Genomic DNA, 72,089 nt, shown 5'->3' on the forward strand with positions numbered 1-72,089 from the left:
CCATTCTAAATCAGATACCATTATTCTATGAATGGGTAAGAAAAGACTAATCAATGCTCAGTAGGCAGAACAATAATGCTTAAAGACTATCTCAAAAGAAGTTATATTGTCTTTTGTTATAATGTGGATGCCTTCACATGCATCTAAACACATGGCCTCTGGCTGGTAATTCTGTTTTGGGAAGTTGTCGCCCTTTAGCAGGGAGGACCACACTGAAGGAAGTGGGGTGCTGAGTGGTATGGCCTTGAGATTTATAGTGTAGCCCTATTTCCTCATCTTCATCTCGTGCCTGTTCTGTAGGCAAGTGTGAAGATGTAAGGGGTTCAAGCGATGTGCCCCACTGCCATGGAGCTGCTTGATACTGTTCCACATAAGGATGGACTCTACATAACCCCTCAAGCTGACTCAAAACAAACATCACCTGCCTTAAGTTGCTTCTTATCTGATATGTTGTCATAGTGACAAGGGACAGTACCTAATGTGTACTTATATCCCAATTTTCAACCCGAGGAAGGAAAGAATAAAATCTGAAAGTTGTTATGAAAGTGTCTTAAGAGAATTAATGATATAGCAATATATACAATGTATCTTGTTCCTATGTGTTTTTAAGTGTGTGCTATGTAAAGAGTTCTAGTAGTACATATATTCATGGAATGTGACTTGGTTTTGGTAGGTTAAGTGGAAAATATGATTTACAGATGAAATACTATATACCTGGGCATATTTCTTTTTTTTATGATGTTAATGATTTTCAAATGTATTCTTACATGAAATTACCATATAAATTACTACTACATGGCATGAATTCCACTCCACAGAGACCACTTTTATCTGTAGTTTAAACAGTAATAGTAAGTCTTTCAAAGTTTTAAATTAGCAAGTTATACCAATGGTGATGCTATGAGAGCTGGCTATCTTAATTTTCCATCTTTAAGCACAGAAGCACAGAAGGTTCACTGACTTGGTCAGACTATCCAGTAACCATGTCAGATCTGAACATGAAAACCAGTCGGAGGGGATCAGAATTTGAGCTCTTCCAATCCTGCTCTTCTTCTTCTGGTAGATTTAATGTTATTAGGATTTTCTAAGATTGTGTGAATTAAAGCAATTGTGAGATATTTGAGCAGATAGTACTTTTGTGTTCATATGCATGTATGCAATATTTGTATTTGCATAAGTGTGAATATATGTGCATGCAGGTGCAAATTCAGATGTGTGCTAGTGTGTTGGAAGCCTGAGGTTTTAATTTGCAGTCTTCCTTGATCATTTTCTAATGTATATGTTGAGGCAATGTTTCTGGCTGAACTCAGAATTCATTGATTCTACTATGAATATCCAGCTTGCTCTGGGGATTATCTGCTTCTGCCTCCCACATGGGGTTACCTGTGGGGCAGCATATCCCATCATGCTTTGCAAGTGGCTTTGGGGAACTTAAACACTGGTCCTCACACTTGTGCTTCACGTGTTTTGATCAGATATATCCCTAGCACTCTGAGTAATTTTTAAGTGACTTTAACCAAATTTTCTAAGCAAAGCTATGCTATGTCTGACAACAAAGAGCATAACAAATGACATTATTATGTAACATATGAATGGAGCTACACCTATTCCATCACCCACACTACACCATTTAAATTGCTTTAAGTGATAATAAAACACTACTGTGACAAGAACTAACCTTTAGGCACTATTATAGCATTCATTGAATGCAATGGACATATTATATGGATCTTTGTAAGGCCTTAATTACATAATAACCCTTTCAACGCTATATCAAGCTCTATCCCCTTAGATTCCAAAATTACAAGACACATCATGAAGGAATCTATATTTCACAACTCTGCTAAGTGTCAAGAACCTCTTTAGGTCACTATTTTATTCTTGGCAAAGATCAATAGAAGTCACTTATTGTTTTTTTTTTTTTTTTTTTGTAGGTGGAAATAGTAGAGAGGTCACTGATAGACATAACTCAAATCTCATACTGTGTTTGTAAGTATTTGGGGGTGACAGTAGGTAAACTTATTTAGCTTCATCTGAAAAGGAGAATGGCATACATTTCAGAAGCCTGGATTGTCTTCTAGATGTTTTAATGACTCTCTTGGATGAATGTAAATTTGCACAGGACTTCAGAATGTTTGAGCGCTCTCAGGAACTTGTGTAGGAAGCATCTGTGTGCATGTAATATGGGTACTTCCTAAAATATTGAGAGAGTGTAATGGGATTTACTGAGCAACCGTTATTTGGGTGTTTTTAAAGATGCCAAAAATGAAGCAAATTTTTTAAATGCTATAAAAGGGAGAGTTAAGAGGAGAAATTTATTCACTGTAGAAAGTAAGGTTCTGCATTTAAGACACATAAAATTATTATTTTTTCATTTTTCTTCCCTTAGAATAGGGTCTACATGCTTGACAGAAGATCATGATTCATGTTGTGGGCAATGTGAATTAAAAGTAGTTTTCCTCATTACATTATAGTCACTGTAACAGTCACTCAGGCAGACAGGTCTCATACAGAGTGGCCACAAAAAGTTCATGTTGATTTAAATGAATAATGATACACATTTATATATGATATGATAATGCATGGTTGATTTATTTTAACAATTATTACATATGGAGAGAAATGATGATGCTTTGCAAGTGCTGGGTGGAAGTGCATGTTTTTCTGGTTCTACAAACAAAACCCCAGCATCATATTTTCCATATTTATGAAATCCTCATCACCTCATAACACATTGTGTAATTCCAACTCAGCTTCTGTTTGGCATTCTCCATATTTACTACTTTCCTTCACTGTCCCACATTGAATTTTGTATCTGTTTATACTTCATATTGATTTGAAAGAAACTTTATTCTTGTGTTAGTATGATATCTTACTTTCTGCCCTCTAAAACTTCTAAGACACATTGTAAAACAATTCACCTGGAAAATACTAGATAATTTTGTTTTCTATGTATGTATGTTTGTATGTATGTATGCATGTATGTATTTAATTTTTCAAGACAGTTTCTCTGTGTAGCTTTGGAGCCTTTCCTACAACACACTCTATAGCCCAGGCTGGCCGCGAACTCACAGAAATCTGCCTGTTTCTGCCTCTCGAGTGCTGGGATTAAAGGTGGGTGCTACCACTGCCCAGCTTAGTTTTCTACATATTTATGATCATACAGCTGAGACAGAAGAGTAGAAGGCACTAATTATGAAGAAAACAGCTAATAGAATATTTTCAAGTCCTTAACAGAACCAAATGGAAAGTATGAAACCACAAAAATAGACTATAAACAGCTATTTGATGTAGATTTTATACAAAATAAAAATGGAGTACCTTGAGGCCTACCAGGAAGCCAAATGTAGAAGGAAATACTGCTAATGGAAACAATAGCTCTAAATTGACGTGTGTGCTGCTGCAAGGCTTCATGGGAGTCTGTGGAGGAAAGGCTGCTCTCTAAAGACGGAAATACATAAACAATGTGCTTCACATTTGCAGACAGTGGAAACCTAGCCTATCACAACCGTAGTTCTGCTGCTATCAAGAGTGACTCAAAGTCATCTCTGGCTCTCTATTTTACATCCCGACCACAGTTTCTCCTCCTTCCTCTCCTTTGCTCTCCCCCTACCTCTCCTCTGCAAAAACTGACAATACTGTAAAGGAATCAGTTATCATTCTGGACTTCATAGAGGAAAGGTTTCAATATGTTTTCATAGTAATTCTCTGTAGAGTTAGAAAACAAAGAAAACAAAAAAAGTGAATTTAACTGCTTCCCTCAAGTAATTTTAACTCAGGAATTATGTGACTTCCAACTACCAAGTAAAGTGGAATCAAAGGCCATTGGTAGACTAGCATAGTTATTTTTCTGAATTCAATTTGATTTAACCTGTGATGAAGTTGTGGAGAGAGTGCTTAGCTACCTGGTCAAGCAGGTATTACATGTCATCCTCATGTTCTAACAAGTACTGACAATAGTCAATAGTCATTCATTGCATGTCCATGACTGTTCATGAAAAGAATGCAATGGAAGTATTGGGACAAAGGGGATTTTGTTACTGTCAAATATTTTGTAGCTTGTGTAGTAAACTTGATTTAAGAGAAAAAAAATCCCAACATACATTTTCCAAGGCACTTTAAATACTTTCAAATTTGTTAGAAATAGTGTTGTCAATCTATATATGTAGTGGATAGCTGTTTCAGCTGTGACCTGGAAGTACTACCCCCAGTGAGGCTTCTGGTAACTGTCATGCCTACCTGTGACCTGCCCCTGAGGCAGGGCCAAGATGGGAGCCCTTAAGACCCAAGATCCAGATGTTCTGGCCCTTTTGGTTCCTTGTGATCCTGGATGCTAGATGGTAGACCCAGCAGAGTTCTCCAGAGAACCCTCCTGGACTGCACCTCACCTCTCCCAACCCTTTACTAGTTGTAAGTTACCCCAAAATCAACCTCCTTTTTAACTATGTGGAGTTGCCTTGTTAATCCCCACTATATTATATGTATATGTATATACAGAGAGAGAGAGAGAGAGAGAGAGAGAGAGAGAGAGAGAGAGAGAGAGAGAGAGAGAGATTGATAAATGGATAGAAAACCTTGAGTCAAGGCGTAGCTATCTATATTTTGAATGACTCCTACATAAACTATGATCATTTTTTCATCATGTGCTCTGATTGGTAATTGGTTGAATAGTAGTACATAAATCATCTAGTTCCTAACTCATGAATCCTGTGGATCTTAGCACTATGTGGCAAAACATCTCCATTGTCAATGTGACTTAACAATGTTGAGATAGGAGGATATACTGGAGTGTTTTCTTGGTAGTGGTACAATACAGTCCAGTTATCCTCATAAGAGAGAGGCAGAGGAACAGTCTACTATGACAGAGGTCCCATTATAATAAAGATCCAACTTCAGCAGAGGTACTGATTAGAAATGATACTCTGCCGGCTTTGCAGATGGAGGAAAGAAATGGGAATCCAAAGACCCAGATATGGAAGCAGAAAAGACAATACATCAATTCCACCACTTCCATTTCAGCTTCACTGGAGTTGCTCCAGATTTCTGAAGCTGTAAGAAAATAAATGTTCATTGCTCTAAGGCACTGAGCTTGTGGTAATTTGTTACAGCAGCTGGAGGAAACTAATACAACACACATAAATATTGTCAAGATAATTAAAGCTTGTCTAGGAAGACTGCCTAAATTAAGAAAATCCACAACAGTAACTCAGCAGCATTGAGCACAGAAGAGTCATTGTAGCTGTTTGGATAAAATCAATTTCAGATCTTCTAGTCAACAAATCTGACACAGTCAAATGAAGGGATCTCCGGGGTCTATATCTTATTTACGAAATCACAGGTAATGGGTAGATCAAAAATTTGAATATGTTGTCACAATAACAGGCTAAATCTCTAATTTGCAAAAGGGTAAAGAGATCCATGTTCCAGCTTACCCACACAGAAAGGATATGGATGAACCTTCTCTTCCTCTGCTTTTTGTAGCATTCAAGTCATCAGTGAATTGATATTTATCCCATTAGGAAAACTAATCTCCTTTAATGGGGCGACCAATTCAAATCTTAAACCATCCAGAAATTACATTTATTTATTTACTCAGTGAACTTGACATACAAAAAGAATCATCCCAGGAAATGTATGTATTCCTTTTGGATTGAATATCCAATTTTCTGTCAACTTTCACAGTACAGCCATACATGCTTGTTGAAAATCATCTATCTACACAAAGATGTCCTCTGTATTCTCTGTTCCACTTCAGTCAAATGGAACAGTTGTCTTTTATTTGAGTCAGTAAGACCCTGTCACAATGTTTTGTTTTATAAAACACTTTGAACCTGTACATGTTAGTATTTCATCTTTGTTCTTAGTTTTCAAGGTTATTTGGCTAAGAACCCTTTATATTCCATGCAAATAATAGGATTATTTTTGTATTTCTGAAAAATGTTAGTTTTGCTTTGTTTCTTTAGATGTGTTTGCACATGATAGAGAGATACTCTTCCACTGAACTTCATCCCCAGTCTTTTCTGATTCTATATACCTCATACTTTTCCTTCCTTTCTTCTTCTCTCCCTCCCTCCCTTCCTTCCTTGGATTGAGACATTTGAAAAACAACCTTCTTCTATACTAGTTTTCACTAGATGTTATGGTCTTCATGCAGGGGAGTTCATTCTCAGCCTGAGTGCCTAGGAATCTCTCAAGTATTTTCTGACTCCTTGTTGCTCTTGTCATTTGCCTGGGAAAGTGCGCTCTCACTGTGATGCATGAATTTTATTTTCCTCAGTCTCTAACTCAGGAAGTCCTTTTGTATGTACTGTAACCTGTCCCTCAACTATTCAGTGGCATGTTCTACTCTACTGCTGGACTAGCTGGTCACATGCTCTCTTTTAAAAAAAAAACTTTTTTCTTTTTATTCTCTGTATCTTTCACATCATGCATCTCAATCCCATTCATTTCTCAGTCCCATAATATCTGCCCTCTGCCCTTGCAACACCCCCCCAACCAACCAAAATAAAATAAAACAAAATTTAAGAGTAAAAAAGAAAAAAAAAAGAAAGAAAAAATCAACCTCCTCAGGGAAGCCATAGTGTGACGGTGAGTCACACAGTAAACCCTTTTATCCATATATCTTTACTTGCAAGTTTTCATTGCAGTTATTGGTCTAGTTTGAGGCCTCTGGTTTCTGTTACACTATTGATGCTAGGCCTTCACTGGAACTCTTTTTGGATATCCCGTTGTTACCCTGTGTTGTGGAGATCGGCAACTCTGAGTCTACACCCTTCATGTGCTCCAGCAGATCATAGATAGGGTGGATGTTGGGATGGGCCAACTCATAACCCTGATTCTGGGCCAGTGTAATTTCAGGTTGGTCAGCCCATCAGCTCTCACGTGTCCTCATCACCAAGGTGAGCTCTCCAGCTTTACTCTGGCTAGTTCACCCCTTGGAGTAATGAGGAAGAGTAATGAGGGGTGGGGCCAGTTCTGCTTTCCTACCCTCAAGGTTGGCTCTCTCACACCTATGCCATCAGAGTCAGCTCTGCTGTTGCCCAGGCGAGGAGCAGTGGCCACTCTCCTGGGTGTTGCAGCAGGTGAGGGGTTGGGTCAAGTCCCCCACCTGCTGCAAGTGGGAGGGGAGAGGGGAGGAATATTTCCCTCACCACATGGCAGATATGACCTGCTCTCCCATTCTCGCATGGTCAGGGCTAGCTCACCCATGCCCCTGGAAAACATGGTCAGTTCTATTGTGCTTCCCAGGTGAGGTATAGGACTCTTTCTCCTGAGTACTTCAGCTGGTGAGTGGCAGGAGGACCAGATCTCCCTAGTGTTGAAGCCAGTGTCAGGGTAGGGCCAACTCTGTACAACCCTATCCTCTCAGCCTTGGGCGGTATCAAGAGCCACGAACATCAACATAGACCACGGCTGCATCATGGCCAGGAACACAGATTTGGGCTCTGGCGACAGTCCAGGCCCAAACATCACCATGGCCCTGGGTGGCAATCAAGCCACCAATGTCAGCCCACTCCTCAAAGCTTTCACTTCTTCAGATATGGCTCTGTTCACAGGACATGAGCCATTCTGTCTTTCTGTCTCTTTCTCCAGAACCACACCATACATTTGCTCAGCATAATAGTGCTCAACTGCCTGGTTGCACAAGGCACCAGGTGCGCCAGTGTTTTCTTCTCAGAGCCCGTGGCAGACTACTCTAGGCCTCTGTGTGGGTCTCCTTGTCAAGCTCCATCTGTCATGGGGCTGGGCAGGACTCTGCTTCCTCCTATTTCTATCAGTAGGTTAGACCCATGGAATTCACTTTCAATTTCACTGACTGCTGCATGGGGGATAGGGCACACAGATATGCTTCAGTTCATGTGCTAACCCAATGCCTCCATGTGAGGAAATATGGCCTGGTGTACTGTCTGGTAACATTCATATATTTTTACAATAAGGATGCATTTTAGGAAGGTTTAACTCTTTCCCCAGAGTTGATGATAGATAAAATAGTAAATGTAGAACTTTAACTAAGACTCATCTAAATTTGTTAGGATACGCACACTGAAAACTCAGTCTTTCATTTAGTTTAAATATGGAGACAATAGAATTTTGCCAAATTTAACAGATATTAGGATTCAATGTGATCGTCTGTGCAACGAAGTTCTGCTGAGCAAATGTTTATGCAGTAATTTTCCTCAGTTTTGTCCTCTGAGAAAAAGAGTGCAGATACTTAGCAATTTCATTTATGGCCACCTCTTTTATTAGATTAGGAATACTTCAACATATAGAAAATGCTGAAACTTTAGGTATTCAGAAATTCTTCAGTTGTAACTGTAGGAATTTCCATTATATCTCATCTAAAAGAACAGTGCTTCTACACAAACTCAAGAAAAGGCAAATTTCAGTTTAGGGCAGTCTGAATTCTGTAATGATGTACTTATAGCCTCCCCTCCCCTTTCTATGCATGAACCAGTCAATAGAGATGAGAGCCCTGAGTTCACATGGACACATTTTGAAGTTTATGCAACTATAAAGAGCCTCTTGAATTTAATATGATTTACTCTCTCTATAGTGAGATTTCACTTAAACCAGTAAAAATGCAATGAAATAATTTATTGGGTAAACTTAATTTAATACTGATACTTGTTTAAAAAGACAATTTGAAAAACACCATATTTAAGTAAATTTAATTTGGAAAATGCCAGCTTACATGTTATCATTATCAATAAAAGCAAGCCATAGAATTATGATCTTACGTTTTAGAAGAAAAATGCTTCACACATTGTTTTTTTCTACATGAATTTGTGACCAAATCTTTGTGCTATATTTTATAATATGCTTACTGAAAACATTTCTCTTCAATTTAATTATTAAATATTTACAAGTGGCAGTGCTAATTGTTTACTTGAAGGAAGCTATTTCTTGAACATTACATAGTGCTTTGGATGCATGTAGCATAAATTAACATGAAACCTATTTCTCCAATCCTCCAGAATAATGTTTAACAGACCCCAAGTGAAGGTTGTTTAGAGTAAAATTAATCAAATTCAAAGTACTAATGGGAATGCATCCTTTATCTACAGAGAGAAGAATTGCTGCCAAGTGGTAACACAGCTGCCTCAGAGAGATGCAAAGTGCTGGCGAGGCCCTCTACAACATTGCCACTGTGTTCCTACCCTCAAGTGTAATCCTTGCAGTAATCTTAGATGTTTCTTCCTTCACACTGTGTGGTTTACAGTTTGCAATTTAACACTTGCCCAGTTTTCACTTTAAAAGCCCTTAGCATTTCTTTCTTTTTTCCTCTTTCACCTGCCATTATTCAAGCCTAGACTCACATATAGAATTCCTGTAATAGCTTCTTGATTAGTTTTCATTCCAGCCTTCCCCTGTCATTATTCCTGCACCCAACATCAGAGAAATATTTCTAAACAACTGCTTTCAACTTGCTTTTCTCTGTGCAACATTTCCTTGGGTTTTCTTTGTGGGATAAAATTCAAATTCCAGTGCCTGGCATGGAATCTCCACTACCAGCTGACCGTGTTTGCTCATTCAGCTAATATTTATTGAGGGTTCACAGTGTATTTAGCTTTTTCACTGTGATCCAACTCCAAATACCTTGAAATGTTTCACTTTCATTTTAGAGACTTGTAAAAAATATTTAAGGAAAGTTAAATAACATAGTCAGGTATCAGTTTACAATTTTTAAAACGGCAATATGTCTGTGTATGTTCTATATATCAGTAATATATTTGAAAAATTATGTATTGAATAGTAGTAATAAAACATGTCTTATACTATGTAAAGCATATATGCATTCTATATGCTTTATTTTAATCTTTCTGAGTAATTATTAGAAATATAGACATACCAGTATCAAAAAGGAATGGAAAAATTTCCAAAATAAGTAAAATATTTTTGTGCAATAATTCTGAGAGTTATAGATGAATCCAAATATGTCATACTTATTAGTTATAATTTTGTCTATTAAATAAAATACAATTATTTCATTTTTCTTGTTCTATAACTATGGACATTGTTGTATGTAGACTCTATGAAACACGATTCCTACTCCTGGGTGTATTTGAATTTGTCTTATCTTCTCATCTCCTGAAAACATTTGGATTCCATAAGAGAGTTCTGATAAGATATGTGCATGGAAACCCCTTTGGAGTTTTTTTTTTTACTTTTCTCTGTTACCTATTCTTCTTTCCACCTGTAAAGACATCGAAACGCTCCCTGTTTCTGATATCTTACATGTCAGATTCTGAATATCTGAGTAAAAATCTCTATTTGTTAAGTTATGGAATGATCTGTGGGTTTTTTCAATTTTAGTGTGTGTGTGTGTGTGTGTGTGTGTGTGTGTCCAATATTCTGACAATTCTGATGTGTGCAGGAAAACTCTGTACTGAAAAAAAAAATCCCATGTTAGTTGATATATTGTCATTTTGTTCTCTGAAAATACACTAAGCTCATATCTACCATAACCCCCCTGGGTTTCCAACTCTTTGATTTGGACCTACCTTGTTTGCTTATTGATTTTTTTCATGTAAGTAGGAGCTAAAGCTTTTGAGAAAGGAGCCCTCCTTACCTTTGCTCATTTCTTTTCCCATAATGTAGTATCCGACAATTAATGTCTTCTCACTAAAGGTAATCTAAGCTAATAGATGAAGGGATGAGCACAATGATGCTACATTAGTGGTAGAGTTATTACATGTTGTTGTAAGTTTTGCAGTGGTATGAGTTGGGAAGAATTGGAGCATATTCTTGACATGCATGGCAATTTTCTATGCGAACACCTGAATGAGACAACTTCTCCCTCTGTATACCACCTTTTTCTTCTCCCAAATGTTTTCTCAAGATGATTGGCTTGCTACTCTTCTTTTCTTTTTCAGTATGATATGGTTTCTTATTATTTCACATTTTTCTCATATCACCTGTTACTCCTCAAATATGGCTGCTGTATCGTATATTCTGAATCAAACTCTAAGTCACACATTTTCACTGCCACTCTCCTGTAGTCTATATTTTCCATGATCCTATTTATTTTGAGGTGAGGGTTGATTTTCTAGATACTATGCTAGATTCAGATTAGTTTATATTGTCTTAAAAAATAGTTACAAAAATATATTCAAAATCTCTGTAGTGTTCCCAAGATCTGCAGATGAAGTTCATAATACTTACTCTCTTAATTGATTTATGTTGCCCTGCTCTTTAAGATCTGCTAACCATTTCTTCCATGGCTCCATGTCACATATGATCCTTTCTTGTCACAGAGGCTATTTTTCATGCCATTATGCATGACATAACCATGTAGACATGTTTTTGAACTGTATTTTGCATTCCAAATTTTTATATTCATTTAAGTTCACTTAAACTGCCTCCTGGATTCCTTCTTCACATCATCTCTTTCCACTCTTCCACTTATCACGTCTTCTAAAGGCATCTTCTTTCAAAATTTGTTCAAACCATGGTACAGTTTACATTATATTCCAATTAAAAGTACATTGAGTTCCTTTTAAAAGAATGCTGCCTTGTCCAGCCTTGATACGAATACTTTTGCCTTGTCTTACTGTATCTTGTTTGTCCTGTTTGGCTGTTGAATCTTGGATGCCTGCTTTTCTGAAGAGGAAACAGAGGGCCAGTGGATCTGGGGGAAAAGTGGAGTGGGTATTGTAAGAAGGAGTTGGAGGGAGAGGAAACTGTGATTGGAGTGTATTGTTTGAGAGAAGAATCTGCTGTGGCTATTGCTGTGAATGTGTTGCTCTGCTTGATTGATAAAAAAAAGATACTGATTGGCCAGCAGCCAGGCAGGAAGTATAGTATAGGTGGGAAAAGCAGAGAGGAGAATTCTGAGAGTGGAAGGCTGAGTCAGGAGATGCTGCCAGCTGCCACCACCATGAGAAGTAAGATGTAAAGTACCAATAAGCCACAAGCCACGTGGTAACTTATAGATTAATAGAAATGGGTTAATTTAAGATACAAGAACTAGATAGCAAGAAGCCTGCCATGGCCAAACAGTTTTAATTAATATATGTGTCTGTATGTTTACTTGGTTCTGAGTGGCTGCGGGCCCCAGCCGGACTGGAGAAATCTCCAGCTACAAGAATCTTTCTGCAATAAATAATAAAAATATGTGTTCAATAATTTTTTAGAATATTATTTATTTGTGTGTGTGTGTGCATTTAGAGGTTGGAAGAGGATGTTGGATTCCCTGGATCCAGAGTTACAGGCAGTTATGAGCTGCTCGACGTACATACTGAAACCTGAACGAAGGTCCTTGTCTTAGTTATGGTGTATATTACTGTGATTAAACACTATGATCAAAAGCAACTTGGAAAGGAAAGGGTTTATTTCAGCTTACATGTCTGAATCACAGTCCATGATAACAAGAATTGAGGGAAAAGAATCAGGGCAGGCATACAGATGCAGAAAAAGAGCCCGTGAAGGAATACTGCTTACTGACTTGCTTCCCATTGCTTGCTCAGCCTGCTTTCTTACACCACCCAGAATGACCCACCCAGAGGGGGCACAGCTCTCCCTGAGCTGGGCCCTCCCATATCAATAATCAATTAAGAAAATGCCCTACAGACTTCTCTACAGGCTGTCTTACAGAGGAGTTTTCTCAATTAATAGTCCCTCTTCACAGATATGTCTTTGTGTCAAATGGCAAAATGAGCCAGCAGTCCTCTGTATGAGCAGGAAAGACTTTTAATTGCTGAGCCACCTCTTCAACCCAAGGCTCTGTGCTTAGATTTCTTGATGTTTCCTAAAGAATCTGTAACAAATAATTAAAGTTTCTTGCAGTCCATGTTCAAGATTAATCAGAAATCTTAAATGGGGGCAATATTTTTGTTTAAGAACAATCAAAACTATTAATTAAAATTGTCTTGAACATAATCTATAAATATAACATACTTTTAGTGGGAAATAATCACTAATTTAAGTGTATGTCATAATGTAAAAATCAAGGAAACTAAAATATGCAAATATTTACAATTTTTAATGACCCAAGTACATATTAGTATGTATCAAAAACCAAAGTCTTAATTTTAATCTATTTTTAAAGTAATATTTTGAGAAATACTTGGACACCTTTTTGATAACCTGCTATAATTAAGGAATTATATTATTTTATAATATGCTATTTATTATAAAATTTGAATTGCAAAGACATGAATTAATGTTATTTCAAGTAGCAAAATCCCTTGTTATATAATGAGTTGCTTGATAGGTTTTTATATACCCAATTTATTAAAAGCATCATAATTAGCTGAAACATTTAAATATCTACAATATGATAATTTTGAAATATGTCATACTTGAATGATCTCTTACATGAGTATTTAAGTCTACACTCGTTATTTTCAATTACAGTAGTCAGTAGAAATTTAATGCATTTATAATATCATACAAATATTCTCCACTTTATAGAATGACTCACAGAGTACATATCTGTTCACAATGTACACTTCTGAATCATATCATGAAGTGATTGAAGATGCATATAAAAGCTTCACTAATATCAAGCAATGTTGCATAGAAACAGGTTTATAGGAGCTCTTTCTATTAATAGAAATCAGAAGAAATCTCTTTTACAGGTGTTTTGTATTTCAACTTTTGCTACAGCATTCTGACAATCATGATTATATTATTTTTCTATTTCCTTAAGAAGAGAAAAATGAAAGTCTTGTCAACATCTCCATCACTGACCTGCATTCTCCTAGATGGTTGGCCTCACTGAAAAGGGTAAATATTTTGATGCTTGTGTTCACTAGAACCCTCACAATTTGGAAATGAAGATGAGGACGTTTCATGACCAAATTTAATGCAGTTTAGCTGTTCCAATCTACAACTGAAAAAGCAATGATCCAGACAAACCTGTGTTTTTGGCAGTTTCAATACAGTTAATGAAGGAACAACAATTTTAAACAACAATGTCTAGAAAAGTTTTGTGTTTTGTTAAGACTGAAAATGCTTCATTATTGTGCCTGTAATTTTGTATTTTATGTCTAATAAAATGTAGCCTCTGAATCAATCTTACTGAGGGTATACAAATAATATAGAATTGCACACATATTTTAATGAGAATGAAATGCAAATATGCCAGATAAGCATTATTTTGAGTGGATGAGGGAAAAGAGAAAACTGCATTTGCTCTAATTTTGTCTGTTCTTTGGCAGATAAACAAAACCTAAATGTATACAGATATCTCTCTTTGCTGAGCAATTTCATTGCAGCCTATAATTGCACAGCTATTAGTGATAAATTCTGATTTACAGCTTAATTGGCCAGAAGTGAATATAGCCTCAAGGTCATTGCAATAAAGATAGCAGGAAGTTTAGGGAGGCACATAAGTTAAGCAAGAGCCTGTGTGGTACAGTGAATGGAGATTTTTTTAAAATATAGAACTCAACACGGGCCCATATTGTGCGGTGCTGACTCCATACACGCAACACAAAAGGTCAATCTAAAGTGTTCACAGAGGCCCTACAGTGAAATATTTTATATTTAACAACACTGCTCTCTTGCTTTTTCCCTACAAGGGAGACCAATAATTACATGATGCCAAAGGGGATTAAAAATGGACCAATTAAAGCCTCTAGGAAAGTTAAGCCTTAGAAGAAATGCAGCAGAAAATTGAAGAAAATAGAAAGAATTTCAGAAACTAGAGTTGCACACGCAGCATCACTTTGGGGGCAGCCAGTTATTTCTTCATAAAGCAGGGGAAGGCTCAGGATATGTGGGGTGGTTCTAAGGATGGTAGGAGAGGCCAGGAGAGAGACATTCACTTAGGATCTTAGATGTTCCTGTATTCAAATGTAGATTGAGATCTTTAAAAGACGTCTTCGCTTCTACATGAAAACAGAAAAAAGGAAGATGATTTATTGACTCATAAGAAATTGACTCTCAATTGATAACTACATGATATGAATTTGAGGAATGATTTATAAAAGAAAATAACATGTGAAATTATATAAGACTAGAAGTCTAAAATGAACTGATCCCTAGAGACAGGAATAAAGTGAGAGGGTGTAAGCATTTTCAACTGCCGACAGTTGAGAAATATCCTGGAAGCTAACAGAATTTTCACTATTTTTTTTTAAATTTATTTTGCATTACAATTCAGTTCTACATATCAGCCACGGATTCCCTTGTTCTCCCCCCTCCCGCCCCCCTCACCTTCTCCCCAGCCCCCCCCCCCCCCGCATTCCCATCTCCTCCAGGGCAAAGCCTTCCCCACAGACTGAGGTCAACCTGGTAGACTCAGTCCAGGTAGGTCTAGTCCCCTCCTCCCAGGCCGAGCCAAACAATCCTGCATAGGCCCAGGTTTCAAACAGCCAACTCATGCAATGAGCACAAGATCTGGTCCCACTGCCTGGATGCCTCCCAAACAGATCAAGCCAATCAACTGTCTCACCCATTCAGAGGGCCTGATCCAGTTGGTGACCCCTCAGCCATTGGTTCATAGTTCATGTGTTTCCTTTCATTTGGCTATTTGTCCCTGTGCTTTATCCAACCTTGGTCTCAACAATTCTCGCTCATATAAACCCTCCTCATTCTCGCTAATTGGACTCCCAGAGATCCACCCGGGGCCTAGTCATGGATCTCTGCATCCAGATCCCTCAGTAGTTGGATGAGGTTTCTAGCACAACAATTAGGGTGTTTGGCCATCCCATCACCAGAGTAGGTCAGTTCGGGCAGTCTCTCGACCATTGCCAGCAGTCTGTTGTGTAGGTATCTTTGTGGATTTCTGTGGGCCTCCCTAATCATCAGGGAAATGCAAATCAAAACAACTCTGAGATACCACCTTACACCTGTCAGAATGGCTAAGACCAAAAACACTGAAGACACCTTATGCTGGAGAGGATGTGGAGCTAGGGGAACTCTCCTCCACTGCTGGTGGGAATGCAAGCTTGTACAACCACTTTGGAAATCAATATGGCGCTTTCTTAGAAAATTGGGAATCTATCTCCCCCAAGATCCAGCTATACCACTCTTGGGCATATACCCAAGAAATGCTCAACCACACCATAAGAGTACTTGTTCAGCTATGTTCATATCAGCATTGTTTGTAATAGCCAGAACATGGAAACAACCCAGATGCCCTTCAACTGAAGAATGGATAAACAAAATGTGGTACATATACACAATGGAATACTACTCAGCAGAGAAAAACAATGGCATCATGAGGTTTGCAGACAAATGGATGGATCTAGAAAAAATCATCCTGAGTGAGGTAACCCAGACTCAGAAAGACAAACATGGTATGTACTCACTCATAGCAGGATACTAGACATGAAACAAGGATGACTTGTCTGCTACTCACATCACCAGGGAGGCTACCTGGAAAACAGGACCCCAAGAAAGACACAGGGATCACCCAATGACAGAGAAATGGAATGAGATCTACATGAACAGCCTGGACGTGGGTGGGGGTAATGAAAGGCGAGGGTTGAGGGAAAGAGAGCTTGGGGGAGCGGGAGATCCCAGCTGGATCAACAACAGAGAGGGAGAACAAGGAATAGGAGACCATGGTAAATGAAGACCACATGAGAATAGGAAGAAGCAAAGTGCTAGAGAGGCCCACAGAATTTTCACTATTAATAGCTTTGCTGTTACCAGGAATTCTAGCATATGTTCCTCATTAAAAGGGCGTGGAAACTTCTTGAAAATATATAAAAGTAATGATTGTTATGTTAAATATTATTATATGCCCAGTGCAATCATTGTTCACTAAACCAAACGCTCTGAAGTAGCCTATTTTCAATGGTTTTATATAATTTTCGTTCTTACCAAGAGTGACAGGAAAAAGAAAACAATGTCTTAAAACTTGGGGTTACGGAGTGAAGACCTAGAGAACATTTAAATAAAATGGGTATTGGCAAGAATATCTGATAGGAAAGCTCCAGGCAATGAGGTGGTCACTACACACACACACACACACACACACACACACACACACACACACACACACACACACACATACACACACCTCAGAAAAAGTGTCACCGGAAGAGAGGACATGTGTGTGTGTGTGTGTGTGTGTGTGTGTGTGTGTGTGTGTGTGTGTGTGTGTGTAAGATAAGCTATCTGGAAAGCAGGTTTTGGATACCTTTATGACTTGAATTGGTTTGCTTTGTGTATAGACTTTCCTCCCTTGAGATTCCCATAAGTCTATGGTATTAGGAATTTATAAGAGATTATTCTTAGATTTGTGTTTTCCCCTTCTGGTGCTCTTTTTCATCATAAGCACTAGCTGTTAGGGGCTCAAGAGAGCCACAAAATCCCATTGTAAGTAAATCTAGAGGCAGGCAAGGGCCTGTTGCAGACAAATACATGCAAGACATACAGGCAACAAAAGGCAGTTACCTCTGCACAGACATCACTGGGGCTAGAAGCCTAGACATTGTTATTATTTTGGGTGGCCAGGGAAGACTCCATAGGTCTTTATTACCATCTAACATCAGAATTTTAGGAATAAAACAACCCAGAATGGAAACTGCTAAAATAGAGGTAAACCATATCACAGGAAAGGAGGAAGATGATAGATCAGTCTCCCAAGAAATCTTTCTGAAATGAAGCCGCCATGAATGAGGAGTTAGACTGTAAGAAGCAGATTATATGAACACCTTCAATAGTAAGTCTATATATGTAGGCATATGGAAGTTTTGTAATGCCAGTCTGGCTCAGAGAAGGGAAAGGATGATGATGATAATTTCAAAGTAGGTCTTGTTTCCTGACACCCATATGGATTTCCATACCATTTTCCTTTCTTAGAAATTGAATAGAGGCTCATGTGCTGAGTGAACTCCTAATAGTTGAATTTCAATGAAGGCCCCATAAAGCACCAGCTGTGTGACATTGAGACTGGCATTTAATCCCTTTGAGACTTATTTCCTCCCCTATTCTATGGAGTTCATAATATCTAGGCACTTAGAGTATTTTAAGATCTTTTATTATTCAAAAATTCTGTGAGTTAAAAAATGTTCTCTTCTCATTTTTAATGAGCACAGTGACCATCTTCTTTCTCGATGATCTAAGCTTTCCTGTTTTCAGGAGGCTGTGGCTATGGTGGCAAGAGTGTTACTGCATCGTGAGTACATGACTTTCAAGGGTCTATGTATGGAAAACTGGATCCTCAAGGTGGCCATATGGGGAAGTAGTTGAGCTTGTTGGGTCACTGAGGGCAGTTTCCTCTGAAGGGATAAATGTATAATTTTTAAAAGATCGTTATATGAACAACAAAACTGCACCCCCTACTCTGAATATGACTGTTTTCTCTGAAAGAAATCTCACCCTTGATGTGAATCCACACGACTAGCTCAATGTTGAGTGAGTTAGTCTGACCAGGTAAAAAGAGAGGGAACAGAATCTCTACAGTTGGAAACTAGACACTAAAAACAGGAGTACAGGATTGTTGATGCTTTAAATTGATTGGGAAGATACAACCCAGTAAAAAGAGTGTATAATGCTTTAAAAAGGAGATTAGGTAAGGGTTGTTTTACAGGTTACAGTGATCCTTGTGGAAAATTCCTGAAACGTAGAGGTTTGACTGGAGTTAGTCTCCAAACTCCAAGAAGTTAAGTTTCTGTTTTCTTTCACTAGCTATCACATCACTCATTAAACCATGGAACTTAGCACTCATCAGTGAAGGATGTAATGGTCTGTTCTGGACACTTAAGAAATTTTATGGAAACTGGCCTTTTTTGGAATGGAAGCTTTGAATAGCAAGCACATACCTTACTGTTATATCCGTTTGGCAATACAGAGTTTGCCACAGTGGATGCCAGGAGAGAAGAAGAGCTCCACTCCACCTCTCTGACAGTTTGTAAAACCATCATCGTTATGGAGCTCATGCTTTTCACGGTGATACCTCAAAAGACAACAAGGATGAAAAAGAGAGGCTGCCAAGCGATCTCAGCCAGTTAGGACACTGGCTGCCAAGCCTGACTCCCCGAAACTGATGCCTGGGGTCCACACAATGTTAGAAGAGAAGCAACTCTTGTCAGTTGTCCTCTGATCTCCACAAGCACTCTGCAGCAAACGCCGGCCTGGTTGCATGAACACACAGATGCTTAAATAAATAAACTATTAAATAACCAAAATGAAATTAGGGGCAGGCAGCAAGATGGCTCAGCAGGTAGAGGCACTTGCCATGCAGGCCTGGTAACCTAAATTTGATCCTCAACATCCATGTAGAAGTATAAGGAGAGAACCAGTTCCACAAGATTGTGTCTTCCAACTGCCACCTACCTCCCCTGCTGTGGCATTCACACCTCCTCCACATATCATGTGTACTTACGTGTGCATACATGCATGATTACCAGAAATCAGAATGTAAGAACAAAAGAAAGGGTAAGGAAGAGAGAAAGAATGAGGACAGAGGAAGAAAGAAACATGCTGTTTTGAACTGATTTCTATATGACTCTTGTTAAAAAAAAAAGTTGTATGATCACGATCTCTATTACTAAAAGCAAAGCTAACAGAATGTGTCATAACAGAGAATTCATATGCAAAAAAAACCTAATTATGAAGCAAGCAATTTCCAATTAGGTTTTTAAAAGATGACTGAGCTTACAAAGATGAGGGACTTGTTGCTTGTCTTTAACAGTAATTCCTAATGGGCACTCAGGTCAATCTTGGTTAAGTATTTCTATTGAGCTCCAGGGGAATTATTACGGTCCATGAATATACTGATTTATTCTTGAGATGTATTTAAAGTATATTCATTTTAAGAGACTGGAAATTTAAAAGTTGGTTTTAATTTCTCAAAGACGTTTTAGAGTTTTGCTTGGGAATTGGAGTTGAGGATCAGAGTTTGACTTCTGTTTTGAATGTTCAAAGTTGTCAACTCTTTAGTTCCTGTCCCAGAAAATCTTCATGGTATATTGCTCAAAGATCCTCATTTTGCTTCCTTAAATATTGTGGCGACTCAGGGCTGGAGAAATTGCTCAGTGGTTAGGAGTCATTATTGCTCTTGCAGAAGTCCTCATTTGAACCCACTAACAACATTATGGCTCACAAACTTCCATAACTCCAGGCCCAGGGGTTACAACATCCTTTTCTGGCTTCCAAGGTTTCCGGCATGCATGTGGTGCATATACATATGCTCAGTAATACAGGTACACAAAATATAGAAGTAAATATTAAAAGAATAGAACTATTTCATGTACAATAAAAAGTAATCTGAGGAATTATCACTTTTTGCATTTTTTTATTACATCAATTTTTTTTGCCAATTCAAGGTTACCAATAACAATATAAGGCTCACACTGCCTGAAAGTTCATCAAGTAAAACACAATAAAATAAATCCAAATATTGTTAGAAATGGTTCCTTTTTGTTATCAAAAAAATGTTACTTTACTTGGCATTGACTGGCATAGTCATTTAGTGAATGCAATCCAGAAAATGAGAAATTTTCTTTTTTATTTTATGTAAGTATATACTATTTTTACAAAATTACGGCTTACATCATAACATTTTCATATTTGTGTACCAGTTGGGAAACTCTTCTGATTTTAAATATGTAATCAGCATTATGCAGGTGTTTTCTGAATTATAAAGATAAACGTGGTCCAGTGGAGGTTGACCCACACACTCATTTCAAACTTTCAGTTGTTTGTCTTTTGCTCTTTCCCTAGGTTGCAGATTGCTCTCTGTGATTCAGTTCTGTGTAGAATCTGGTGCATAAATTTGTGCATATTGCATATCCCCTTAGGACAGAGTAAAGAACTCTATTCTCCAAACTGTGGCTGTATAACACTAGTGACACATGAGAGAGTTAAAATTAATTTTTAGATACATTTAATTTTACATGGAAGAGTGTGTGCATCACTCCATGTATGAGCACAAAGTATGGCCTGGCACTCACAGAGGTCAGAAGAAGGAATCAGATGCCTAGAACTGGAGTTACAGACTATTGTGTACCACCACGTGGATCCTGGGAACTGAAGCAGGAATCCCTGCAAGAGCAGTAAGGACTCTTCATTGCTGAGACATCTCTCCATTCCCAAGGAAGGACATAGATGATGCTTCAGGTGTACATTTACTTAACTGAGGTTGGCAAAGGAGCAGAGCTGAACAGATGGCCTAACTTGATTAATTCATGGAACTTTTATTGTGTCTCAGGTGCTGAACTAGACACTTTCCCCACATTACCTGAACTTACCATCATCCTTTGGAAGAGTGGTTAAAACTCTTACGTGGTTTTTCTTGGTGACTGGGTTGTTTTTGTTGCCTTGCTTGTTTTCTACATGTATGAATTATCTTTATAATTGAATGACAGGATTCATGTACCCCAAACTATTAGTGGACCTGTTATGTAGTCCAGGCTAACTTCTAGCACATGCTTCTGCTGAATCTCCAAAGTGCTGATCTGTTTGCAACCCTCCATAGCTGCCACTGGGTTTTGTTCTTCAGTCATCTTATTCCTCTTTTCAATTCTAACAGCCACAAACACCTATAGTTACTTAAATAATAATATTCTATAGTGTTTAAGTTATTAAAACTTACCTTTTATTATCAGCATAAATGTTACTATTTCAGAATCAAAGAGCTTGTTATAATTCTTACAATCAAATGTTAAATAAAATAGATAAAATCATTGAATTGCTATATAACTAATAAAAATGCACACTTATATATTTCTTAAAATGTGTCACACATCCACAGTTTTAGAAACATCATTCTACAATATGTTTTCCATCATAGGCTGTGTGAAGCAGGGGTCAATGTACGTGGAGAAGGGCGAAGTTTTCATAGCAGATTTAAAGGAAATTTGAATCTCAGAAAGCACTCAAAATTAATACTTGAGATGTTAAAAATATTAATAATTGTAAGTATTTCTGGTTTTCTACCATTTTAACCACATATATATATATATATATTATACAGTTGAATATAATTTATAAATACATAATAATAAGAGGCATATTAAAAACTTTACCGATTAGATTGAAAGTGTAAATTTAAAGGTTTTATACACAAAGCTTAATCCTACCCTTCTCTTCCTTTTTCCTTACCTTTGAGGCCTTAGCATCAATCTGGAAAACCTGGGTGAAAATGTCACCTTTCTATTGGCTTAAAAACTCCATAATCTTGGTTCCCAGAGGTATTCAGCAAAAAGGTATGAACATAACCAAACTATAACTTATTCAAAATTTTTGCTTATTTCATGAAATAAAAAGGTAAAAAGCAAAAGTAATGATCCAGATTATTTTTTAATTTTGAAATTCATATATATCAGAAAATAGAAACATTTTCATACAGCACTGAATATAAACATGACTAGATCTGAACTTGTTTGGAAAAAATACCTGATTTGAAATGACATGAGGCTATATCCTCTAGTCTACTTAGTATATACATATATATCCACATATGATATATGATTATTTTTATTTTCATATAATATGCCTCATGTTTTTTGAACAGGTTGTATATTACTATTGTAGTATCTAATAATTATAAGTTTGGAACCCAGCTATAGCTTCAAAGATATCCTATATAGGTTTGTGGAGTTGTAGGTAAAGCCCTATATAGTTTGCAAGAATATAATTTTATTATGGTAATTATGATTAAAAACAACTGTGATGAATGAAAATCCATTGAATTAAAATTCTGTGTACCTTTCTATATAGTTTTTCTAGAGATTATAAAAATGCAACTACTTTTATGAGTAGTTGGACCATCTTACATATTAGTTCATCATATTATATACCACATATCAGTCAGATACATATATATGATATATTATTATACAATATATAATAAAAAAATATATAATATTTTTAGTCTCCCAAGGCACTATTTATTTTAACCTTTTATTTTATATGAATGTGTAAGGCTATTGCATGTGCATGTATTTCTGTGCATCACATGCATGCCCAGTTTCCACAGTGGTCAGAAAAGGGCATTGAATCTCCTGGAACTGTAGCTACACACAATTGTAAGCTGCTATATTAGTGCAAGAAATTGAACCAGAGTCTTTGGAAGACCAGCTGGTGCTCTTAATCACCGAGCCCCTTAACTTTCCAGATCCTCAAGTTATTCTTAAACTCTTTTCTAAATGTAAGTCTAAGATTTGATTTAGTTAATAATTACTACTGATTCTGTGACCCCATTTAAAAATTATTATTTGTGTACATATGCTGTGTGTGTGTGTGTGTGTGTGTGTGTGTGTGTGTGTGTGTGTGTGTGTGTGTACTTGAAGTGTATGCTCATTTGTATGTGCAATATGTTCACAGAAACACATGTGCATTAGAAACCATGGAAGCTAGATGTCAATATTAAGTGTCTTTCTCACTCACTTCCACTTTAGTTTTTGACAGAGGGTCACTCTCTGGACCTGTAGCTCCCTAGACTTTTTGGCCAGCAAGCCCAAGGTGACTCCTGTCTCCCCCTTCCCTGTGCTGGAATTACAGACTTGCACCACTACATCTGGCTTCTACATGGGTACTTGGGTTCCAAATGCATTTTCATACTCACAAAGCAAGCACTTTACTGGCAGATCTATCCCCTCAGTTCAAAAATTTACTTTTTAAAATGAAAATCTGCAAAGCATATCACGATTTAGGATGGAATGATACATAGCTGCCCATTGATAGTTTTGATAAATGTGAGTTCGTTTTATGCACAAAGACATCTTACAAGCACCTGCACTTTTTGCTGAGATGGGAGACCTAACATAACAAGCTCATGGCCTTGTCTCAGAAGACAAAGACGAGCCATCAGGGAAGCACATGAGTTAACTCACTATTGAGGGATAACTTTAAAAGGGATGACATGACATACAATAGCAGTTATCGCTGAAATGGAAAACTCTGGAGATCCAGGCAGATTTTGTGCTAAGAATGGTAACATAATTAGGGGGAAAAATGATGGCAGTTCTGTATGTGCTCGCTGACATCACCATTGAGCCTGCTTCTAAGAAGAAAAATAAAGGCCAGCTGAATGTTCCTGTGTAGAGTGGCAAAGAGAGGGAAGAAATAAACGTGTATGCCTATTCTTAAATATTTTAATGCAAGTAAGAAATTTGCCAGTGAAAGAATGTAAATTCTTTGGGATTCAGTATTTTGCACCATGAAACAATGTAGAAATACATGTGATAAACAGTAGAAGCATAGTCTACCCGCATCACACATGTGCCAGTCACTCCAGACTCAAATGTAAGCTGAGTATTGATGTTCATTGCTGAAGGGAGGCATGCACGCCAATGTGTTTAAAGAAAATTGTGACCACTGAAAGCGTTCTTAGCTTGAGGCTGTTTTGGGGCATTTTCTGTAAGTCAGACAAGGAGAGCTGATGTGGCTATTTTTAGGACAGGAGTGTCAATAAGGTCATTTTGAAGACATTAGTCTAACTTTCTATAATTTATTTATAAATTCACCATGCAGCTATTTATATACATATTCATATATTTTACTTTCTTATTGGAGTCTGTGTGTGACCCCAGAGACTCCTTGGTTTATTGTCTTAGCCAAGGATCTAACTCTAATATCTTAGTCAAAAAGTGACTTACCTCAAGACTGGAAATCTTTACACTCATTTTGAGATGCTCTGAGTATCCATACTTTTTGTGTTTGTGCATACTTTGTGTTTAAGAAGATATACCTGGACACATGCAGGAGTCCACATCTGTGACCTACTTATGTCAGCTGAAGGAATGGGCCCAGCTGGTAGAAAGTATCAGTAGAAATTGAAAAGTATGTGCAGGGGAGGTAGCTTAGTCAACTTGATATACAAACATGATGACCTGATTTCAATCCCGAGAACACATATACAAACAAAATCAAACCCCAAATCCTAGTGTATCAGTGTGCTCTTGCAATCTCAGAACTGGGGAGGTGGAGAAGGGTGGACCCCTACATCTCACTGAATAGCCACACCAGACTACTTGGTGAGTGTCAGACCACTGAGAGATTATGTCTCAAGAAACAAGGGGTGGGTGGTGGAGTAATGGTTACTAGCCTTGGTGCTCATGCACAGGACCAGGATTTGGTTTCCAAAACTAACACCATAAACTCACAACCATCACTTGAACTCCAGATCCAGGGGATCTGACTTCCTCACCTGAACTCCAGAGGCACCAGGCATATAAATAGAAAGCATATGTACATGCAGACAAAACATTCACATACATAAAATAAAATATTAAAAAGAAAGGAAACAAGGTAAACAATATCTAAAAAAATCTGAAATTGATGACTGGTCCCCATATGCACACATGTGCACACATGTACACTACACACAAACACACACATACATATGCACACACACAATTCTAAAGTCATTAAAATAACTGGAGTGACTTTGACATGAGAAGGGTAGAATTTCTGATTGATTTTCTGAATGTTACTTTTTTCTCTGTGAACACAGGCCTTCATTGGTACTCACAACCACATTACATCTGAGCATTTATGGTCCTTGATTGCATTGCAGTTTACCACAAGCAGTGAAGGCTTTAGTGAACAAGACATTGGGATATTTACTGTTGCATGTTTTGCATTTTTAGTGCATTTGTGTTTTGATTAGTTAAATTAATTTTGCAGTTGATACAGTCAATGGTACTTATTTTCTTGATAATCAGTTGTGAATTGCTCATTTTTAGAGTTGTATACCTTAAAAAAATAGACAAATAAAGGAATTATTGTGGGCAGCCACATTCCATTTAGTAAATTATACCATACATCATGCGAAAAGATTTTATTGTAGCCTATGGCCATACACTGTTAAGTTACCTTTCTTAACTTTTCTATGTTAAAAATTGAATGTTAAAACTTATGTATTTACTACTAATAAAACAATGGTTATTGTATTTTCCATAAGGAAAAAATTCCATGTGCCAATATTCAGATTTTTGTTATATTGATGAAAAATTATTGAACCACAGTGTTTCAATTATCTCATATATGGCTACAGAAAACTAAAGGTCAAGATGTAAAAAGTGAGGTGAGGTTCCTTGCATTCATTACTCATTTTCAAATTAATTATAGAAAAGTTTCTGATTTATAGAAAAAAACACATATAATAAAGTTTTCTTGTGGTTAAGCCTCATTTCCTTCACTATTACATAGTTATATTCATAATAATGCATGAAATACTATATACATTACTAAGAATAATCCATACTTTACTCATATTTCTTAATGTTTGTGTGATACCAACTTTTGTTCCAAAATTTCATTCAGAATACCATATTATGTTTAATCATTTTGACCCTCAGGTTGCTCTTGCCTAGCACATTCAGGGTTATTCCTTTATTTTATTTTTTGTCTGTTAAAGAAATTATTCATGTTCTCACCAGGTAGCTGAAAATATAAGCACTCTCTTGTTCTCTAAGTATGAACCATGACACAAGCAAAATCCATATCTAAAAGAACACACAGAAAAACATATGACACATAAATATGTACACTTCAATTATTACTGAATTTTTAAATCCCTTAAAGATCATGCATGTTAATAACTCACACTTCATTTGGACAAGCCTCAGGCATCTGAAGTCTTTCCAGCAATATATCTTGAAAGTACATATGGGAAATATCCTTTGATAATTATTATAATACTGCTACTCATTCCATTAATATGTGTGTCTTCATGATAATTACGAGGAAATTTCATAGCAAGCTATATTCTAAAAGTTGGTACTTAATGCAAATAAAAAGTGATTTTCACATTACTAGCCCCCTGGAGTATTGATACAAGGTCTTTCTTATATCTCTCTCTTAAAAATTGGAGCTTATTTTAGAATTTTAATTGGATGGTAGAGCATTTGGGACAAGAGCTCGATTAAGCTATCCACTAAAAATATTAATAAGTTTGAATAATCAAGGAAGACTTCAGAATAAAGACATCTAAAATGGGGTAAATGAAAGAGATAAGTAAATTCCACAATTACCCTACAGCTACCCTAATGGATGAAATAGATAAATTGCATTGTCTTTTTTTGCAGGCTAAAAAGTGCTACTTATGTTAGGCTCATCCATTTGTGATCAGTTTTATTTTTTGACAGAGATAACTAATTTTACAGAAAAAGAATGTTTGGAATAGGTTCTATTCCTGTTGCAGATTCATATATGTTTAAAAAGATGCTATTGACTATTGCAGATTAAACTCAGCAGTTCTAGTAGCCAAAAAAAATCAAAGACCTTGATACTTATGTCAATCTTTATTTTCAAAAGTCTGAATCATAGCCTTGCATGTAAAACTTACACCTCCAAATAACTCTGAAAGAAAACACAAGGCATTAATATTGTATTTAGAAAATACTGAGGTGAAATGGAAATAGGAACATTAATTGAACAAAAAATATTTATTTCATGAAAGAAAAGTAATTGGTAAAGGAAGCTTCATTGAAATCCAAACTTCCCCTTCACTAACAGTTATCATTAAGAAAATGCAACTGGGGAAATTACTTGCAGCAGATAGATCTCTCAATAGTTTTAAGTAAAGATTACACAATGAACTTAAAACCATTAACAATGATAAGATGAAAAAAAAACCCAAACCCTGAATGTTCAGAAAAAGTATTCTGTGCTCCTCATTTGGAATCTTCACACTAAAATGATTCCACTGGAAAACCTTATGTAGTACATTCACTTCAGCACAGTGACAATTTTAAAGTAAGTCTGATAAAACCGAATAAGAATAAGCATGTAAAGCAATATAAATTCTAACCTTACCCATGGAAGAATAAAAAGGAAAAATCACATTGACAATTGTTTCACAGCTTCTCATGAATTTCCACATCTCTTGACCATTCCATTTAGGAACTTGAGAGAAATGAAGACACATATCCACAAAAGACTTATAAAAAAGTTTGAATTATGCTGTACTGGGGACTGCACCCAAAGCTTTGTACATGCAAGGCAAGCACTCTACCAACTGAACTGTATTTTCAGTTTTACGTTTCTATTTGCCATTTTAAAAAATTAATATATAATCACATCACTTCTCTCTTTTCTCTCCTCCTCCTAGACTGTCCTATGTTCCCCATGATTACTTCTCAAACTCTTAACCTCTTTTTAAAATTTTTATTGTTACATACATGTATGTAAATGCAACCCACTTTGTCAGTTTAGTACTGGTTCTGTGTATATAATTTCAGGCCTGCCTTCTGGTACTGGAGAACCACCACATTGGGGGCTTATCCACAGGGAAGACTAATTCTCCCTCACTCAGCAGTCTTAACTGTCTGCAGGTCTGCAGGTGGGGCCCCATGACCTTTCCTTCTTCTACCTTAGCATGGCTAGTGGTGTCATTATTCATATTTTGTTTAGGAACCCATATTGTTGTGATTTCATGGGTGCAACTTCCTGGTCAATTCTAGAAGACACAGTGTCCTAGCAGACTTCCTGTTCCTCTGGTGCTTAAGTTGACTACAATATCACATGAATTCTTCTGAAATTATTTCACCTGGGAAAATGTCAAACTGTCTTCATTAGAAGATCATGCAAGAAATATGTTTGAGATTGACACATTTCACAGGCTTGATGCAGGCAGAGGGGCCTGGACCTGCCTCTACTGAATGTACCAAGCTCTGCTGAGTCCCCATGGAGGCCTTACCTTGTTGGAGGAGGGAATGGGGAGTGGGTTGGAGGGGGGAAGGTGAAGGGGTGGGAAGAGAAAAGAGAAGGGGATCTATCATTGCTTTGTAAAATGAATAGAAAATTCTTTAAAAAATACATTTCAAAAAAACAAAAACAAAAAAGCAATACAAAAATGTTTGAAACAGTCTTACTTATAATAGCTCAAATTGCAAGTAAAATAAATGGCCATTAGGAGGAGAATGGATAATCAAATATGGTATAGCTAAAATTTGAACTATAATATTTTCATTCTTCCCATATACCCAAAGGAAATAATATACACATTCTCTTATATATTGCTTTTCAATACTTTCTGAAGACATTTTTTTCCCTGAACAGCTAGGAAATTAGCTTTATTTTCTCATTTTTTATCTATATACTTTAACTGCATGAAGATAAGGAGATTTATGGAGGTTTTATACAACTATCCTATGCTAATTTTTTTCTTTTCTGTTGTAGTACTATTGTAACATTTATTGGTTGGTCTGGGTGCACTGGGCTCCTTTTAATTTAATTGCTGGTACAAGTTTGAGAGATCACCCATAAAAATTAATTGTTCAACTTAATTCCACTTTACTTCTCAGTATTCCAAAACAGAGCTATTTATTAACCACTGCAGTCCCTGCCCAGCTTCCTTTCAATGGCCGTGTCCTGTTGGGTTATTGGAAACCTTGATTCTATCAGTAAAATGGTGAGGGAAAAGATTCAGAACGTGAGATAGAGTGGAAATTCTAGGAGCTTAGGAGATGAGAAGCCAGGCATCAGCAGGTATGAACAAAGAGTGAAATGAAAGTATTATATTTCTAGTATAATTGATTGAAAAAAGTAGGGAATGGGCTTTTGGGCGCTCTCACCGAGAAACCTCACTCGACTTCTTCTCTTAAATGGGACCTATATATCCTCTGTGATAGTTTGTATTATTTAGCAAAACTCATTCCCCTTACTTCCCCATTGTAAGGAGACTATATACCTTATTGGTGCTTGACATATGCATGCTCATGTGACATACTTGGCCACAGGAATGGCAATATCACATAGGAGTTGTGAGTGTGCTTGCTCGGTTTTACTCACTTTCGTGAGAAGAAAAATACCGTAAGCCGCCTTTCGTTTTCAGCATTGGCGGCAGGCGAAGTAAATGGGAGGAGCTCAAACTGGCAGCCCGAAACAAAGAACAAACATCACCTAATTTGTTGTTGCTATCCCAGGTGGGTGCCACCAGTGGCCCATACACTGCAGAAGACAGCTGTGCATGCAGCCCAAAAACATTTGGAGACAACATATTGTTTGGGAATATTTCGAAGGTGCAGACTAGCTGGAAGCAGTACGTGACTGGGGTAATCTTTGGGAGCTCGTCATTGTGTTTTACATTCGATTTCCTCTCTCTGCTTCATGCTCTAGGTTAAAGGCACGATCTCTCACCTGTCTGTTCCTGTCGCCAGGCCTACCGCTTGCTGCCATGCCTCTGCCCCACCATGATGGACTCATCACTTGGAGGAACTGAAATAATTGAAAATAAACTTTCTCTTCTCAAGTTGCCTTTGGTCATGATGCTTTCTTTACAGTAACAGAAAACGAACTAAGTGATTAGAAAGTAAGAGCCTAAAATCCTTTTTAAAAATAACCATATATTTTAAAAATTTCACATAATACTGATTCCCCGTCATCGAGAAGAAATAAGAAATCTTTTGTTTCCACTTGCAAAAACACTTCATAGTTACAAGATTTAATTTTGGATAAAAAAAAATACTGACAGGAGAAGGAGTTAGAACTTTGGACTTATTGATTATGACCCTCCAGAGAGATCAACAAAGGTGGAATTATTTGATCGCCATTTCTGAGGTTCTGTCAGTGACCTTTGCGAAAAACTAACACAGAAAATTATTTCTCTATATTTCTGTGTTTTTAAATGTCTAAGTAGTGACAATATTGCAAAAAGACTATAGTATGCATGAAGCTGAACTTTGAATAACATGGAAAGCAATTTCTTTCCTATGAATAAGTCAGTATCGATGTCAAAACTTCTGGCCCTTTCCGATCCACTCCCCATACTGGTGATTACAAGCCATTCTCACAGAGGAATACAGGACTTTTGTGGTATCCATTGAATTACGTAAGACGAGACACAGAAAAGAGAAAATTTATAGAAAGGACCCCTACTAAAAGTATTCAGTCTGACTGTAAAAGATTCAGCTAAGTAAAGACAATAAGATAATTCATTACTACATTTAATAATTCTTTTCCAGGAGAAAAGATATATTGGATAATACCTCTGAAATAATTTGGCAATAAAGTCACATGGGGAAAAGAAATATACATTTAAGCAATCGTTGTGTTATCCCTAAGCCCACAGGCTTTTAGAGGTTTCTAAAGGCAATTAAATGAGTAGATCTGTGTCACTTGCATACCTTTTAAATTTGTTTTAGTCAGCAATTTTATTAGTCGGTTTATGTGTTTGAGCTCTACATTTCATCTTTGCTTGTTTAAAAAATAGCAAATATAGGCATAAATCTGCATTCTTCCCATGCATACAAAGCCACGAAAGATCACATATTATGCAGTGGAAACTTACTTATCTCTTCACACTATTTCTGGAACTGCAGGAGGCACTTGTTGATCTGAAGTGGCTAGGATCTGGAATATATGGCCTTCCCTGACCACTTGTCTTGGAAAGCTTTTATGTCACCTCTTTCACGAGTTACTCCTACTATTCAATACAAATCACATTGTGTTATGTATCAGCCAAATGTCAGGGCAACACCAATATGGAAGCACAAAACCCTTTCCTGAGTACCCTCTGTGTCCACCACTGAGCTGGGTGTATCCTGCTTCCTCTGAACAGACTTACTGGGTGACATGAGTTTTCCTTAGGACATGAAGAATATTAAAAGATGGCTGACACCACAGCCACCTAGAGTTGCCAGTGTTAGAACAGTGATTGTATAGGGTCATTTGTCCATTTCAGTTAAAACACGGGGAAGGAACTCAGTGACGAAGTTGAAACAGAGCAAGGTTTATTGATTGACTGCTTTTACGTTTTTTTCTTGGTTCTTTAACACTCTATAGTCATAAATTATTTGTTTCAGTTGTACATTCTTATTGTATCTTTGCCTGGAAAATGTATGAATACATACATTCTTTTGTTAAATAAGATCTGTAACCAGAAGACTTTACAGAAAATTTTATTCTTGCCTCTTTCAATTTTGAAAATAAAAAGTTATGGGAGTTCTGAAGCTATGAGAGAGAGAGAGAGAGAGAGAGAGAGAGAGAGAGAGAGAGAGAGAGAGAGCCAAGAGAGAGCCAACACCACCTCCCAAACCAAATCCCTTCATTTTGACTGCATAACAATCTAGAATGATGATGATAATATGAGATATGAGGCTTCTACCAGCAGGATCTGACCCTTAACTCCCAATTCTATTCCCGAGGAAAGCTATAAATGTTTTATTAACCTAGGAAACTTTTTTCATTTAAGCAAAATAGGAAAAGTAATAATCATATTACCATTTACATTAGGTTCATGAGTTCAAATTATATTTGCTAGTTTTGATCAAATTTGAAAATATAGTGAACAGCATTTAACCTAAAGAGAAAATATTCAATAATAGTTTCATAGATTTCTAAGTTCCAAAATCTTTATATGTAAGATAAATTTTCTATTATGTAATATTTAATATGATATAGGAAATTTAAAAGCACAATATGAAAAATTCTACTTCTAAAATTAATCATGTCATAGTGATTTTTTTCAATTGTATTAGGTTGAGTCGTGTTAAATATAAATCTTTCATCTCATGTTTTCATTTAACATTAATATGTGTGAATTTTAAAATGCTAAAACCCTTCAAAATGTTTAATGAGTACAAAATTTCCTGTGATATACATCATGAATATTTCATTTAATTTTCCTTTATTTTGTATACTTTGAGTTTTTATGATTTTGATATTATAAACATTGATATGTTAAGCAGAAACAGATGACTACAGATGGAATTTCAAGGTTCAGCTATGTGAAAAAATTTACTGACTAATCTTTTTATAAATAAAATGTATATATTGACATAAAAAATCCTGTGTTTATAAAACTGTGGCTTCCTTATTTCCTCCTCTCTCTTTCTGTTGAGACAGATATTACCAGCACTGTTAGCCGATCCATTCTTTCAAGCCATTATATACTAAAGTTTCTTTCACTATTTCTTAATTTTTCTTCTTAAGTCACCAATTATTACCTTCACCACGGAAAAGGATGTATTAGCCTTCTATAGCTTCATGCTTCCCACAGCATCCAGAAGCATGCACTAACCTTACACTGCAGCATACTTCCCACAACAGCCAGTTCATCCTCAAAGCACATTCAGGACATAATATTAGTAATTTCATGACTTATTGACAAAGGTACATTAAAAGTTATGTTTGTGCAGCTTACTTTTGTCTCTGAAATTTTTAAGAATTTCACACATTCTCATCTCTACAAAACTAAAAATCAGTACAGGCATCCACATTTTTGTCTAATGCGGAAAGAACTGTGTGCCCTTAACCCAAACATTTAACCCAACCATTTCTTTGGAATTTATTTTACTTAAGTAGTGATTCTTTTTTCTCATATTACCTATGTTCTTTTCTAGAATTCTCAGTATTAATTTTTTTGAGGGGCTGGTACTTTGTATTTATTCAGTTTTAACTCACCTGTATTCTAAACATTTAATTTTCTTTTTAAATTTCTGTTTATTTTGAAGTTAGAGAAGATCTGCTTCTGCCCTCTTTTTTCAAAGTGAATTTTATCCTTGCAATAAAGCAGGAGTATTACCTTTTATCTATTTGTTAAAGCACGTGGTAGAAAAACACACAATTTTTACTCTGGTGGCTTTCTATGTGAGTTTCATTTGTATTTCTCAAATCAGTTTCCTGTAGCTGGTGACTTGTGGAAGAGTGGTGATGCTGGTAATGACTTTAAAATCTTGCAATATTTTGTTGGAAATGAAAAATGTGCTATCTATTTATTCCAGTGCCATAGAAGGTGAGTCTAGAGGATGAGCACAACGATGCACTGGGACTCAGCAGATAGAAGTTTTCTCCTCGTTAATGTTGTGATGTGTGTGGTGTTTAGAGACCTTTTTATGTTTTCTCTGGAATAAGATTCTGCTCTTTACTAGAGAGTTAATGATTGGCTAGTTGGGGTAGTTAATAAGAGTGTGCAAAAAAAACATGGTGGGTCTTGGCTTAAGAATGATTATAACTGCTTCTTAAATTTCCAAGTAGTGCTTGCAACACGTACTTCTAAATAAAAATATATATGTAAATATATATATTTACACATATATTTACTAATTATATATATGCAAATATATATTTACTAATTATATATATACTTACAAATATATATATATTTGCTAATTATAGAAACATTGTTAATTTGCTTTGATTTATCTAAGTTTTTAAACAATTTCCACTTTCCAAAATACAATTATTTTTCTCTCTATTGCTCTTCTTGTTATTGCACAGTTTTGCTTAATGATTCTGTTTTTGTTTTCCAAAGCAAGACTGATACTCATTATCTATATTCCTACCAAGAATACAAAACCTCAATTGAATATAACTTTGTGCCAACTTATTTATTTATTTATTTTTTTAGCCGTACTGTACCAGTTCACGATCTTAGTGCTGTCTGGGAGCTTTGGATTATTTATTTCACACCACAGCTAACAGGAAACCTGACACTAGCTCGAGGAAGTTTATTTGATAACAAAAGTTTCTAAAATGTCACAACATTCCAGACCCAAACTGGGTCAGAATGACCCTCTGTCCAACGTGTCAAGCTAAACTTACAACACAAAAGAAAGGAAAGAGCTGTTTACCTGATTTGTAAGATCTGGCCTTTGACGCAGATGAGCACCATTTAATAGCCTTCAGCCTATAAACTCAGCCCAGCACCTCAGTCCCATTGTTATACACGTGACATGCTTGCTTACTTAGTTACGTTGATGTTCACTTTCACTGTATATGATGGCCTCTTTGGGAAAAAATACAATTTAAATGTAAAAAATGATAACATATTCTGATACAATAGTATAACAACAGCAGCATAGCTTTTTATTCATGCTGAAAATTCGGTATGTATAGACACAATAGAAAAATTAGCCGAAAGTCTTCATTACAGAGATAAAAATAGAAAACTCTTGCCCACAATTTACTCATGGAGATCGCATCTATTTCTCCTTCCCAGGGCAAGGGTAGGGCATGGGGGATGAGAACATAAGGGAACGGGGTAGTCAAGCTGGAACAAGGATGGAGTGGGAGAGCAATGACAAAGATACCATGACAGAGGGAGACATCATAGGTTAGAAAGAAACCTGGTGCTAGGGAAGTTCCCAGGAATCACAAGGATGACCGCTGAGATTACTAGCAATAATGGAGAGGGCACCTGAACTGGCTTACCCCAGTAATCAGATCAGTGAATACCCTAACTGTCATCATAGAGTCTTTCTCCAATAAATGATGGAAGCAGATGCAGAGATCCACAGCCAAACACCAGGCGGATCTCCAAGGAATCCACTCTAAGAGTGAGAAGATGGATTCTATGGGCAAGGGGCATCAAGATTATGATGGGGAAACCTACAGAGACAACCAAACCAAACTAGTGAGAACTCATGAAATTTAGACCAACACCTGTGGAGCCTCCACGGGACTGGACTAGGCCCTCTGCATAGTGAGACAGTTGTGTAGCTTGATCTGTTTAAGGGAACCCCTGGCAGTAGGATCAGGATCCATCCCTGGTACATGATCTGGCTTTTTGGAGCCTATCCCCTAAGGTGGGACACCTCGCACAGCCTTGAGGCAGGGGCAGGGGCTTGGACCTGCCTCTACTGAATGTATCAGGCTCTGCTGACTCCCCATGGGAGGCTTACCTTCTTGTAGGAGGGGATAGGGGTAGGTTCGGGGAGGGGAGGCTGAAGGGGAGGGAGGAGGGAAGAGGGTGATCTGTGATTGGTATGTAAAATGAATAAAAAAAATTTCCTTAAATAAATAAATGTAAGAGCTACTTAGTTAAAAAAAAAAAAAAAGCATGCTCTTGATAAACTGATGAAAGAATGATTGTAACTGAGGTCCAAAAGCATTTGGTGAATCTGAGTAAACCACAAATAATTCATGGACTTCCCTCCAGTACAGCCACAAGTGATGAGCATGCCTTTTTCATCCCATGTTATTGTGAACAAAGTGGCCACATATAGTTTAAACCTACTTATGGGAAATTAAATAAATTCACTAACTTTTATAATAGAATTAGCTTGACTTGATCTTGTCACCAGTGGGGATTATAAAAAGAGTTCATATAGATTTCAGTTTGGACCTGTTATAATGGGTAGAACTTTAAAACTAATCTGTTACTGCTCCTTGTATTAGAACTTGCCACTAATAATATAAATAGAAAATGTTCCAAGCCTATTTCATTTTTTTATATCTCACTAAATGCAATTCAATGTCATTTCCATGAAAATTCTAGGTATTTGGTTTAAAGGATTTTAAAAGGGAGATTAAGTGTCCTATGTAGATAAAGAGTCTTTTGGAGCAAAATATGAAATGACATAAAGTTAATATTAATATTAATATTGCCATCATTTTGGACATATAGTGAACTACATTGTATATGTACGTCATTTACAAATATTCCTAAGTTTTAATGCATTTCCACTCGAGGTCCTCTTAATTTTATAGTGTTCATTTTGTATCTTTCAAATTTTGAATATTTCAGTTTGTTTTCCACTTTGGTCCCTCCTTCTAAAGAGAAGAAAGAATTAAGCAGGACTTTTGAATGCCTCATTTGTTTTGTGCCTTTTTCACTGGATGTGATGGGAATATTCTAAAGAGAGAATGGAACAATTTGTCATTCTAATTGGACCATTGTAGAACTTAATTTGCCAAACTGTAATCACCATGTTTTTCAGCTTCTTTCAATGCACGTTTCAAGTTGAGAGACAAAAACGGCAGTGACAAGACTGAGCAACTGACAGAAACATCTGTGAACTAAAAAGTTTGGGGTGCAGAGTTGAAGTTAGCCTGGCGATAAATACACAACTTCAAGTCCAGATCTTGACACTTCCCATCCTGCTCATTTCTAGTAAAGGAATCTAGCAGTTCTGTAAAAGGCAACAGATACAACAAGGTCTCTTGTTCAAATAATATCTAGAAAAACATTTGTGCAAGTCTACTTCTTAAAAATTCTTCAGGCTGTTGTGACATACACAGTGTAAACAAGTTCTAGACCTTTACATGAAAACCTCCCTAATATAAGGAGAGTAGACAAGAAAACGACTACAACATTTTATTTAATATGACAAGTAAAAATATCTCTTTGTAATAGGTATATTGTAACTGGAACTAAAGTTTGATAGTTTGTGTGAGGAATAAGACTGAAAGTAATATTTCCATCTAAATTTTCTTTGAGGTGGTTTATAACTTGAGTATATAGGAAAATAGGAAATCTGAAAGTAAATCAAAGGCAGGCAAAATGAACCTGTGGGTAAAGGAGCTTGCCACCAAGCTTGATAACCTGAGTTTCATCCCCAGGACCTACATGCTGGGAGGAGAAAATCAACACCTGAAAATTGTCCTCTGACATCTAAACATGTACCATGATACATGCATCATGGTATACTCTTCAAACACATGGCACAGAACTGTAATATAATTGGGGAGCAAACTCTAAACAATGTATCTTAGTTTAATTAGAGGTAAGTACCAATGGAATAATCCGATTACTACAACTGGTGAGTTTTATTATAGCATTGCTTATGTTAGTTTTTCTTTAAGCATATTCTTTGAGTTTGTATGTGTGTGTGTGTGTGTGTGTGTGTGTGTGTGTGGTATGTGTGTGGTGTGTGTGTGTGAGAGAGAGAGACAGAGACAGAGACAGAGACAGAGAGAGAATGCACATGTGTTTGTGTGTGTGTGTGTGTGTGTGTGTGTGTGTGTGTGTGTGGAAGTTGGAGGCAAACATCAGTGTCTTTCCTCCAGAACTTACTACCTTGTATTTTAAGACCCAGGCTCACACATTTAGCTAGACTAGCTGGTCCATGAACCCTAACGTTTCCCTTGTGTCTACCTCTGCACCGATAGGGTTGTAGACAACTGCCACCATGCCTAGCTTTTTACACAGACAGTATGATCAAAATTGAGTCTTCGTGTTTCAATATTTTTAGACTAAGCTACTCTTAACCTCAAGAAAATTCTATAGGTTATTTTATTTCAGAAGATACTCTTGGGAAATAATAAATTGTGATAAAATATTGAGGAAATTTGAAATAGAGTAAAGCTTGCTTTGAGAATGTGACGTATGTTTAGAGGATTCCTCCTGCAATAAAAATGCTATTTTGATTGCAAATAGCATCCACGAATATCCTGAAGAGCCAGTATATCATGGAACATAATTTGAAATTACTGATTTGATCATTTCTAGCTAACTATACATACAACATCCCCAGATATTTGTATGATCACATTTTAATACTTAATAATAAATTATTTTGAATATAATACCAGAATGAAGTCTAAAAACCTGAAAAGAAGACAAGCACAATCACTGAAGAGAATTCATAGTACTCTTTTCTGTAGAGTTATGCTTGCAATACTAGGTAAAGTAAATTTCTTGGCCAGTTTCAAGAAATCAAGAAAAGAAGGTATAATAAATACAATTTTTGTCATACTGAGATATGGCATTTAAATGAGAGAGTATGGCCTGTGAGTTAATGGCATGGATTTAAGACCACTGATTTTTTCCTGTATGTTCAATGAAATATATGCAAGTCCTGATGGTGCAGTTATGTTTGACACAAATGCAAATTTCTAGGAAACATCAGAATTTGACTGTATAATCTAGACAATTTTCCTGAAACACAGTCATAGAGAAGCTACTCATCAAGATATTTTATGACTGAATACCACTGAACAAAAGACAGAATTTTAATTTAGAACAGACCTATACTACTCGTCAAAATTAATAGCATTTGTTTATTGTTTTGGGAAAGGGAAAATTACTCATGTGAAATCGTTCAGCCTTAACAGTAATAACACAGTATGCATGCAATTACTAAATGCAGCTATTTTCTATTTTGCCAAAGCAGAACCTAGAAGATTTGATTTAAAAGTGGGAAAAGTTTACCTAAATTATTGTGAAGCTTCGCAAACTATTTATTCAATGAAAGGGAAAAGGTCATCTATAATTTGTAGTCAGACACTAGTTTCCTCATGGGCAAGACATGTTTTACCAGAAAAGGAAAAGTTGAAACTGAAATTCAATTAAACAATGGTTGGTATAAAAATGCCTCTGACAAAATACTACAAAGAACAAGTGAAAGACAAGAGTTCTTTGTACTAGAGATATCTGTATATTTTGGGACCTAATAGAAATGCATAAGCTGGGCAGTGGTGGCACAGCCTTTAATTCCAGCACTCGGGAGGCAGTGGCAGGCAGATCTCTGTGAGTTCAAGGCCAGCCTGGTCTACAAAGTGAGTTCCAAGAAAGGCACAAAACTACACAGAGAAACCCTGTCTCAAAAAAACCAAAAAAAAAAAAAAAAAAAAAAAAAAGAAAAGAAAAGAAATGCATAAGCAAATTACCTAAGTTATGTTTAGACTAAGAAGATTGTTCTTTTTTTCTGGCTGGAAACATAGAGGCTGTGCATAGAGAAATAAAAGAAGGTTCTTGCTGCAACAAAAACTCTTAAGAAAAAGCAAAGGAAATTCGCAGAGTTGAAAGTGAAGCTCCTGCTGGGAATAATTGCCCCCAAAACTGCTTTGAAAAGCAAGGGAAAACTTATCTATGAAGAAAAACAAAGCACTATTAATAAGAAATACACAACTGAGATTCGAGTGGGTAGGATGGTAGGAAAAGCGGCAACTTCTGTGTCCCTTCAGAACAGAAATTGCGTTTGTCCTCAGAATCTGAGACACGGATGGTGTAGCCCCAAAAGTCTGCAATGTATTGCAGCTATTTCATCTGGGCCAGATCTTTAATGGCAACTTTGTTAAGCTCAACAAGGCTTCAATTAATATTCCGAGGGTTGTAAAATCATACATTGCATGGGGATACCCCAACCTGAAGTAGGTAAATGAACTAATCTATAGGCCTGGCTATGGCAAAATCAGTAAGAAGCGATTGGCCTTGACAGATAATGCCTTGACTGCTAGACCTCTTAGTAAATATGCAATCATTTGCATGCAGGATCTAACTCAAGAGAGCTATAAAGATAGAAAACTGTTCAATGAAGAAAATAACTTCTTGTGGCTCTTCAAATTATCATCTCCATGAGGTGAAATGAAAAAAAAAAGGACATCTCATGTTGTGGAAGGTGGAGATGCTGGCCACAAGGAAGATCAGATAAACAGACTTACAAGAGGGATAAACTGAGGTGTCACCCATTTTTGTTATCTGGTCTGTTAATAAGCAGTAACATCTTGGCAAACTAAAAAACAAAAGAGAGACTAAGAGTACTTAAAAAAGGTTAACTTTATGATTTGTTTAATAATTTGGTACTTCAGAAAGAAAAATCAAAGGATTTCCTTTTCCAAGTGAAGAAAGGTGCCAAATGAATAGGTGCATTTTCTTAATATAGCTAGCATTGCGTAGAATAATAGTTAATAAATTAAGAAAAACAGAAATGTACCCTGTTCAATTGTGTATAATCTCATTAATGGCAATTTCAATATAAACATAAATATTTTCTTTTTTAAAAGGGGTCTCAAAATTATGTATCAAATTAATTTTGTAATTCTTTTGGAGGAAACTGGATGTGAACTTTATGTTGCTGACAAATGATATAAAGTGCATCTGTGCCAACAAGATGATGAATCAACGTTTGGATCTATGTTCAAATCGTTCCAAACATTGTCCCATTTAGTCTTTCAAATTTCTTCTGCAGGCATTTTGTTCTGTCTTAAGGTAGCACATTGTCAGATGTTTTCCTAACCTGATGCAATATTAAACTAGGCAAGTGGTTCATGTGTGGGCCAACAGCTACCGCAGGCATACACTCTCCAACCAGGTCGGAAGGGATTTCTGGCTTCAAGTCTATCTACAGATCTCAGAAGTCTTTAAGCTATCAGAGCAAATCTTAATCAGTGAAAATGCAAAGATTGTCTACAAATCTATGGCTGAAAAAATCTGTCATTTCACAGAAAATATGTCATGGGTTCTCTTCTTTTGTTTATATTCATTATGCTCTAGACATGAGCATAAATTAGTTTTTGAAAATTTATACTTTATGGAAATCTTTTAAGTTCTTAAAGAGAATAGTATGTCCACATGAAACAACAGTTTTCAGTGACTAGTTAGAAATTTATGTTGCTTTTAATTTATCTGATCTTCAAATACCAGCAATTGAGGCTCTTTTTTATCATAAGAACCAAAATATGTCACTAAACTGCAATTTGCTACTATTTCCAAATATTACTGTTCAGAAATAATTAAAGTGATTGCTTCTTCTTTCTTATTTCCTTCTCTTCTTCTCTTCAACCTATTTGTCCTTTCTCCTTATTAATGACTATATCTTTTACTTTCTTTCTTCCCCTCTACACACATGCATGCACACACAGACACACACACACACACACACACACACACACACACACACACACACACACACACAAACAATACATTCATGTTAATGAATGTAGGATTGTAGTTGAAAAATAACACCAACAATAGGATAGAAAGGATGTGCTATTAACCAGGAGCTTCACATGACATTATTTTTGATGGAAAGTACTTTTCCATACACTGTATTCTGGTTATAGATTCTTCTCCCTCAATTCCTGCTGTATTTTCCCCACTTACCCACTTACCCAACTCCATGCCTTTTTTTCTCCTCTCTCTTTAGGAAACAAACAGGCAAAACAAAACAAACAATAATTTAAAACTACAAAAGAAACACACACGCACTCAGAGATACACATACACAAATGCAAAATATAAAAACACAAAGACAGCAACTTTAACATACATGTAAAAGACTGCATAAGACATTCCCATCAAGGATGAACGGTAGTTTAATGGTGTCTTCAGAGATAATGACTGAAAAACTCCTTTGGTCTAGAGACATTCTAGATATAATAATAATGCCACCATATGATGCATTCCTTACATGTTTATGGTTATGCTAGTCTAATCAGGCCTCATGTGATGTCAGATGTATAACCATATGACAGCACAGCATGAATGACAGAATGTATAAAACAGACTACTCAAGAGTAAAGGGTATTTCTCATGCTAAAATTTTCTTTTAATTTTATTGTGCATTCCTTCTACTAATAAAGTTGTTCGTTGTGAAACCATGTGCCATGGTACACTGCGCTCATTAAATATCCTTTGCTTTATGGTGTCTCTTGATTGTATTGTGCTGATTTGTGGTTAGCTTAACATCTAGATTTCTGTAAGTATGTTCTGATGTTCACAGAACTACAAAATCACCTACTGGTGCATTTCTGAGAAAGCACTCAAATTTACATTGTTAGTGTGTTGTGTCTTCTTTTTAACTTTTGGAATTGTGACTAAGTTAGCTTGAGCTTACTGATAAAAGAGGTTCTCTATAATGTCTGGTGAAAAATAACTTATAAGTCATTAGTTTCAATTTTACAAATATTTATATGTATTGACAATAAAATACATACATATTACATTTTATTTACTTTTATTTGTGAGGAGTTATTATGTACCATGGGCTGCAGGATATACAATAAACAAAAAAAAAGAAAAATTTTTGGTTATAGAACATTTATTTTGAATAAGGAGATGGAAAATACGTAAAATACATAATGGGACTGATGTAGATTAAATGAATAATCCATCTAATCATTTCTCCTTTAAAGTTGCTACATATTGCCTTCTGGGCTATAAAGGACTATGGAAAAGCTTTCCAAAGGACCCTACTAGGCCAGTCAAATGTGTATCATTACCTTTCATCCAACAAGGTTTTCTTGATACAAAGATAACTTTTGCTTTTCTAAACTTTTGTCTTATAATTTATTGTTAAAGGTGAATGATAAGTATGTGATTATTTGGTGTGTTTATTAAAAGTTTATCATGTGCTGGACCAGGGTAGGCCAGTTCAGGCACCCTCACCACAATTGATAATAGTCTAATCTAGGGTCATCCTTGTGGATTCCTGGGAAACTGTTATCATAGAGCCTTCATCCAGTAACTGATGGAAGCAGATGCAGAGAGCCACAACCAAGTACCAAGCTGAGCTCCAGGAGTCCAGTCAAAGAGAGGAAAGAAGGATTATATGAGCAAGGGGGGTCAAGATCATGATGGGGAAACCTACAGAGACAACTGAACCAAGGTCATAGGAACTTACAAACTTTAGACTGACAGCTGTGGAGCCTGCTCTGCATACGGGAGACAGTTGTGTAACTGGGTCTCTTTAAAGGGTGCTGGCAGTGTGATCAGGATCTATCTCTGGAACATGACCTGGCTTTCTGGATCCCTTTACCTATGGATGGACATTTTGCGCACCCTTGAGGCAGGGGGATGGGGCTGGGTTCTGCCTCAACTGAATGTACCAGGCTTGCTGCCCCCTCCCCCTGCACCCCACCACCATGGGAGAACTTACCCTTTTGGAGGAGGGGATGAGGGGTGGGCCAGAGGGGGGTTTAGGCGGGGGTGCAGGGAGCAGAAGAAGGGATGAGAAGGGCATCTGTGGTTTGCAGACGAATTTCTTTTTTTTTTAATTTTTTAATTTTTATTTTGCAATACAATTCAGTTCTACATATCAGCCACGGATTCCCTTGTTCTCCCCCCTCCCGCCCCCCTCACCTTACCCCCAACCCACCCCCCATTCCCACCTCCTCCAGGGCAAAGACTCCCCCACGGACTGAGATCAACCTGGTAGACTCAGTCCAGGTAGATCCAGTCCCTTCCTCCCAGGCCGAGTCAAGCGATCCTGCATAGGCCCCAGGTTTCAAACAGCTGACTCATGCAATGAGCACAGGACCCGGTCCCACTGCCTGGGTGGCTCCCAAACAGATCAAGCCAATCAACTGTCTCGCCCATTCAGAGGGCTACCTGGAAAACAGGTCCCCAAGAAAGACAGGGGGATCACCCAATGACAGAGAAATGGAATGAGATCTACATGAACAGCCTGGACATGAGTGGGAGTAGTGAAGGGCAAGGGTCGAGGGAAAGAGAGCTTGGGGGAGCGGGAGATCCCAGCTGGATCAACAACAGAGAGGGAGAACAAGGAATAGGAGACCATGGTAAATGAAGACCACATGAGAATAGGAAGAAGCAAAGTGCTAGAGAGGCCCACAGAAACACACAAAGATACCCCCACAACAGACTGCATGCAAATGAATTTCTAAATGGTATTACTAAATAAAAAACCAAAAAAAAAAAAAAAACCAGAGCTAGATACAGGGTTTAAAACCTGAGAGGTCGGGAAATAGGGAAATCCACAGCTAACCTCATCACACCTACTCTGCAGCTTCCAAAAATGAGCTACTTCCTGTCTACTCACACCTATATGCCTTGCTTTTCTTCCATCTGATTTGCTCTCTCTGTCCAGCTATATCATTTCCTCTTCCTCCCCAGCTCTGTTGGTTCCTGTCTGTCTGTATCGACCTCCAGACATCCATGGTTAGCTAGTGCTGGAATTTAAGACATGTGTCACCACATCTGACTCTGCTCCTAGTGTGGCCTTGAACTCACAAAGATCCAGACAGATCCCTGTCTGCCAAGCGATAGGATTAAAGGCATGTGCTATTATTGTCTGACTGAAAGGGCCCCAGCATACTTGCTTAGCCTAACGCCATTTTTGAGCAAGGCCTGAAAAGTACGGGGAAAGTTCATAGGCACAGGAACAAACAGGGTATCTGCGGTCGGCCACCTGGCCCCAGAACAGGGTACTAAAGGTCAGAAAAACAACTTGTACCCTGGATAAGAGCCAAGTCAGCAGGCGTGTCGAGCTCGGGGAAAAACCACGAGCTGTCCTGAGTTTGAACCTGGCCTCATACGAATCGTCCAATCAGAACCCTGTAAACTATGCTTCCTGCTTCTGTACCCGCCCTTCCGCTGCCCAACCCTATAAAAACCCTCCACTCCAGCCCATCGGCGCGCCAGTCTCTTCAGCCTCTGGAGGGACTGTATCGCCCCGGGTACCCGTGTTCTTGAATAAAGCCTCTTGCTGTTTGCATCTGACTTGTGGTCTCGGTGTGATCTCTGGGCGAGGGTCTCTCCAGAGGGAAGACTCCAAACGGGGGTCTTTCATGACTTCTATGTTTACTAGGCTGGCCTTTTCCTCTGATCCTCAGGCAAATTTTACTGGGAGACACAGTATATTGGGGGATGCAACACATCACCACAGTGGTTGGTATGTAAAATGAATAAAAAAATTTAAATAAAAAATAAAACCGCCAGAAGCATGCATGTTCTTATAAATTATCATTCTTCTAAAATATTTTAGATGTTTAAAACTTTTTAGAGAATTTTGAGTTATAAAACATGTAAGAAACTAGAATTGCATTATTAAATGAGAAGAAGACTGTATGATCCCAGATCTAAGAAGCAGCAGATTTAATCTATTAGTGTATTTGAGAATGTGCTGAGTAAGTATAAGGAAAAGGAAAACTCTAGATATTATTAGGGTTAGAAAAATAAATTAATTAAAATATCTGTCTAGAAAAAAATCTTTAAAGCTCATTTTTATTTGAGTTTTAAGGAGAAAATAAAGAAATGATTGTTTAAATAATACATATGTGAAAGTCAAGGCATTAGTGGATACCTAGAAGTTTTCATTTCCAGAATTGACAAAGTAGAAAGGAAAAGGAATTTAATCTATCATAGATTCATCACCATGAATCCTCTTTATCTAATAACAAAGGATTTAAGAACAAAATAGAAAATGACACATAATAAAACATAGCTTCACAAGACAGGTGTCACTTTTTTAAAAAAGTAGTACAATTTGAATACTTGTTTCATAAGTAATATTTCTTAAAAGCCATAAGGGAGGTGCCATTCCATTTATTTTCTGCCAAATAGAGGGACCTAATTTCAGCTATGACACAAGCTGGATGATATTACTAATGCCTCAATGCAAGCTGATGTATTGGCTGCTTTCTTACCAAAGTGGGAATTTAGAAAAAGCTGATCAGGCAAAATAAAGAGGCATGTAGCCAGAGAACAAAAAAAAAAAAAAAAAAAAAAAAAAAAAAAAACAGCAACAATTAAGCAAAGAGAGCCTTTTCCCCAGAAATATTGGCAAATGTCCTGAGTATAAAATTGAGAAAGAATACTTTCTTAGTAATGAAATTGAATATGTCTTAAAATGAATCTATAAAGATATATCATGTGAAACAATTCTATTTTTAGAGGTAAATATTTAAAAGTTCATTTTGATACTTCAGATATATATGGAAACTATTCTAGATGCTAATGTCATACAGAAACATAACTAAGTCCAAACTTTAACTATTCAGTAATTGAGAAAAGACATAGTAAAGTACATTGACCAGAATCTACTTTGGGCCAGGGTGGACTAAAACTCTTGATTCTGACAGAAAATTATGAAGATTGAAGGAAACATATAAAATAACTGTTTCACGGGTTGCAAGACAAGCAGACAAACAAAAGACAAATAGGCAGCACAAGTCGTCTGGGCATGCACCCTGGCCCCCATGCCTGCCAAAGGAAACTGAAAATCCTGTGGTGATCTTTTAAAATTTTTACCTAGGAGCTTTTACTCTGTTTGTAGTACACCATAAGATCCTGGCATTCAGGCTGCTACAATGTGGCACAAAGAGGAGGTCGGAAAAGCCAGACATTGGAATTTGAGGGACAGCGTGATGGAGCAGGAACTACAGACGTCTCAAATGGATTCTTGTCATTCCTTAACTCCAAACTCTCCTCACAAATGATGACAGTCTCATAACTCTGTGAAAAGATTCACTACCAAGAAACTGTTACTGTAAAACTCTCCGATCTCCTCACATTTGGAGAAGCCACACTTGAACAAGTAGAATGTTAGGACTGTTAACTATACATGATATTCATTAGAGGTTCCAAAAGATAAAATATTAGATATAGGGCCAAGATATTCCTTCATCAAAAGACAATTTATGTTCTAGACTCTAGAATCCAGTAGCTGCAGAGTTAGCCTCAGAAGTTGCTGAAATAAAGTGCATGCAAAACAATGCTTTGTGAAAAAAAGGAAATCAAGTTATATTTACAAGAAATACACAAACTTTTATACATACTACATGACAAAAAATTTATACTGTATAAATGGGTAGAAAAATATCTTTCAATATTATGAAAACCATAAAGACAAAACTTTCAAAGAGCAGGTGATGAACTTTAAAACAGTTTATACCTTCAAGAATTCTGAAAATATGAACATAACCAAGATAGAAACTAAAACTATACAAGATACCTAAATATAATGTATAAAATTTAAATACAAAAAGAACAAAAAAGTTTATTTTATGACAATATATAATAAATTACAAGTAGTCAGAAAAAAATGAAATAATAATCATTGATAAAATGTAGCAGAAATTACTCAAATAAAATTGCATATATACAAGTTATCATGAACAAAACAATGACATGTAGAATAATAACAAATAATTTATAATCATTTTTAAGTGAGAATTGTAGAAAAAGAAAGTCTGAAGGAATGGAGAGAAAAATTATTGAAGGTAATTTTAATAAACAGTATTTTCAAGTCTGGTGAAAATATTAATCTGACATTATTAACATGAGTGACATTAAAGAATATAGTGAAAAATGTCAAGATATATTGTAATAAATCCACTGAAAATAATGAGAAAAAATAACACTTAATAAAAAGAAGAGCCAGAAGGGGTCAAATTGCTAAAATTCACATATATTATTCCAAAAAGATAACTCTAAGCATTATTACATGTAGTCCATATTTTTAAAAGTACAAAAAAAAATAAAGTGAATTCATTGTTAAAAATCTATCAAATTGGAATATAAATATGATCAAATGTCCATCAAAACTAAAGATAAAATAATTTTTAATTAATTAATTCATTTGTTCATTTATTTATTTATTTCATGTCAGATCTCACTATGTGGAACAGTCTGAGTTCACACTTGTGTAGATCTTCTTGTACCTGTGTCCCAGACAATGATATTACAGGCACCAAGATCACAACTTGCCAACAGAACATTTAAAAAATACATATAATTTCCTAGAGAGTCTTTTGAAAACATACCTACTATACACACAATTGTAAATAGAAACTATTACTTAGAAAACTATGGAACAATGTGTGGAATAGTGTGTGAACCACCATTCCTGGATAAGTGTAGCTACCACCCCTCATCAAAGAAGCCTTTCTATAGCTAATGGAGACCATAACAGAAAAAAAAAAGGACAAAATATGGAGATCAATGAATCTTGGGAAACATAGCTCCAACTGATATAGTTACATCCAAACTCTCATATCTGTGGCTCAGGAAAGAACAGAAGAGACTGAATGATTTTAAGAGCTAGAATAAGAAGTCTGCTGTGAAACTGTCTCTCATAGAAAAGGCTGCATAAACAAAGTCAGAATAATTGCAATCTCAATTGACAGTTTAACACGGAAGGTAGAAAATTTCATGAGGTCTCACCTCTAAACCAAGAAATACAGACAATTACTCACTGATGAGGGAAGAATTAGCCTGTCAAAGGGATGAAACCCTTGATTGGTTGTGCAGCAAATAGTCATCAGCCCTGAAGCCATATAAACACAATCAACAAAAATGGATTCAGTAGATTCTATTTGTATGTTTCTCTATATGTGTGTGTGTGTGTAGCAATAATAATAAAAAGGTAGCTATAATTTTGTGAGTTTGGAGACATGGGAAGGGTTGAGGGATGGTACCTGGGAGTAGCTGGAGAGAGGAAAGGAAAGGGGTAAAGTGATGTAATTCTATTTCAATTAAAACTATATATATATATATATACATATATATGTATATATATAACCATATATGTATGTATGTATATATATTTATAATCCTAAGAAATAGTAAGACACATAAAAGCAGGGGTAAGTGTAATTTTTTCACATTCAAATTTTATTTTAAAATGTTGTTAATTTAAGGAAATAACCATACATTATCATGCTCATAACCATATTAAATGTATGACAAAGCTACAAAGGACAGAAAAAGGAAAACCAGATGTAAATTAAAGCCAATCTTGGCACTAACTTATAGATTGAACAAGGATAATATACATGAAATATATATATGAACAATATAATTTGAGTTTTCACTATTGTTACTCAAAGGTACAAGTTGTAACTTCTAGAATTTTTCCATTTAAACACAAAGGCAAATTGAGTTATTAGAAGAGATAAAATGATAAGAATTCCTCACATATGATATTCAAAAAAGGTATCAAAGAGTACTTGCCACTAAAATAAAACAAATGCATAATGGTTTATTTTTTTTTATTTATTTTTGTTTTTGTTTTTGTTTTTCGAGACAGGGTTTCTCTGTGTAGCTTTGCGCCTTTCCTGGAACTCACTTGGTAGCCCAGGCTGGCCTCGAACTCACAGAGATCCGCCGGCCTCTGCCTCCCGAGTGCTGGGATTAAAGGCGTGCGCCACCACCGCCTGGCCATAATGGTTTATTTAAAACAAATCATGTTATTAAATATAGACGACTCAAATAGTTCAGTAGAATATTTAGAACACTTGAGTGCTAACTGCAGTGCCTTATGCCCCGAATCCTAGTTACTTAGGAGCCTGACTTGGGAGATTATAAATTCAAGTCCAATCTAGGAATGTATTGAGAATGTGTCTCAAAAAATAAATGAATTATAAAATAAATACCAGAAGATGTTATCAAATGAGATTTTAAATGATAATAAGTAGCCTGTTAGACATCAATAATATAATTAAAAACTTTCAATTAAATAACGGAAAACAGTATAGCATATAAAGGCTAGTCATAAGAAATAAGGATCTGGTAGATTTGTACTGAGAAAAATGAGCAAAATATTCTAGCACCTCACTTGAGAAGTCTACTGCAACGCCTTACCTGATTTCTGAACTTTTCTTTATAAACTTCAATTTTGCTTAAAACAAATAAAATATTCCAAGTGTTTAGTGTGCAAGTTTATCTTCAAAATCACACCATAGCATTCTTGCTCTCAACCTTCAACAGACACACCTCTAAGGTTCAGAGAGCATCATGGCAAAGAGAATGGACAGAATAAAAGTATCAGAAGGTGGGGTGTGTGTGCTCTGAAATGCTGTTTTCTGTCTGTGATGTGGGCATTTCACTGATTAAGTCACAGTACCCATGATTATCTGAATACAATCTGTACAATATGCAGTCATTTTTTTTATGGGGAAGAGTTCAGGTGGCCCTGAAGAGCTATTGGAAATTTATTGGGGAAGAGGTCATTTCCTTCCGTGGTGTAGCCACTGTGAATGTGTTCATTCCGCAAATAACTCTGTGCTCCTTATGTGTGTGCAAGCAACCCTAATAAACTCAGTGGAGTAAGAGGAAACAAACAAACATAGGAAGGTATGAAAATAGGGGGAAGACTTCTTGGAAAAGAGAAAGAGTTCATCAGAAGTGGGAAGGAAGTAAGCAACAAGGCTAACAGGGAAGGAAAAGGTCCCAAATATATTATATACATGCATGAAATTGTCCATAATGAACAAATCTACCTTTTCGATGATAAATGAAAGATTTAAACTTAAAAATAAAGAGAAGAAAGAAAGAAAGAAAAAAGGAGAAGAAATATAGAGGTTTCTGTGAAAAAGGTATATATAATTTTGGATAATGAGGTCTTCTTGTGTGGAACTCACTTCCTCTAAATGAATCTCTCCTCAGTTATTCATGTTTCCTAGTTCTCAACTTTATAATGACGGTCATTTCTTAAACTTTATTACTTCACACTCTCCTTTTATTTTAAGAATTATGAGAAACAGACTGATTAGTGCGTCTCTATGGAGGTGGATGCCTTCTGGTGCACTAGATTCTGATTACTTTGGATGGAAAAATTCCTGATGGAGAAGACAAGAACCTCCATGCACAGCTTCTTCTTGTCAAAGACAAGTCATCTCTTAAGGTTTTTTTTTTTAACAACCTATCATTTTATTGCTATAAGATGCTAGAATAAAATCTAAATCCAGATTGAATTTAGATGAAATCACTTCAAAATTTAAAATGGAGAATTTTCAAAATGAGTAATTCCAGTATTGAAGAGAAAAACTTTCCATGAATGAAAATCTTTTGGATGAAGCATAATAGATCTTTAAAACTATGTTGGCATAAAGACCAGAAGAATTTAGTTTGCATATTTGCAATAGTAGTCAATTTAATTAGCAGAAAGATAGCACCAATATTTATGGTTTGAATATGAAGCCATGTGATAAGTATCCTTAATCATATGGAATATGCAAAGCTGGACAAATATGCCATGTAGTTTCTGAATAATAATGACACATATTTTATCTAATAATTATCTTCATAATAAAAGGAATTGTAGAACTTAACAGATATCATTCTATCACAGGAAACTATATTAAATAATATTATGTCTTTTGCAGACTCATAGCACGTGCATATCATTACTTTCCTCTTTAAAACAATCAGTTAAGATGTTTGTCAGGTAATAAACAGTGATTTATTCTCTTCAGGGAATGAATTCATAGACCAGAATCTAGAATAGTACATTTTGCCCTTATTTCTACACTGAATATCAAAAGCCTTTAACTCCTCAGAAAAAATTAAATGGAGAATAAGCTTCTCTAGCTTTGCCCATGGCATCTAGTGCTCAGGTTTGAACATAAGTATTCAATCTTAAAACTCTTCATCATAATCTACAACTTATCTTTCAGACATCTAGAATATTTCTTTGGCAATAGGCCACATGCACTTAATTATCTTGAGAATTTTGTGAAATTTTGTCACAAAAATAAATTACAAGGTTAATTTATTAGTTCCTTTGGCTTCATTTGTTATTTTTTTAGGGAGCTTAATTGCAATATAATTATTTGGGAAATTCGCATGTGTTCAAATACAGCCATAAAAATGTCTTTTTTTCTTATCTAACAAACTCTAACCATCATAATTTTCAGTGCACTCTGATGCACATAAAGGTTGCAAGTTTAACTGGTAAATAAAGTGTCTCAATAACCAGCTGAAGTAGGTATCATTAACCTTGATTGCTACTGGTTCCATCAAAGCAGCACACTGAACTAATTGTGCTGATTTATGTCACTCTTCAGTGACAGAGGCAGAATGAAAATCACATACCTGATTCTTGGTGAGTTACCATGATTCCATTCACGGAGCTTATAGACATTATAGGTGAATACAACATAGTGACCTTTTTGTACCCATGGTATTAAGATTCCAATATTATCCAGTCAGCAAAGAAAAACCTGATTCATCTACGTGAGGCAAAATGCCATGGCAACAGCTAGCTTCTCATTCTAGCAATTTTGTAATCCTTTTGGAAAGCCATCATCTATAGGCTGTTCCCTCTTCTTTGTTCAGGCTCTTTTCTATCAGTACAAGTGAATGTTAGATGCTCTTCACAAAGTGATAAAGAGGGAGAAGGCAGTATAGAAATATGTATAGTGCTGGTCTCCCATTAGCAGTGGAGTAGCAGAAGAAAAGGAAATGGCAGAGACAACCTGCTGCAAATAATAAGGAGATTCTGATGAAAAGGATAAATGTCAAGAGGCTCTGGTTGTATTGAGTGAAAAAAATTTCCCAAGAGGAGAAAATTAAATTTAATAAAGATAGCACCACTGCAAATGGTGTCTAGATAATCAGAAATTGAAGTAGCTAAGTGATTGGAGGGCAGAATAAGTGGAAAATAATCAGTAGGGAAAGAGACAAAAGGAATAATCCTCATTCAATTTTCGTTTGGCAAGACTATTAAAAATAAATTAAAGACACAAATGGCTTGGAAAACCAATGGGAATGAAAAGAGAAATTTATAGAACATTGATTTTGGGGAGAAAAGCTGAAAATTTTTTAATTGATTTAAAAATAAGGTAACTGAAACGTTACCTAGTAATATGTTGTTATATCACTCATGGTGTAGTGATTTAAATATGTAATTGCATTGACTCAATATATAAATCAATGTTTCCAAAATGTATACATTAGCATTAAAGTGTGACTTGCTATAGTACACAGTATAAATTTCAAAAGCTTTTAAATTTATTGTATAAATGATTCATTTTTCAAAATCATGAGATCATTTGTCAGTGGTACTCAACATTTCATTATTGAAATGGATTGTAAAATATTAAAATATAGCATCCATAGGTTTTCAAAAATACTTTGGGAGTTTCTCTAGTGTTTACTGTTGTGTTTACCCATATGTGATTTTAAGGATGGTCTAGCCTTGTGTTTCAAAGATTAGCAAAGATTCTCACAATCAGACCTGTATTATTTTAGCATATACGTAATAGTTTTGATGCATGCTCATTTATTTTCACCTGAATGTCAAACTTTACTTCAAACTCCTTGAAACTATAGTCCATTATTTTCTTGTTCCTCTTCTGTATTATTCTACATGACTTCTGCTGAGTAAACAATGAGCAAGTTCTACTGATTTGTTGAACATTGAGATGAGTTTGCCTCCGGTAATTTGTTTTCTTGGTATATATTAATCATGTAGGCCAATGCTTATATATCTCATAAATGCATAAAAGTGTTGCTGTGACCAGGTAGCAAAATAGGATTGTATTGAGACTTGAAACTTCATGTATTCTCTGAGTCAAGGCTTCATCTCAATCAAAAGACATGCCTGTGTGAACTGTTTCCATCGGAGGTTTTCTGAGTCCTAAAATATGAAATATGGTATTATACTCATTCTCTTGTGGTAAGTAGGGCAGGCCATGTGGTCTCCAGAGACTTTAACAGTAGCCATTTCTTTTAATCTTTATTGTTCTGCCTTTCAGCATAAGGCTGTATTGTCTAAGGTCATCTTAGTTGTCTATTTTTCTATTCCTCCAATAACAACTTGCTCAGCCACAGTGGAATTTAAATCACCACCATGGTTTGTGTGGCCTGTGGATCTAGCAGAATCCCCTGTACAACACTCTATTCCAGAAGGAACAGTGTTCCTATCATGAGAAATCCATATCATTTATTTATAATAATTCACTAAAAATGTCATAGCTCAGAAGTTTCACAACAGACCATTGATATTGCTACTAACAACTACTAAAAGTGAGACTAGTGGTAGACAACAACAACAAAAATGATACATGAACAGTGAGTTTCAAAAAATTGCAATTGCACTTTGTCTTAAGGTTTGCTTTTATTTTTTTGGTTTTTTTGTGTATGTTTGTGTGTGTGTGTATCTCTGTCTCTGTCTCTCTGTCTCTCTGTCTCTGTCTCTCTCTCTCTGTCTCTCTCTCTCTGTCTCTCTCTGTCTCTCTCTCTCTCTCTCTCTTTGTGTGTGTGTGTGTGTGTGTGTGTGTGTGTGTGTGTGTGTGTGTGTGTGTGTGTGATTCTTTAGAAAAATTAGTCAGAGGTCATTTGAATTTTGACTGTGTAATTCCTGTACTACCTTGCCGCTGTGTCTTGACTCTAGCATGCTATCTAAAAGAAGATGTGTCAGAGGTGTGGTTGCCAGCCAGAGGTGATATCAGGAAGTCACAGAACCTTTAGCAGATGTGTCTTGTTGATGTATGTGAAGTCATGGGTCATGGGAACATATCTTAGAAAGTGATATGGAGACTGTACCTCTTTGTGATTCTTTTCCAACTTGCACAGGTGAAAAGCCTCCTCTCTCACACATTCCTTCTGTGATACAGTGCACTGTCACAGGCCAAGAGCAGCAGAGCCTCACAAGTTGGAAGGAAAACTCTGAAACAGTAATGAAAATGGACCTCTCCCTCTACCAAGTTGGTTTTCTCCAGTATATCACAGTCACATCAACTAATTGGATGGACATTTTCTTAGATTTGGGGTAAGTAGACTTTTTCTATAGCCAACAAGAGAATTTTTTTTTCAGTATAATAACCAAGAAGTAATTAGTCATTTGTAAGTAACCTTTTATAATATATTTCTTTCTGTCTCTTGGCAGTGCGCAAAGATAACCTGAGCATTACAAAACTATTTCCAAAATTTACAAATCCTTCCAAATATTTAAAATATCAACTTGCCTGATTTTATCACTACGATAAAATTCCAAGCCATTTTTGAATATCAGTTATTAATCCAATTTCACTAATTCCTGTTTAATAGTACTGCTAGATGACATTTTTAATTGTTTGAGTTTTCAAGCATGCGAATAATGCATATTAATCAAATCTTACCTCCTATCCCTCCCCTCCAACTCTCTACCCTTTCCCTTCACAACTATTCTCTCCCAAGTTTATGTACTTAAAAAAAATTAAAATCTCAAAGTTTACTTAGTGCTACCTGTATGTGAATGACTGTAGACAAATTTACTGGAGCATGAATAGCTTCTCAGTGACCACTTCCATGGCAACTTCTATAGAGACTCACTACTACCCAGTGTGCAGATAATCGGAGACTACCAAGTGCTTAGCTATGAATATGACATCAATATCAGACGCCTTGCTCCGTGGATTCAGGGGTGATTACATTCAAGGGAAATAGAAAGACTGAAAGAGCAGAGGAAGTGGACTTCTGGAGTGAAAGAGTATTTGTGGGCGAACAGTAACATTGCACTCATGAATTCATGGCACCCTTGACTATAATTACAACATCTGCCCAAGATCAAGGCAGTGGAAATCTCGGCATGATGGGTGAGAGATTCATAAGATTACACCACAGCTGAGGAACTGTATGTGATCAATGGCCGATGGTGGAGGAAAAGTTATTTTCTTGATAGATTATTAATACAATTATAAAATAAAACATGAAAAATTACTTGTCATCACATTAATTATAAATATGTATATTTTTCTGTATAGTTAGTTATGCTTAACCAATGTTATTGTACATATGATGTGCATACTGATTTTCTAAAATTGTACAATGACATAAGGTATTAAAAACACATAGACAAATGTTCTATTATATTTATGAAATTAATATACTCAATGCTTTCACAGTCAATCAGGAAAGTGTGACAAGAAAATACACTTGAAAGTAAGTGAAATTGAAGATAATTATGACTCTGTCTGCACCCAGACAAAACAGGCTTATGTTGCTCTTTTGGTGACACAGTTTGGTTTCTTTTTCTTAAATACTTCAGTTAATAAAACTTTTATTCTCCAGATTCTGATGTCAAGGAGCCATATTTAAATTCATACCCAGCATACAAAGAGATCACAGGGAATTGTTATTTTATTATGTTAATACCTATCACTCAATCTATGTTTCTCTAAATAGCCAGTCTCTGGTTTTAATTGTAAAATGTTTTTTAATTCAATTACTCAACAGCATTTATTCAGCATCTTCTATATGCAAATTCTTCTGTTGGTCAATGCTAAAGATAATTCTTGCAGGACCTCAAAATTCTTACACTGAACTTCTAATTCCAATACAATGTCATTAGGAGGCAGAGCCTATAGTAATTGTGGTTATTTCATATAGGGATCAGCAAGATCTGGAGTGTTCCATTTTCTCTTCAGCAAGGTGAGGACATGACAAGAAGAAAGCAATCTATGAACCCTCCCTAGATGTTAAATCTTTTTTTCTTTGTAATCTTGCATGTACCACCATCCTGAACTCTTGCAAACAAATTTCTATTATTTCTAAGCAACACAGTTGCTTTTCTAAGGTTTTGTTATGGCGGTGATGATGCTAAGAATTTCACGATAAATATTTCTTGCTGTAGCCCTTTGTGAGGTCAACAAAGCTCCTTTGTTGTTCTCAGATCCTCTTCTTGTCAGTGTTGATCTGCAGTTTTCTTTGTTTGGGAGCATGTGGTGGCCACTGTACATGGTTAATACATGGAAATCTTTAGCTTCTGCAGTTTTGAAGAGGGGAGAATACTGACAGAATGTTAAAAAAAAAACAGAAAAACACACTGACAAAAGTTCATCTGTTATATTTATGAAAATGAATGTGCCAGGTATATTCACAGTCAATCAGGAGAAAGTGACAAGAAAATACATTCTCAAAGTAAGTGAAATTGTAGATAATTATTACTGTCTCTATTCCTGTGGGTAGAAAAATGGAAGTCATAAACTTAGACAGTCATTTTCGATGATACTTGAATGGTTCAGAGAACCCTGTAATCTTCATTTCCCGTAGATATGATATAGTCACCTGCCTACTCATTTCCAAGATTCTTCTCTAGATGTCTTTAGCCTTTGCTTTCAAAATCTTATAGAGTGAATAAATAATTAACAGCATCACTACTTAAAAGACAAAAGAATAAACTTCTGGTTATTTTATTGTATTTAAGGTAATTTAATTCTAACAAATGCACCGAGAAGTTTACAATTAAAATTCATCTGAAGAAAGTTGTACTTATTTTTCAAAACAATTAAAACTAAAACAATTCTCTCATGCTCATGGGTATGTGTGTTTTAAAACAAAATCTGCATACATATACATATAAATGATAGGCTGGCTTACTGAAACTATATTGCCACAAGTCTATCTTGTTCAGAAGCTGTGGTGATCCCATGTGTGAGAAAAATTAACACACAAGATAAGTAGAAACCTCACCAATATGAAACTCTGGGGCACTGAGAGCCGAGTTGAGGTTTTTCACAAATAAGAAAATCATGCTTTTTGTCCCATTTGAGCAGTTGCAATCTCTGGCTGTTAATACAGGTCTGTCCCAAAGTGTAAGCAGAACGACTAGCCAGAAAACATAAGAGTTTAGAAAATGATTTATTTCACATTATCCGTCTCAAAATGAAACACAAAACAAGATAAAACAAGCAAGGGCAGAATTGCTGCCCTTCTCTGTGATGTGGCCAATCTGCAATTTTCAACCTCCTTTCTTTTATAATTCAGACTGAATTATGTTTGACTGGCTCAGTGCCTGCGTTGTGAGGTAATTTCTCAGTGAGCTTTCTGAGGTCTCCTTGACTCCCTCTTTGAGTGTAATTTTATCACTTGGGGTGACTACCTACATTACCTGCATGGAGACTTTGTATCTTTGAAACTCATGTGGTCAACTGAAAAATACAACATACATTCTCTTTCCTTCTTCCTCCTTCTCTCTCCCACTCTCTCCCCACATCCTTCTTCCCAAATCCTTCCTTTCATTCTCTCCCTTTTGAAAGACTTAATGTGCATTGTCATCCACTAATTTGTTATATTTTGTCTAGTATTTTTTAAAGTCTTAAGTCCCAAGTATTTGATAACAATTTTGAGTAAAGATTCACTACTTTTTTTTTTTAACAAGGACAGCTGTTACAATCTAGAACTGCTGTATCTTGAACTTTGAAATGTAATGTTTTTATTCTTTGAGAGTTTCATACACGCACACACTATACTATGATTCTTCCCCACCCCTATATTTCCACTTTCCTTCTTTCTTATAATCCAGGAAGTCCAAACTGTATTGTCCATATACTCCTGGATATATGACCATTTACTGGAAAGTGCTCAATGTATCAGGGCCCCACCCTTAAAGAAACTGACACTTCCTCCTCACTTAGAAGCCATCAATTAGAAGTACCTCCTTTGTGAGCACGGAGGGCTCTTGTCCTGAGCCCTTTCTCCACTTCATGCAAGAATATTAACTGGTTTGATCTTGTCCAAGGGAAGTAAAAGGAAGAAACTGTGTTCATAAGTGCAGAAATTCTTCATGTCCAGAAGAAACTCTTTGCCTCTGACCTTGACCTTTTTAAAACTATAAAGCTAATTCACTATTTTCACAGTACTGGTCTGTGAGTTATGCCAAAATCCAATAATAAATCCAGTTTATTATTACTCTGCAATGAAAATACACATTCTTATTATCTATCTGTAAAAGTCCTTGACTAATTTAATAATGTACATAATAAAAGAAATCTTAGAACCAAGGCTGAGATTAAGGAAAGGCGTATGGTTGGAGAATATACAGAACATATGTAGACCTCAAATCACCACTCATTCAGTAATTCAATAAACTTTTCACTGGAAATGCATCTGTTGATAAAGTCCTGCTTTTCTTTCAGAGTCACCAACATTTGACTAGCACTGTGATTAAGAGAAAGCTCTCAACTTTTCTCTTTTGAGTTAAACAACAATCTCTCATTATTTTATGATATGATTTTTGTCATATAGCTATTATCAATCAGATTTAATATATGAATACAATGAGAATGTATTTATTTTACTATTACCTATGATTACTCAGCTTGTGATAAATTCTAGTTTTGGCTATTTCTTATTCTTCTCTATATTTATACATGTTCAACATGTGATCATAATTTGAAATACTTCATCTATATTTCTCACAAAGTAAATAAAATGGATTCAAATGTCTTTCATAATTTAAACTTCACATTGCATATTAGTTCATTTAATATAGATAAAACAATATGGGTTAGACTACATGTAATTTCAAGAAACTCATTATTTTTGAATTCAAGTATATATCAGAATAGTTATATGTTTTCTTATCCTTATCTCTGCCATCACAGAAAGAAATGAGTGATTATTAAAATACCACCAAGAAGCAATAATGGAAATTAATGAGACTGTGTGATCTATGATATAACTTATATAGTGAAGACACATTTTGCATAAGATGAATAATTTTAAATTAAGATATAATCAATTGGAACTGGGTTCTAAACATCAATGTTCAATATCAATATGAGGAAGAACATATTAATCATCCACATATTTATTGCTCAGTGCCATGCAAAGTAATTTACCACATAAGTTGAAAGATTAATGACTCAAATCTCTAACCTTCATCTACAATAAATGTATGAATATGAACTAATGAACATTTGAACATGTGAGAAATACACTTTCAAGTTACTCATTTGCTAATGAACAAGCCAAGCCTCTTCAATTTCCTAGCTGACTCACATTTCCTTATCCTTGACAAGCAATTCCCTGGCTTGTAAAGAAGAAACTGAGTTATCTCACCTTAAGATGACTGCATAGTAGTTCCTAGTCTCTTAGCTCATGCTGTATTAGCTATCATCAGCCTCACCTAAGTAGTTGCATTAGTTTCCTACTGCTACTCTAACAAAGCATAACAAACAATGCTTATAGCCACACAAACTTACCTTCTCACCATTTTGGAATTCAGAAATTTAAATTGTCTCACTGAGTGGAAATCAAAGCTTCTTGTCTCTTGTCTCCTTTCTCTGAACTCAGCTTGTTCTGTTCTCACACTTACTATTTGCTCTTTGATTCCCTTTGGTTCATTTTATAATGACTCCTATGGTTGTATGTGTCTTGTACAGGGGAAACTAAGGAAAAGTTTTTCAATTCATTATTTTGCTTTCACCTATAAAGTTAGTCTTGATATATAAAGTAACATTTTTAAGTTTGGGGCTTAAAATTGACTGGCTTTGGGGTACCATTGGTCAGTGAATGTATAAGGGTCTTGGAAATTTTCTCAACATTGTTCAGTGATAATTTCTTCCCTTCTTGTGTAGGGGACAAAAGAAGTTACATTGAAAGCTTATTTTGCTTTTTAACCAATTCTGGCTGACATCCTTTCTGTTTAGAGAATTTATATCTTGTGAAGGTCGAAATGGATAATAAGCTGCCTCATTATCTTGTTACTGCTAACATTTTTTAATGGTAATTTAAATCTCATGATCTGGTTTTTTTTTTTTTTATCAATTCCATGGGTTTGAAGGAATGTAATGCTTACTGTAGCCACCATTTCTTTTTCTAAATGAAAACTGTGCAACACTATATGCACACGGTTTTCTGAGTCCATGATGCTCAGAATGACTCCAACCAATGGACAAGGACAAGTTGACATTTATTCTATTATATCAGAAATGTCAGTTTTAAGAAAAAAAATTTAATGGTCCTTTAACTGAATAATTGTTTCTCACATATAGTTTCTAGAGAAACAAACATCTTGTGTTTAAGTTTTCAACCCCTTCCTCTGCATTCCTCACTCTTTAGTATTCTACACTTCCTTGCATCCCCATTTTTCTTTCCATTTTGACACTGTCTTTCTGTGTGCCCTTAGTATCCAAAGTACTGAGATTACAGATAAAAGCCACCATGCCAATCTTCATTATTGTCTTAGTTTGGGTTTTTATTGCTGTGAAGAGACACCATGACCACTGACCACAGCAACTCTTTTAAGGAAAACAATTAATTAGGGCTGGCTCACAGTTCAGAAATTTAGTCCATTATCATCATGGCTCTAACTATGGCAGCATACAGGCAAACATGGTTCTGGAGAAGGAGATGAGAGTTCTACATCTTGTTCTGCAGGCAGCAGGGAGAGATTCTGTCAGTAGGTATGGCTTGAGCATACAGGAGACCTCTAAACCCACCTCTGCTGTGATACACTTCCTCCAACAAGTCCACACCTACTCCAACAAGACCACACCTTCTAGTAGTTCCACACCCTATCAGCCTATGAGGGCCATTTTCTTTCAAACCACCATAATCGTATATTATGAATTCTAATTTAAATGTTCCCCTAATATATTCTGTGCTATTTATATTTTATATTTATACTGTTTTAGTATTTTTCCTTTTTTATACCATAAATTTCTATTGTTTCATACATATATTTGACACATAGCTAATCATTTTTTATTGTTTCTTTTTATTTGTAATGTGAGAAACTTAAAATCTCTGATTCTAATTTAAAAATTTTAACATATATTCAGACACAAATAAATATGAATCTTTGTTAGCTTAAGTTATTGTTTAAATAAAAAATTCAAGTTAGAAAAAAATCATAACACTAAGAAAGAAATTTCATGAATCATTTTCTTCTTTAACTAACTAGTGCTGGTGACTGAGTCTGTTCATGTGAAGAAAATATCCTGCCCTGCCCTATACCCTGAGCCATTATAGAAAAATTTTGCTTTGAGTTAAAGAACTGAGTTAACATTTGCTTTTCAAACAAAATTTTAAAAGTTAAAAGTGATAATCAAATCTTTAAATAACTGTTTCCAGAAAATTGAAATTATTTTTACTGTATTTATCTTCTCTGCATGATGTGTGTGTGTGTGTGTGTGTGTGTGTGTGTGTGTGTGTGTGTGTGTGTGCGTGCGCGCGCGCCTGCAGTGTCTGTGTCTGTATCACTAAAGATAGAATCCATCCTTGGACAAGCTAAGCCAATGTTCTATCATTGAATAATATCCTCAGTGTGCATATTTGTGATTATAAGAACTTTTTACATTTGAAAGTTCATCTTAACTACTTTAGGAATGTTGATTTATAATATTGAAATTATGAAAGTGTCTAAGAAACTCTGCATGTCTTAGAATTCTAGATTAATGTTCTTGTCACTAAACTACTAAATAAATTTTGGAAAATGACAAATAGTAATTGGCAAATAATATGTCTGACTAGCTGCCACATAGTTTGCTTAATCTCAAGAGGTCAGCCTTGGACACATGTATATACAAGCAATGTTAAATAGATCAAGTAGGTTGTATATCCATGTGTGTATATGTATATAAAAGCATGTAAAATAATTAAAGAAGAAATCATGAATTTTGTAGTGGACATGGGTAAAGTTTGAGGGGAGAGAGGGGGGCAAGATTGATGTAAATGTGCAGTGCTCATATGTGAAGTTTTTAAAAACTGAAATTATTTTAAATGTATATGAAATCAATACTCTGCAAAAATCTATTTATAGTGAAAATAATCATTAGAGCACAATTTCAAATATATTATTCTCCCATATTATTGTCACCATGTAATGATGTTAAAATCATCTTATAGTCATGTATTCTAGTCTGGCAGTGGTGGCACATGCCTTAAATAACAGCACTCAGGAAGCAGAGGAAAGTGGATCTCTGAATTTGAGGCCAGTCTGGTCTACAAAATGAGTTCCAATATAGCCAAGGATGCACAGACAAATCCTGTTTCAACACCCCCCCTTCTCCAAATAGATACGTATTCAAACTCCCTTTTTTGGGTTCTATTTCCACACCATAGGATGATTATAATTGTTAGTTTTAACTTTTTACTGCTGCTATGCAAAGCCAATATACTTTTCACAGCTTAAAGTACTGCAGATTCATTATTGACAGGTAGTTGATACAAATATAAGTAGGATAAATAAAAGCTTTGGAAATGATACTGTCTTATCTACAGACTTTAAAATATATATATATATATATATGTATTCTACATGTATATGTATATATACATATATATATTCTACCTTTTATACAGTCCATTCACATTCTCTGCCTTTTGAAACAATTTTCTGTATATTCAAGGTCACTATCATTTTATCTCAGATTCCTCAGCCTTGTACCTGTTGCTAAGCCCAACAAGGAAAGGATCTCTGCTTTTAAGGATGCACTTTTACATTATCCTTAATGATTACTGAATTTAAAAGTTCATTTATTCAATCTAGCAAGTGAAACCTCATTTACTTCCAGTTAAGCTTCTCTCTATCACGTCCATCTTTTCATCACTATCAACCCTGGTATAAGTAGTGACTTTTCCAGAGCTGAAAAGGGAAACAAGATTCAGAGAAATAGTCATTGAAACCATGACATCTTTTCCCCAAGGAAACACACTGATAAAACACATTAGTGGTTTTGAAAAACTGGTGCCTTGGTGCAGAAAGGAAGAATTTCAAAACTCTCAGTAGGGGTGGCAGAGAAGATCTCCTAACTTACCTACTTGATTAATAACATCTTATTCATGTCTCTGTATTCTATGGAATGAGATTTATTACTTCAATTATGTCATATCTTTGTACATAATTGTAGTTATGACACATACTCAATCGATTTCTTCTATGAGAACAGAATCAGACTCTTCTTTATAGATAAGCCCATGATAGAAAGGCTAGACGTGTAAACTAGAGTTAGAACCATATATAGGGTAGCCTGCTCTAAAGTACTTACCCTTAGGAACAATTAAAAGAAGCAAACCAATTAGTTGATTGCTGTGGGATGTTCTGTATGGCAAATGTGTTGCTGATTAGTCATTAAATAAAACACTGATTGGCCATTGGCTAGGCAGGAAGTGTAGGCGGGACAAGGAGGAGAATAAAGCTGGGAAGTGGAAGGCTGAGTCAGAGAGACACTGCCAGCCACCACGATGAGAAACAGCATGTGAAGATGCCGGTAAGCCACGAGCCATGTGGCAAAGTATAGATTTATAGAAATGTATTAATTTAAACTGTAAGAACAGTTAGCAAGAAGCCTGCCACGGCCATACAGTTTGTAACCAATATAAGTCTCTGTGTTTACTTGGTCGGGTCTGAGCGGCTGTGGGACTGACAGGTGAGAGAGATTTGTCCTGACTGTGGACCAGGCAGGAAAACTCTAGCTACAAATGGCGCCCAACGTGGGGCAAGAGTTTCCACCTAAAAACTGAGAAAAAAGATTCTAAAACGGAGCTAAAAACAGTTCCTAATTGTCTCTCTCAAATGAGCGGCAGCTGCTGGTTTGAGCTACTGGTGGGTTCCTTGCATGCGAGCTCAACCTGCCATATGGCGGGAGTGGGGCCTTTGCAAGTGGCACTTTGAGCTGCGTGGTGGATTTAGCCTTTGCTGGTGCAGAGCAAAAGGGGAGGTTTCTGGACTACACGCTGTTTGGATAAAAGCATAGACCCACATAGCTCCCAGAGCTGGTGGTAAACATAGCCATGTTGGGAAGCTGAGGTGGGCGGAGCCAGCAGCCACAGCTGCTGCAGTTTAAAGCAACAGATTCACAATAAGACAGATTCAGATGTAATAGTTTACAGTGTGTGTAAAATATACGTAGGCTTGAAAGAGACAAAAAAGGTGATATATAAAGTTATATAAACAAATACATAGTTTTAAAAATAAAGTCTTTAAAGAGACAGTAATATTAATATAAAAAATAAGCCACGTAAAGATGAGTATTACACAGAGAATCTGGATTGTGTTGTCTTTGGGACTTTTAACTGCAGAAAAACATTTGATTGTAAAAGCTGTTGAGTTATGTCAAAATGTATACTTTAAAGGTACCTTGACTTCAAAATTTGGATATAAGGATATGTTGCTTTGGAAAAGAGTCTCTTTTGTTTCCACAGAAAGCCAGAGGCTATGGATTTGTTCAAGATTAAGATACATCAGGTTTGACCAGCCAAGACCCCCTGAAAGGTCTCCTATGACACCATGGCCCAGATGATCCAACATCCAGAATGGTTTCAAGGCAACTGGCTCAGACGATACAGCCTCATGGACTATTCCATAATCCTAAAATTTTCTTTGTTTCCCCATAAGATACAGCGTCCCCCTCCAGCAGGAAGTAGTAAGAGAAGCTACGCCCAAATTCCCAAATTATATGTAATTTTACTTTGTTAAGGTTAAAACCTTCCTTTTTGAAAAAAAAAGGGGGAAGTGCTGTGGGATGTTCTGTATGGCAAATGTGTTGCTGATTAGTCATTAAATAAAACACTGATTGGCCATTGGCTAGGCAGGAAGTGTAGGCGGGACAAGGAGGAGAATAAAGCTGGGAAGTGGAAGGCTGAGTCAGAGAGACACTGCCAGCCACCACGATGAGAAACAGCATGTGAAGATGCCGGTAAGCCACGAGCCATGTGGCAAAGTATAGATTTATAGAAATGTATTAATTTAAACTGTAAGAACAGTTAGCAAGAAGCCTGCCACGGCCATACAGTTTGTAACCAATATAAGTCTCTGTGTTTACTTGGTCGGGTCTGAGCGGCTGTGGGACTGACAGGTGAGAGAGATTTGTCCTGACTGTGGACCAGGCAGGAAAACTCTAGCTACAGTTGATTCTTTCTAGAATCAGGTTTGATAAATAAAACTGCTGTGGGATGTTCTGTATGGCAAATGTGTTGCTCTGATTGGTTAGTAAATAAAACACTGATTGGCCAGTAGTCAGGCAGGAGGAAGTATAGGCGGGACAAGGAGGAGAAGAATTCTGGGAAGTGGAAGGCTGAGTCAGAGTCACTGCCAGTCGCCACCATGACAAGCAGCATGTGAAGATGCTGGTAAGCCACGAGCCACATGGCAAGGTATAGATTTATGGAAATGGGTTAATTTAAGCTGTACGAACAGTTAGCAAGAAGCCTGCCACGGCCATACAGTTTGTAAGCAATATAAGTCTCTGTGTTTACTTGGTTGGGTCTGAGTGGCTGTGGGACTGGCGGGTGACAGATTTGTCCTGACTGTGGGCCAGGCAGGAAAACTCTAGCTACATAATACAATAATAACTGATACCTCAGTAATGAAAGTATCATAGTGGATTGCCAATATTCCATGGGAGACCTCGAAGACAAAGACTACAGCTATGCGTAAGAAATAGGGAAACTGTCAGTCTCTGGATAATCACCTCATTTCCTCTCCTTATTGCTATTACTATCATTATTTAAACTCCTGATTATTTATATGCTAGTATAGTTTGCTGCTAATGCCTTGATTTATGTTAAGGCACCAGTAATTTTACTTATCATTAGTTTTACACCATCAGTATAAATGCCAACTCAGGGGGGAAAAGACAAATAATGAGTTATTATTATTAAAATAGCTTTCACACACGCCTCCCTACCTGAAGAGATACTTCTGCAGATCCTCCGGAGACTATAGATACACTTTGATGCAAAATTTTAAATCTAAAAAATATCTAACCCTCTAAGGTAGATACTCTAATTAGTATTATTTGAATATTTCTCTGGCTGGAAAGCTTTTCCAGAATTGCTTCCAGCAAAATTTTCATTGACTATGTCTTCCCAGATTGAACTCAGGTGGCTTCTGCGCTTGGTTAACTCTTGTTCCCTAAGTGTAGTTTACCTCAGGGGTTTCCTTTTTGCAAATGCGAAGAGGGCTTTAGAATTTTTTTTTAACTAATGTTAGAGAGTGTTTTAAAACTCAGAGTCTAAAAAGGGCTCAAAGGCAGCTGCTTTAAGGACCTCTGTCACTCACAAAATAGGAATGCAATTCATTTAGCATGCTTACAAACAGTTTGTAAGGTTCCTGTGACGTACACCACTTCAGAAACTCAAGTAAGAGCTGAGCATGTTTTCAACTTTGAGTCTGGCCTTAAATGACATTGACGATCACTTTCAAGAAGAGAGTTTCTTATCACTGCATGCTTTGTCAGTGTTGCAATTGGATAGTAAGGTTTAGACTTTCCTTTCAGCCTAAGAATTATGCAGCAGCATAATCTTTTTGAATGAAGCATCCGTGTATATGCTGATAAATTGTTTTTTTCATATATGCTGCTCAAAAATCTAATCCTTTATAAAATACTTCTAAAGGAGACTTTATTATATTGTGAAGAATAATAAAAGCCAATGCATCACTGTTAGTCAAAAAGGCTCTTCTTTATTTTGTGAATTTCTTTTCACACTTCTGACATAAGTGATGTTGATAACTTCTTAAGTTTGGTTTAACTGTCAAGAAACAGGAACAGTATTCTCAACTTATTCCAACATCAGTTGCTCCCAGTGTATTTTCAAGAGAGTCTACTGGGTATTCAGGACAGATGCTGGTACTCTCCAGCTGCATTTGGATAGATGACATTTGAAAAATAAGGAAATAATTGGTTTTCTTTCTGGTTTTCAAAGACAGGATTTCTCTGTGTAACATCTCTGGCTATCTTAGAACTTGCTTTGTTGACCAGGCTGGCCTCAAACTCACAGAGATCCACCTGTCTCTGCCTCCTGAGTGCTAGACTCAAAGGTGTGTACCACCACACCTGGCTTGGAAATAAATTTCTTAAATTAATGTTTTTTTTTTTAAATAACATAAGGAAATTAATGTTTTACTTATAGAATTCTTGATGCTTCTTAAGGATAATTTTTAGGTGTAGTATATACTTAAGAATTTGTAAAGGATAGAGAAAGAATACTTTCCTTTGGTGATTCAAATATATGATCCTTTATGCTGTGCTTACATGGCATTTGGAGAATAAAGCTAGGCTTTAACTCAAGCAGTAAGGTAAAGAAAATAGCATCCCAGGTAAAAATCAGATATTATACATTCACACATTGTCCAGATTTTTGAATCTTTAGGGGTCAGAACTTTTGTTCCCTAGTAGAATGAACAAGGCCTTGGTTTTGATATATCTTATATCACCAACATAGAAATAATTCCACCCCAACACAAAAATTAACACAAATCAAGACAAAACAGTCAAGGAAGAAACTAAAACAAAAGCATTTTAGATTACCTAGCCATGGCATTAATGGGTGGCTTCAAATGAATGAAGAATCTGAGCAACTTCCCACTTTGGGCGTGGTAAACACAGCTTCCAGCTAAACACAGTTCAGGCTTCAGATGGTGGATACTGAAATGGATTGAGGGAGAGGTTTCTACCTGAATTAGGCTTGATGATAAAAGGAAGGAGTGTCTTCCTCTGTGGGTGTGAGCTTTACAAAATAACATTGGCTCATGTTTGTGGCAAATTTGAAGCAAACATAGGACTCATACTGATACTTTGGAAGGCAGAGCCTCGAAATCATAAGGAACTCTTGCCAAGTGATCAACATGATTTGGACCTACCTTCATATTAGATTTTCAGAAACATAAATCAATACATTCTTCATTTTAGGTCAGCTTTTGCTAAGATCACTTTCTAAAAGTCAGCTTTTTCAACTGATAAATCATCAAAAGACAAAGGTGTTGGAGAGAGATGAATTCAGGCAGAAGAAATGAAGTGGAAAATAGATGAAATGAGAGTACTTATTGGCTGAGTCGGGGCTGCAAATTTAAATGCAGCAACTCTTGAGATCTGCATTAATGAAACAAGTCAGGCATTAGGTGAATTAACAAATATGACTCAGGAGACTGTTTACATGTGTAAAGGAAAGGCTGTCAACATGAGATCATTTCATTTCCAAGAAGCTTTTAGAAGGTTAGAAACAATGCATAAGGATGATGCTTGCTCGGCAAGATGACTTACAGACATGAAGAAGTAATGAAGTGAAATAGTAATTATTTATGAAAATGGTGGCACAAACTGTGGGATTTAATGAAAGCCAGTTCTCTTCTTTTACTCACAGTTGATTAGGGGATGCACTGATCAGGAGACAGATAAAGAGACTAGAAAATAAGCAAGCCACAGTTAACAAAAGGTTACCTTAGGAAACTAAAGGACACAGGAGAGGACAGAATTAAGGGCTAGCATGAATACCAGAAAGGAAACAAGAAAGAAAGAATATCACAACAATTAAGGGAAATATCAAGGGATAATTATGGAAAATTGTTGGTGATAGTTAAAACAGTGCTGGTGGCAGTACTGGTTACTGGCAGAAAAGTCACAAGCCACAGCCACGACTACCAGAGTTACAGAGACCTTTATTAAAAGGAAGGAGGGGATAGGAGAGAGGAGAGCCAGGCCTGGAGAGAGGAGAGATGGTGGGAGCAGAGGAGAGAGCAGAGAGAGAGCAGAGAGAGGGTGGGGTCTGCATCTGGCTTTTAAGGTGACCACATCTACATAGTTGCCAGGGCCCCCTGATGATGTAAGATGCAAGATGCCGAGCTGCGCATGTGCATGAGTGAGGGTAGGATCCTAACAGTTGGTTATTCATGTATTGAAATAATTAACACACCACATCCTCCTCACACTGGCAGGCTGAAGACACCCAGGCCTGCCCACACCTCAAGGTGTGGGCTGGTGGGTGCCACTATGAAGAGAAAGTACGTGGTGGAGAAAAGAGAGAGAAGTGGAGTGGTTTGTGCACTGTGGAGAGAGGCAGAACTGGAGACATGACAGTGGTGATGACTAGGCTGATGTGAGTGGCCTGTGCTGCCACCTGAAACCATGGCAATGACCAACCCATACTGCCACCAAGGGCCATATATGGGTCCGTGGTCCTACCACAGCTACGGTCTTTGTTGATGTCCTTGGCCCATGTTGATGTCAGGGGCTGTGCTACTGCCACAGGCCACACTAATCTGAATGGCCTACTATGCTGCCACCTGAGTCTAAGGTGATGTCAGAATCTGTGCTACTGCTGAAGGACATGTCTGTGACCATGATCCTGATGCCACCAAGATCTGTGTTGATGTCTGTGGTCAGTATTGCCACTGAAGACCATGTAGATGTTTGTGGTTCGGGCTGTTGCCTGAAGCCATGTTGATGTCTAAAAGCCATCCTAATTTGTCATTGCCCCCCTCTAGCTACTACATGAGCACGAGAAAGGTACTCTGCCCCTTACTGGCTGCCTTACCCAGCAGATGCCTAGGCTGACTGACTCAGCTACCACCCAGGCCTAGATCCAGGGCTTTGAGTCAGCCCACCTCACTATCTATGAGCTTCTGGAGTGTGTGGCAGGGTTGGTCCTGTGTAACCATAGCTGCAGGATCTCCATGACTCTGGGCAACAGCAGGGTATTCTAGAGGAGTCTCTGTAAGGGTCCAATACTAACAATGTAGCAAAAGCCAGCGGCCTTGAACCAGACCAATGACCCATTGCAATGAACATTTGCAAGTAAAGTTGTTTGGTATACCGCACAACACACTGTAGCTCCCAATGCCACTTCAACAAATGCATATATGAGGCAGGTAAGACAGAGAAGCAGAGTGGTACAAATGGTACAGACAGCAGTAGCAGAGTCACACTGGAGATGGGACAGCTATGAGAGGTACGAGCGAAGGCTGAGGCTGATGGAGAAGCAGGTCATTTGCCAAGAGGAGAGTGAGAAATTTTATTTTAATTAAATTTATTTTTTTAAATTTTCTTTTGTAGGGAGGGTTGCAAGGGTGGGAATCAGACATGCATGGAAGGACTGAGAAATGAGTGGGATTGGGGTACATGATGTGAAATTCCCAAAGAATCAATAAAAATTATGTTGAAAAAATTAATAAAATACAATAATTAAAAGTAATTGCATTTGACTTATGACAGCCTAAATTCAATAGCTATACCTACATACATGGAAATTTAGTTAAAGTAGTTATTTAAAGTTTCAAACTTTCCATCTGCAATGTGGAAACACTACTAGTAATATTCTCAGATATTCTATGCGTGATTCAAGGAGCTAATGTTCACAAAACACCAAGCTTACTGATAAGAGGTAGGCACTCAACAAATATTGTGGTGATATATTGTATACCCTAATAATATTTTCCTGAAGATCAGAGGACAGAACAAGCTAATAGAGGCCAGGCAATGGTGGCACACACATTGAATCCCAGTAGTTGGGAATCTCAAGCCTTTAATCCCAGAACTAGGAAGGAAGTAAAATAGCTGGGCAAAGAAAGGTATATAAGTCGTCAGAATACAGGGACTAAACACTTTTTGGCTGAAGCCTTTTCTACTGCAGAAGCCCTTTTCAGCTGGAAGCCCTTTCAGCTGGACCCCTTTTGACTGAGGACTCAGAGGTGTTCAGTCTGAGGATTCATGGAGTTGGAGAGTTGAGAAGTGGCTGTGGCTTGTTCCTTTGTCTGATCTTTCAGCATTTACCCCAATATCTGGCTCCAGATTTTTTTATTATAGGGCCATTTAGCAATTCGTGCAACAAAATATTACTAAATTTGTTTTTTATTTATTCATGAGTAATGCTAAGCCGATGAAGGAATCCAAAAATAAAGAAAGCATGATTTAAAAACAAACAGATCCTTCTGGAGCACAGGTGAGTGCCCTAGCTTGCCCCGGACCCCATCCCAGGGCACCAGCCACTCCGGGGAAGACCTGCCCAACTTGACCCCAGGTTCTGGCCACCAGGCAGGTTCCCTTCTAGCCCCACTGGGAAGGATCCCCTTCTCCAAGACCCCTGGCAGACCCTGCAGTCTCCACGCCCTGCCCCCACGCCCATCCGCCTGAGCCCCAAGCCTCTTACTGAGGATTAGAGGCCAGCCCCCAGCTCCTATCTTGCCCCAGACTTCCCTTCTGGAGGAGAGAGAGAGAGAGAGAGAGAGAGAGAGAGAGAGAGAGAGAAGAGCTCCCATCCTGCCCCGGACTTCCCCTCTGGACAAGAGCTCCAATCCTGGCCCAGACTTCCAATTTGGACAAGAGAGCTCCCATCTGGACAAGAGAGAGAGACTTCCTGAATCTGACAGCTCTGTCTGAACCAAGTGTGCAGATAAGGCCAAGAACGAACCACAAGGAGATGGGCAGATGTCAAGGCAGAAACACATACAACAAAATGAATAGCAATACAGCATCACCAGGCCCTAGCCCTCCTCCAACACCTAGACCTGATCATCAGAAATTGGAAGAAGCAGAAGAAAACAGCCTTATGAATGACATCATGAAGAAGCTAGAGGCTTGTGTAGAGGAAAAGACAAAAAAATGGGAAGAACGCTGTAAACAACTAGAGGAAAGGGCAAACAAATTAGAAGAAATCAATAAAGTCCTGGAAGAAAACAATGAAGTACTGAGAGAAAATCAAGAAAAATCAATGAAACAAATGAAGGAAACAGTCCAAGACCTGAAAAGGGAAATAGAAAAAATGAAGAAGACACAAACAGAGGGAATGCTGGAAACAGAAAATCTGAGTAAACGATTGGGAACTTCAGATGCAAGTATAATCAACAGAA

General features: G+C 36.7%; 1 pseudogene; it reads left to right on the forward strand.

Moving 5' to 3' along the window:
• The first annotated feature begins 7,420 nt into the window (after positions 1-7,420).
• LOC128107853 (60S ribosomal protein L7-like) lies at positions 7,421-39,973 on the forward strand (annotated as a pseudogene).
• The last annotated feature ends 32,116 nt before the right edge of the window (positions 39,974-72,089 follow it).

This window comes from Peromyscus californicus, unplaced genomic scaffold (assembly GCF_007827085.1).
Source record: "Peromyscus californicus insignis strain IS unplaced genomic scaffold, ASM782708v3 Scaffold_12__1_contigs__length_115047231, whole genome shotgun sequence".
NCBI classification, from domain to species: Eukaryota; Metazoa; Chordata; class Mammalia; order Rodentia; family Cricetidae; genus Peromyscus; species Peromyscus californicus.